Source organism: Molossus molossus, unplaced genomic scaffold, assembly GCF_014108415.1.
Source record: "Molossus molossus isolate mMolMol1 unplaced genomic scaffold, mMolMol1.p scaffold_m16_p_12, whole genome shotgun sequence".
In the NCBI taxonomy this organism is placed as follows: Eukaryota; Metazoa; Chordata; class Mammalia; order Chiroptera; family Molossidae; genus Molossus; species Molossus molossus.
In genome coordinates, this window is record NW_023425347.1 from 31619363 (window position 1) to 31691451 (window position 72089).

The 72089-nt window shown below is 38.3% G+C and overlaps 1 protein-coding gene and 2 pseudogenes across 1 annotated transcript; 2 read left to right on the forward strand and 1 right to left on the reverse strand.

The window, feature by feature from the left end:
* Positions 1-1594: 1594 nt before the first annotated feature.
* BRDT (bromodomain testis associated) lies at positions 1595-37633 on the reverse strand. The gene is made up of 17 exons (XM_036256344.1): positions 37402-37633; positions 36276-36413; positions 33602-33716; positions 31388-31560; positions 30404-30745; positions 27936-28064; positions 27092-27280; positions 26304-26476; positions 25723-26012; positions 25511-25624; positions 25288-25431; positions 15861-15922; positions 13435-13600; positions 7372-7469; positions 5507-5712; positions 4510-4684; positions 1595-1663 (listed from the first exon to the last, which is right to left on the reverse strand). The coding sequence occupies exons 1-17, from the start codon at positions 37588-37590 to the stop codon at positions 1595-1597; spliced, it is 2772 nt and encodes a 923-aa protein (XP_036112237.1). The 5' UTR covers positions 37591-37633.
* Positions 37634-63323: 25690 nt separating this feature from the next.
* LOC118627380 lies at positions 63324-63433 on the forward strand (annotated as a pseudogene).
* Positions 63434-63627: 194 nt separating this feature from the next.
* On the forward strand, positions 63628-63709 carry LOC118627379 (annotated as a pseudogene).
* Positions 63710-72089: the final 8380 nt, after the last annotated feature.

The following is a 72089-nucleotide window of genomic DNA, read 5'->3' on the forward strand; positions in this document are numbered from 1 at the left end:
ATAAAAACAAAAAAAAAAAAAAAAAAGAAAATTTCCCAGATCTTAAAACAGTATTACACAATCAATATTAAAGAGAACCATAAAATACTGAAGTGCAAAGAAAATGAAAAACAAACAAATCTGTAAGCGCTGTGTTTTTCTTTCTTTCTTTTTTTGTGGTACGTACTCCTAGCAGGAACCAAACCCGGGACGCTCTGGTCCGTAGACCGAGGCTCAACCGCTGAGCCAAACCAGCCAGAGCTGCATTTCTGATATATCTTTCACACACACACAGATCATATATAGATATACCTCAACTATACTTACATGATCTTTTAAACATAATGCATATTGTTAGTATGAACATATTAATTTCTAGGTTAGAAACAGGTATAATTGAATAGGTATGACTATTACTTTAACACTAGCTATGTTAATAGGTATGAAGTTATCACCATCATTTTAACTACTAGTTAATCATGTTTTCTAAATGGGTGATAGTGTAAAATGTTTCCAAAAAATGTATTGATTATAAAAATATGAACTTTTTTCTCTCTATAATACATATATATATATTAAAATTTTACTTTAGATAATATCAGAATAGTGCCTGAATCATGTAACACTTAAAGAGTCCAAAATTTTATTTTATTTTTTATTAATCCTCACTGAGGATATTTTTCCATTGATTTTTTTAGATACAGTGGAAGGGAAGGAGGGAGGGAGGGAGGGAGAGAGAAACATCAATGTGAGAGAGACATACTGAGTGGTTGCCTCCCACATGGGGATCAAACCCACGACCCATCAGTCCACAGGCCAACACTCTAATCTCTGAGCCAAACCGGCCAGGGCAAGAGTCCAAAATTTTAAAATACATGGAGCCGATACACATGATTTATACATAATAGCAACTTGAGAATAATGAAAAATAGTTTACAGATTTAAATAAAGAACTTATTATAATTAAGTAAAAATTTAAACATTCATTGCTATCACATATATGTTAAGAAACGCTGCATAGGTTCCTAGAGACTTATATACATAATTAATATTTATTGCTAGTTATCTTGCCTCAAGTTTAACATATTTCAAACCACAGGTAATATTTTGTTTAAACTAATTGTAGTATAAATTTTGAATATATAATCAGCAGAAAATCTTATGTAACCTGACACTCAGAGAAACCAAGTCTTATTTATTAGAGGTTCTAAATATTTTTGAAGACAAACAAATATTTGTTTTAAAAGTTAAAAACTCAACAGAAACTATGTTTTTGATACACCTTTATATATTCCTTTTTTAAACAAGCAGGGACTATCTTTCCTAAGACAAGGCCTATAATACATAGCAGACAATTATTTATAAAATGAGTAACATCTGGAAATTTATTCAGTTTTTATGGATCCAGTATTATAAAATGTCCTGTAATTATGTCATTAAAAAAATGAACATATACCTATTAAGAAATGTAAGTGAAAATTGTTTAATCATTTTAGAGCAGTCAAAATACAACATAAGATTGGTGTTTTGGTGTCTGAAAGCAATCATTTTGCCACATGCATCTTAATCTTTTTATCATCCATTTTTAGTTGATGGTTAATTTAAAAACTGAGTTTTAATCAAAGTTGTTTTCAAACATTGTCATAATGTCATGTTGAAGAGTTATATCAATGGTACCAGCCATCTATAAAAAAAAGAAGAGAAAATTTAAATGTTACTTTAAAAAATTTATGCCTTCATTACATCTATATAAACATGATTGTGCAACATTTGGAACAGATCATATAACAGGAATCCAACTTATTTAGCATAATGAGTTTGTATATAATTTTTAATTTGTTTATATACTAATTTTTGTTAAAATACTGTTTATGTGATAAAGAACTCTAAGAACAAGTTTAATCTTTCTCTTCAAGTCAGAGAAAATTCTCAGTGTTGACAGAGTGGGTATTAATAAGAATATGAACTGAGATCACATTATTTCATGTATCTCTGTAACCAACATAGTGCTAGACACATAAATTTTCTGAATGAACCAATATCTTACTTATGCGAGAGAACTATATGCTAAAGCTATGGGCTTTCCTTGATTCTGCCACTTAATAGCTATGTAACCTAAGGACCTTTTATCTTATATGTAGGTATTTATGAAGACCAAACCAGAATGCATGTATAACACTCAGTGCAGTATTGTCTATTAAGTATTAAGGAGACATTTAAAATAAGCTAAAGTAAAGAAAAGGCTAATTAAGACAAAGGAAACAAATGTTTACTACATTTTGAAGCCTTCTCTACATGTCCTGTAATACATCTTAGATATTCTCTGGCATCTGAAATGAAACCAACTATGAAAGTTCAAAAAATTTATTTTTATCAGTAAACTGTAACAGCTCGGAGTAGTAGATTAAAAGCATCAATTTTCAATTAGTTGGTTAACTCCCCAGACAGGAATTAATGTTGTCTCTAGCCATCTGGGAAAAGATCTGGAATTATTACTTATCTACAAAAAAGGATATTAAAAAGTCATGTGTGACCCTGATGAACAACAAACATTTCTTTATTATTTTTTTTCTTTATTAAATTTTAGAGAAAGAGGAAGGGTGAGGGAGAGATAGAAACATCAGTGAGTGAGAACACTGCTCAGCTGCCTCCTGCATGCCCCCCACTGGGAACAGGCCCACAACCTCTTGACGCTCAACCACTTAGCCACACCGGCCGGGCTACAAACATTCCTTTAAATATGCCTTAGAGCCAAAAAAGATAATTTCTTACATCTTAACCCAGGTTACAGCTCTTAGGAGGCCAAATGTCTATCCAGATCCAGAGAGTTCCTTAAAGGTATATTTTAACCCTCCAATATAAGCGTTGGACACCTTGTCCTAGTCGAAATATCATGTGATACTCCTCTAAGTATCCAAACATGCTGCAAAATTCCAAGAATACTATAATTAAACTTGTTTTATTTAAAGACACTTTATTTCACATTCTCTTCCATCCTGACTAAAATCTTCCCTTGGAATAATTATTGATATGGAACTGGTTATTCTCCACATTAATAGCAGTTGCCATGACGTAAGTACGCTCTCCGCAGCTGACATGATAACCTGGATATTCCTTTCCCAGCGGTCCTGATATATACAGTACTTCAACCATTCAAAATTAAGAAAAAAACTTGGAGAAAGGAACTGGCATGAGGTGAACTCTGCTAGGGTTCAAGCTATGGCAGGTTTTTAGAGTATGGATCTGTCAAGTGGCAGCAACATAAGAGTTCAGGTTGTCAAGAGTGACGAGTCCCAAGCTGCTAAACGTGGCATTATTTGTCAAGTTTCAGTGGATTCCAGGTCCAGTCAAGTTCCAGAAAAGTGGGTAGGATATTAGAAATTATATCGGGTTACCTAGTTGGGTTGTTAGGTGGTTAGTAGGTTGCTGAGAAATCACTTATGGGTGACTGAAATCAGGCCCTTGTGAGTCCCAACAGGAAAATTCCCAGGTCACTAGAGAAAGGCGTTTAGTAAAGTACCAGTGAAATTTTAATAAAGAGCTCCTAACTACCATAAAAAAGACAACATAAAACTTTACTGTTTAAATTCATTGAAATTGGGTAAAATTTATTAGTCACACATGTGACTAGTCACTATTATATTTAATCGCATAGATAAAGGACATTTCTATCAAATCAAACTTCTGGAAGTAACTATAATGTCTGAGAAGAAAAATATACCGGATGGAATCCATAGCAGATTAGATATAGAAAATTAATGAATTTATCTAGAATGAAACTCCAAGGGGAAAAGAGAATTTAAACATTAGAAGAGCATCTCTGAGTGGCGTACCACTTTAAGTGGTCTAATGAGTAACTGGGGTCACTAAAAAGAGAAAAAGAGGAAAACAAAAAAAAATAAAAGCAATAATATCTGCAATTTTTCCAAGCTTGAAGAAAACCATGAACATACACCTCCAATCTGATCAACAAAGGGCAAGGAAAAATGAAGAAAACAATTTCTGAAAACAGTGATAAATAAAACTGTTAAAAGTGGCCAGATGGAAGGGCATGTTTGATACAGAGGAACAAAGGCATCAAATTTCTCATTGGAAACAAAACAAGCAAGAGGCAGCCGATCAAGGTTTCTCTCTCAAACCGGATGTTTCTATCTCTCCCTTCCTTTCTCTCTAAAATATCAATAAAAAAACATATTTAAAAAATTTAATTAATTTCATCTTCACCATAGATATTATTATTCCCACTTTATAGATAAGGAAATTGAGGACAGAGAGATTGAATAGCTGGTCCAGACCCAAATGTCTAGTAAATGGCAGAATCAGGATTTGAACCCACATATTGTAGTAGCTTCAGGATGCCTTTTGACAAGGAACATTTTATTTTAGGCCCTGATTTTAGAACCCGATCCTCACTAAAGAGGTAGCTCCACTGCCAATGAAAAACTACCTCAAATACATCTTCAAACATGTGAAGACACTGCTCTGTTAAATCTTTCCTTTGTTGGGTTTAGTAAACTACAATTCACTTACTGCTTCTCTTCTCCTCCTCTCTTGCTCTCGCTCCCTTGCTAAATTACGCTCTTTGAGAAGCCAGAGTTTACTTTTCTCTTGAGCTTCCGATGACAGCTGATGTTCTTTTTGCTCTTCTCCAAGGCACTTGTTTTGCATCTTATTTGAAAAAGATTCTGGAGTGAAGCCAGGATCCCTGAAACAGTAGAGCTCAAAGTAGGTTTCAAATTCTTTAAAAGTTATTACAAAGATATGCTATTAAATGACAATTATAAAGCAATGTTCTGGATACCCCCCCTTCATTTATTGTAACATTATTTTTAAGTTTTATTTTTGACATCTAACAAAGAGAAGGTTTTGGAAAACTGTGACTAAGGTATACTACTATCTTCTTACACATAGTATGGAAACAATATTAAGACATTTCTGGGAAATTATGAAATATTTATCATTTAGAAATATTAGTATCTTCAATAGCTTAATGAATGATTTGATTATTTCTCTCCTTTTCAAAGCATACTACTTATCAGTAAAAAAAATCAATACAAATTTACTCTTTTGCCATTATAATTTTCTCTTGTGTTCTACTAAAAGTAGTTGAATCAGTCTTGGCTGGTTTGCTTAGTGGTTAGAGCACTGGCCTGCGGACCAAAGGGTTGCAGGTTCAATTCCCAGTCAAGAGAACATACCTGGGTTGCAGGTTCGACCAGATCCGATCCCCAGCCTCATTTGGGGCCATGCATGAGGCAACCGATTAATGTCTCTCTCCTCTCACACACTGATGTTTCTCTCTTGCTCCCTCCTTCCCTCTACAACTCCCTTCCATTCTACCTAAAAGTCAATGGAAAAATATCCTCAGGTGAGGATTAACAGCCCCCCCTCCCAAATTTACTCTTTTGTAATTATAATTTTCTCTGTTGCACTAAAAACAGCTGAATCAGCCCAGGTCAGAATTTTAATATATTTAAATACATGTCTAGCTCTCCCAAAGCCTCCATCAATACAGTAAATTACAGACCTCTGATTTTCCTGAAATATTTTTGGTTCCTTTGTATTCTGTTCCAGATGTTTCCGTACTAGTTCCTGTGTTCGAGCTTTTATTTCCTTTTCAATTGCCGCTTTTCTAAATTGGTTGAAGAGCTCATCTGAGGATTTCCGTACACCTGAAGTTTTGATTGGTTTGCCTAAACTTTTCCAAGACTCTGCATTCTTGATTTTTATATCCTAAAAAAAAAAAAAATGTTTGATTCAGTCTATGTTTACAGATGCTGTCCAAATTTTGGAAGGAAAACAACATTTTTTGATACGGCTATAGATCAAATTAAAACTCCAAAGGCTTCATATAATTTAGTAAAAGGTTATTAGAGTCAGAAAAAAATATGAAAACAGATCTGCTAAATCAAATTATTTATCTAAGACCAAATTAAAATAATATGCTTGACAATTATTTCAATGTAATATAAAACGTATTAAGGGTACGACAATCTGCAAAAATCATAAAAATAAATAAAACAGTCACTGTAATGACAATATTTATGATCCTATAGGGAAAATAAAGCAAATATGCAAATGACTAATAACAGACAAAGTAAGATGATGCCATAAGAATGGCACATTATTTGTTCAGAGCCATCTAGCATAGCTATTTTCTTTTGGTATGAAGAATTAACTAACTGATTGTGACCACTGTTCCTAAATGAGATGCCATGCTCTAGATCAGTGCTGCCCACTAGAAATACATGTAGTTTAAAATCTTCCACATTACCTTAAAAAGTCTTCTTAAAAAAGTAAACTTTTTATGATATATGTTATTTATTTAACCAAATATACACAAAGCAGCATTATCTTTTTTTTATCCTCACCCGAGGACCCATTTGCATTTATCTTCAGATAGAGTGGGGGTGGGGTAGCACACACACACCAAGTGGTTGCCACCCACATGACCCCAACTAGGGCCAGAGACAAACTGCAACCGAGGTACATGCCCTTAGCGGGAACCAAACCCCAGACTCTCCGGTCCACGGGCTGATACTCTAACTGCTGAGCCAAATTGGCCAGGGCCCAAAGCAGTATTATTAACATGCAAGATTGAGGAGCTGGGAAGGAGGAAAGAAAGAGCTGAGTAGGCAGAACACAGTATTTTTAGGGCAATGAAAATAGTCTGTAGCACGCTATAATGGTGGATACATGTCATTATACATTTGTACAAACCCACAGAATGTACACCAAAAGTGAACCTTAATGTAAACTATGAATTTTCAGCAATGATGTGTCAGTACAGGTTCATCAACTCTAACAAGTATACCATCCTGGTGGGGGATGTTGATAATGGGGGAGTCTGTGCATGTGTTGGGGCACGGGTTTAAGGGAAATTTCTGTACCTTCCTCTCAATTCTGTTGTGCATCTAAAACTGCTTCCAAAAAAAGGCTTTAAAAAAAATCAGACAAAGTAAAGAAACTCGAACAACAACAACAACAACAACAAAAGACTGAAGAAGAAATTTTATGTTTTTTCATATTAAATCTCCCAAATTGGTGTTCAGTACCTGGTTGGGGCACCATGTGGAAGGCAACCAATCGATGTTTCTTTCTCTAAACATGTCCTCGGGTGAGGATTATAAAAAAATAAAAACACCAACCCAGGATACCTGGCAAATACTGGCATTACAGAATTTACAATTAAATACAATCATGAGAACTTAGGGTGGGAAAAGGGCGTTGCTCACGGGTGATTTTTTATTTGTAAATAGGCAAAAATTAGGTTTAGAGATCCAAAATCTCATTCAAGTTAGTTAGGGCTTAAAATACCTCTAGTGCCATTTCTATGTTAAATTTTAAATCACTTAAATATTTGTGAGAAAAAAAAAATAACATTCCTCTTACCTTCTGCACAGGAACTTGACATTCAGATTCGAATACCACTGTGTCATCACCAGGCTGATGCATCTCAGTTAGGCCATTCAAGCGATTTTCAGAATCACCTAGATGCACACATTTTTGGAAGAGTGTAATCAAGATACTTCATCTTGCTTGTCCAGAATTTGACTCCCCCCCAACCCCTCAAGGTCAGAAACTATGAAAACAGAATGACTAATTTTTTAATCCTTAACTCTACTGGGAAACATTATACTGTAAAATCTTTTCAGTTGAAATTTACCTCCTCTATTTGTTTCTTTCTCTCTTTTTTTTGTCAGCAAAAAGTATAGCTGACATTGTGGCTCACCCACCAAAATCTATTTTATCTGTCCCCAAAGTATAGCAGTCCTCCAGTGTATAGGGTGACTCCAGAGATAGGTCTTCATTAGGCCAAGCCAATCACGGTAATCCTACCCCCAGACCAGTGAATCACTTAGGAAAGAGAAGGCCTAACTAAGCCAATGTAGGGCTTCCAGGGAAAGACGCAGCCTGGTGGCCAAATGGAGAACAGAGAAAACACAAAGAATGGAAGAAATAAGACACCAGATACCTATAATAGCTAGCTAGTGAGGGGATGAGAGTAGCAAAAGGTTAGTTTGACTCAGAGGTAAAAAGAATAAAAAACAACAACAAGCATGCAATCCTGTTAATTGTTAAGCTTTCATACAAATTTGTCATTTATTATAGGTGAAGATAACTACAGAAAGAGAGCTTGCACCTTGGTAAAACCATGCCTGCACAACTGACCTACTGGTTATGTATAGTAATAAAATTCCTTATTGTTTGAGCTGTTTTCTGTCATTTCTGAACAAGAGTATCCTGATGCATGAAACTTAATTGGGTCATTTTTATTTCAATTCTCTGTATGTAGGTCCTAACTAGTGGCAAAAGGACGGAGGGAGCAAATAAAAACTGTATCGCTATCTTTGTTAACTGACCCAGGCTCACAAAATCCTGGCCATTTACATAGTGTAGAAACACATTTAAATTCTAAATGTCTCTCAGTTTGCTAAGTGGTGTCAGTGCCATTATCAATAATTAATGAGGGAAGATTTAAATGTGGGAATTAAAAAGGAAAAATTTAGTTTTGAAATGCTGTTTGACAAACTTATGCTATGTTTAAGAACAGATGTTCTTAGAGTAGTATAAATATGCCTGGAGCTTGGATACTTCAGTTGTAAAATCTAGAGCCCAGCCGGGGTGGTTCAGTGGTTGAGCGTTGACCCATGCACCAAGAGGTCGTAGATTCGATTTCCAGTCAGGCACATGCCCAGTTTGTGGACCTGATCCCCAGGGCGGGGCATGTAGGAGGCGGCCAGTCGATGTTCTCTCTCATTGATGTTTCTATCTCTCTTTCCCTCTCTCTCTAAAATAAAGAAAAAATATTAAAAAACAAAAAGCAAAAACAAGACTAGAAATCATAGACACCAAGATCATCCAGGAAGAAAGTCTAGATCACTGCACACCTGACCAAATGGAAGTCTGCTCCAAGCCCATTGCTATGACAGGGAGTCAGTCACCAGGGTAGTAAGCCTATGCTTAGGAACATGGCTGAAAATTCCTGCTTTCATAAAGTAAAATAAGAGGTTTAAGGATATAATTCAGAGTATTATCAACATTTAAAGGTAGGCAGACAGAGATATCTGTAAGGAATATTCAGAAATGGGATGATCAGGAAAACAGTGTCATAGAAGCCTAGGAAGTATGTTAAGGGTCCAACTCTCTGAAAACATTTTCATCTGGATGACCCACTGGTACCTCAAAACACTATAAAACTCATCTTGCCTCACACATCTGTGTTCCAGGTTTATCAGCCTGGACTTGTTAGTATCCAGCTAGTATCCTCTAAGCCACAAAAGCTATATTCCTTTGTTATGAAACTTAGCATATATTCATATTTTGCAAACCTACTCATTTCTACCCTTGTATGTAATTTTTTTCAACTTTCCCCTTTTGTTTCCTTCCATCACTTTTCTTCACTTCCCCCTACTATTGCAACAACCCAGTTGCTCTCTGGTCTCTATGCCCCATTCCTCCAACTGTCCTACGTAATATTGGCAAATTAATTACCTTGAAGCACACCCTTTCACTCAAAAAACCTTCATTGGCTGCCCACTGACTATACCATTACCATCAAGTCCAAAGTCTCTAGATATTTGGGCTTTTTTTTTTTTGGTACGTGCCCCTAGCGGGAACAGACCTGGGGACTCTCTGGTCCGCAGGCTGACGCTCCAACCGCTGAACCAAACCAGCCAGGGCGACATCTGGGTTCTCTATGATCTGAATCTAGTCTACCTTTCCAAATTTATTTCGGTGTATTTTTGTTTGTCCACCCAAAGCTTTAATCACATCGAATGACTGGTTTCCTAACTGCCTTAATTCATATTGCTCTCCACCATACAAATACCTTCCAATCCTAGATATACATACATAAGTCTTATTTTTCTCCAGTATCCAGCTCAAATGATATTTATTCTGTAAAACACACATCTGCAGAAGAGATCAGGTTATTTGGTCTTCCCACCTCCTCAAATTTCATTTTTGCTTCTTTTAGGGCCTATTATTTTATTTTATTTTTTTTTTATCCTCACCCGAGGACATTTTTCCATTTTTTGTTCAGGTAGAGTGGGAGGGAGAGAGAGGAAGAGAGAGAGAGAGAAACATCGACGTGAAAGGGACACATCGAGTGGCTGCCACCCACACGACCAACCAGGGCCGGGGACAAACTGCAACCGAAGTACGTGCCCTTAGCGGGAACCGAACCCGGGTCTCTCCAGACCGCAGGCCGACGCTCTAACCGCTGAGCCAAACCGGCCAGGGCGGGCCTATTATTTTTTAGTTTATATTCCAGTTGTTTATTTCTGCTACTAGATGGCAACGTCTTTAATTTACGTTTTCATTCGCCATGCTACTCCACATTAGTGATGACAGCATAAGTATTGATTTTTTAAAAATTCTTAATAAAACTGAGAGATTCTTATAAGCTGGAGAAAGGTCAAGTTATAAGGATATTGTAGTAGTCCTTTGTGACTAAAAATGTCAACTTGTTTCTGACCAACATTTTTCAATTCATGTAGAGATAATGGCAGTTATTTTGAAGAAAACTGATAATACTTAAAATTCAATTTTTACTTAATTTAATATTGTCGTCTTCTTTCGGTAAGAAAACTTCAGTAAACACTTTTTTACTTCCATTGTTTAAATTTAAGGTTTAACCTAAAATTTCCTTCCATTGAGATTAAACTCCAGAAAAATAAATTTCTTTTTACATTTTATATCATGTATATATATTTGCAGTTTCTCTTGGGCATAGTGCCACCTACAGTTGGCAAATGCAAACCACGTCACTTTTGGAAAACTGGTAAAATTGATAAGTGTAATAGACTAGCTAGCCACTCTATCATCATCCAAACTTTTCCTTTACATATTCTGTTACAATCACATATAAACAGAAAAACTGAAGTAATATAGTAAGTGATTCCGACTGAAGACTTAGATATTTAAAGCCTAACTTTTCATAGATAGGATTTCTTTAAAAACCCTCTTGACCGCATTCTTTCCCATTGTTTTTCATTCTCTTTGTTCTTCAAGGCCATCCCTACCATTCTCCTATGAACTTACTATAATAAAACAGCAACTTTTCCCTACTCTGATTCTTTCTGACCAACGTGTTCAAATCTTAGATTCAAAAACTCAAAACAGAACAGTATCTCCTAGTCTTAAAAACAAACAAACAAACAAAAAACCCTGGACAGTTTGGCTCAGAAGTTAGAGCATTGGCCCTCAGACAAAGAGTCACGGGTGCGATGCCGGGGTTGCACGTTCGATCCCTGGCCCCGGTTAGAGTCATGAGGGAGGAAACCAATTGATGTGTCTCTCTCACATCCATGTTCTCTCTCTCCCTCTTCGTCCGTCCCACTCTCTCTAAAAATCATGGGAAATATCCTCGGGTAAGAATTAACAACAACAAAAATCTTAGTATTCAAGGCACAGGTATCTTCCCTTCCTATCTGCTTCACCAACAAACTTCTTGAAAGGCTGGTTTATATTCAGATTCCATTACTTCTCAATTTATAACAATCTGCTTTCAGCCCCAATTACAATGGCCACTAAAAGAGATTTTGAAAAAGCTGAATGAATGAATGAATGAATGAATGAATAAATCTCACACTGCCAGTTTTAATCCTCTCTCCTCAATGCTTATCTTACTTTAATGTTTTACAGTTTGTGATACTTTTGGTGATGATTTCCATCTAATAATCCCTCTTCCTAAACTTCTTCCTAAACTTCTGTTATACCATTTTTCTTATTCTACCTTTGATTACCTCTTGTTTTAACTTACTGATTTTTTTCCATTACTGAGGAAGTTTTGTTTCCTAGAATTTTGTCCTTGACCTTCCTTTTCATGCGCAGCACAATTTTCTTGAGTATTTTCATTCATTCATTCTCATGGCTGCAAGTAGATTCTACAATGCTGATAATTCCTGAATTATATTTCTTATTATGCTCCCCACATATTTCTGGCTGTATATTTCCAATTAGCCATTCTACAGCATCTCACATGTCCAAAATGAGCACTACCTGTTATTTTCAACCCAACTGTTGGATAAAATCCTGGTAAGATTTTCATTCTAACAAAGTCTATCAATTCAGCCAGAAAAATATCTTGCGAATTATCTACATATTGCCTGTGGTTACTGCCTTAGTTTTGGTCTTTATAATTTCTTTCTTAAGACTGTAGCACTCAGATTTCCTACATGGTCCCAACTACATCAGAGCATCTTCATCTTAATCCATTCTCCATATAGTAACTAGTGATCTCATCCTGAATATAAAATCTGATATTGTTCTGCTCCTGATTTAAGCTACCTGTTTACAAAATAAAAGGCCCACATGTGGTATTCAAGGTAGTAATTCATGATCGAGAACCACTAGGTCATTATTACTACACCTTCAGTGATTCTCCCGAGTACCTTGAAAATCTTTTTTTCAGAAAAGAGTAAGTATTTTACACTCTGGATCTTTTCTTATTCTTCTTCCTGAGAAGCCCTCCAGTGTTGCCTTAGACATGTTCTCTCTTGATCTCCACAATGAAAAGCTATAACTCAAGTTAAATACATACTAAATGGTATACTCAAACACAGAATAGTAAGGAACTTTTACTGGAAGCAACAGAGGAGGATCAAAACTTCTCTGTTCCTCCTAATCTATGCTGCAGAAAAACAGCTTAGAAATTTCTTCTGCTTTGGAGAAACGTCTACCTTTGGAAGGCCATCTGGAAACCCAGGAGCGGCCTAGAGGGAAGGAGATATGCACAACAGATATCCACACCTGCCTCTAGACTGGCCCAAATACATCAGTCTCAAGGTTCAGGCACTCCCTAGGCTGGGCTCGTCATTATCATAAGTATCCTTATGCCACACATCCCCAGGAAAACCATGCCGAGACAGGCAATACCTTCAAAATAAGATATTTGTAAAGTCTAATGAATCTAACAATATAAAAAGTTAGCGAGCTTTTGGAAGATATTTTTGGTAAATAAGAACTATCATTAGGCAAGTATTTCTTAGCCCAAGTTTCCTTAACTTTAATCTATCTAAAGTATGTAGTTTCATTTCACTTTCTATGGAATCTCTAAATATCTTTTGTGTATTCCGTCCTACCTTTCCAACCCATACAAGCACAGGTGTCTGAAATTAAGAGCAACATTTCTCAAGTCTACTCAGAACTTGGTAGCATGGGCTCTGGCAGTGACAAGTTTTTATAGGCACACATGCCAATGTATGTAATGTATATGAAAATAAGTTGCATGTGAAGTGTACAAATAATTTTTCATTCAAATACAAAGAGTGCCTTTGGGTATGAAGTAGATAATTTCTAACAATTTGTTTCAGTGATTATTTCTAACCTAAAATTTACCAGCCATAATTGTCAGCATCCCAGATACATAACAAGATGACCTCAGCATCATCAAAAACAGACTTAGAAGTCAGTTTCTTGTTTGCAGTCATTTACTGGCTAATTCATTACCTGAGGGAGTCAGGGTTTGTAAAGGTGAGATGTTTTTCACACTCTGTATAGGTTCTATTTCTTGACGATTAACTGCTAACTGGTGGTGATTTGGTGGTGCTCCACTTGTAGTCTGATGAACAAGGGGAGCAGAACAAGAGGTTGTACCTTGCACAGAAGATTGTATCTGTTAAGACAAAGTTAAATAAAATTATCGTTCAGAGTTTTAACCACACAAGAAATGTAACTAAGAATACAGGAATACAAGAAAAGAATATAATTTAACACTATCTTTGAATATGATATTAAGTCACACAAACTTGTAAGGTATAATTATGCTTCTCTTACAAATGAAAAAACTAAGGTTTAGAAAGATTAAATATCTTGGTCATCATATGGCTTGTAAGTAGAGTTAGTCAAAGCCTAAAATCTTAGTTACTGGTACATGTAGATTTACATGTATATTATCAAACAATGCTGCTTATTTTCAAATGCTTTCCTGTGATTTACTGAAAATAAAAACTCAGCCTTTATACCAAATCTAGAGACAAATCCTTTTACCCCTTTTTCTTTACTGAATTACAGACCTAAAGGGAGAGGGAGGGTTAAAATCACATGATGGTTGACCCATAAGACTATCCACAAATTCTGATTTAGTACTCAGAGTTAATTATTAAGTAAAAGCTGTATTATAATAGCTAACACTTATTTAATGCTTACACTGTGTAACGCACCAGGTTAAGCCCTTCATATAGTTCTTTAATTCTTACAATAATCTTCTGAGTTTATATAATTATTTTCCTAATTTATTATATACAATAGGAGATATATAAAAGCACTTTATCTAAAATTTCACATCTAATTCAGTGGCAAGCTAAGTTATGATACCAAAGAGCCCAGGTACCTTATCTACTAAGTGCTGAGTTGTTGGTAGTAGAGATGAATAAGGCAGGCCCTGTCCTCTAAGAAAGGGGTTAGAGAAGTGAGTAGAATACCTTGAACAAAACTAATGCTATAGGAATGTTCACTCCAACAATGCAGACCCCAAACCCAAAGCTTCATGTCAAATGATGAGGTTTAAATAAGCAAATAATCATTTTCTGAAACACATAAATATATATATTTATGATCCTAAATATATTCCCTCTTTTATCATAAATGGGCATTCTATTCCTCAATCAGTGACAATGAAAAAAATTATGGCCACAAACAGATCATAAAGGTAGTGTTCTACATGCTATGTATTGAGAAGGCTTCCAAAGTTTGTTGATAACTTGATATTATTTTCTAATTCTATTAGTACCCATGCCAAGACTAGCATCTGCATTCTTCTTCCTACTCTAAAGACTTTGAGAGCTCACTCCTGCCTACCAAATTAAATATTAACACTTCACTTAGGTGTTCAAGCCCACCCTGTTATAGCTCCCAAACCAACTAATCCTTAAAAAAACCACCTGTTGCTATTTCCCTGAACACACCTCCTTGTGCTTGTGCTTACTACCTTCTTTAAAAAATAAGTCCCTCATCTGTATGTCAATATCCTGACCATTTCTTCTCTCTCCCTGTAATTTAAATCCCAGTTTGAGCATTCCCTCCTCCAGGCAGTACACACACACACACACTCCTTCATTTCCTCAATAAATTATGAACATAGATTACTATAGCACTAATCATAAAATCTCTTCTCACAACTTAGAGCTCATTCAAGACAGTGTGACTCATACTGTATTCCCCTAACCTAGTTAGGTGTTGTTAAATAAGTTTATAATTTAATAAAGGCACATACCCATAATTCTATATTTGGGATGCATACAAAGGATTAAAATTTTTATGATAACAACCTGAATTAGTAAAAGATAAAATCACTTCTATCCTTTTCAAAACATGTCAACCACTAGTCAAACATAGACGTGTTCAAATAGCTGGCAACTGTAAGCTTTATCTTTAGAAATCTTAGCTGCCATTCCCTTCCTTTTTTTTTGAGAAATTCCACCTTACTGCATAACTTACTGTGTGTACATGGGAACACCAAGGCTGCTCTCTGTATTTAGACTCTCAAGACTAAGCCAAAACTTCTATAATTTGTTCTACTTATCTGTTTAACTTAAAAAACAATTGTAAAGAAAGCTACTACTGCCCTGGCCGGTTTGGCTCAGCGGTTAGAGTGTCGGCCTGTGGTCCAGAGAGACCCGGGTTCGGTTCCCACTAAGGGCACGTACCTCAGTTGCAGTTTGTCCCTGGCCCTGTGGGAGGCAGTCACTCGATGTCCCTTTCACATCGATGTTTCTCTCTCTCTCTTCCTCTCTCTCCTTCCCAGTCTATCTGAACAAAAAATGGGAAAACGTCCTTGGTGAGGATAAAAAAAAAAAAAAAGCTACTACTTTACTGGTGAATTATAACATACATGCTTTTTAAATTTGAAAGTTAAAAATGGAGAATTAACTTACCTTTACTTTCTCTTTAGGAGGAGAATTATTCTGTTTCACTTCAGTAAATTTAGGTAACATGTCTGCAAATATATATAAATAAATACTTCAGATTTATATAAATAAATATTAAATAAATACTGCCAAATTTAATATTACATCTAAATTGCAATTTTTTTTCATATTAGAAATAAAATGGTGATCAAGAAAATGCCTTTAACACCAACTTCTTAAATCAAGATGGTCTTACAGTTTCCAGGGTTTTGCCCTCTTTGAATCAGTCAAAATTTCTAAAGGGATAGTTGCTTTTAAAAGGGATCTTTTCTTTTCCACATAATGGAACACATATCCACTCACAAATTTCAATTTGTATTATTTAGGCAAAAAAGAACAGAGGATTACTTCACAGTTAAGAGTCTGAATTCGTGACAGTTTAAAAAGGAACAAGTCACAAAAGAGAAAGGGTCTTAATTAAACAAGCAGTACCAATTATATTAAAATCATCATTTTCTAAGTAGCCATAAATATAGCCATATGGGGGTTAATTATAATAAGAATTTACTATAAGGGGATATGTTATTTATCTGAGAAGATACAGTCTTTTTTAAAAGCAAAGCTATTTGATTTCATGGTAAAGTCTGCTTTGTTTGCTAAGCATTGTAATAAAGATCCCATCTAATTAATACTCTAGTTACAGGTAAGCTATTTGGCAGCTTCAACTATATGGCAACAAAAGGTGTTTTTTTTTCTTTATTTATATGAGAGAGAAAGGGAGAGGGAGAGATAGAAACATCGATGAGAGAGAACACTGATTGGCCACCTCCTGCATGGCCCCCACTGGGGATTAGGCCCACAACCTGGGCATGTATCCTGACAGGGAATCAAACCAGAGACCTCTTGGTGCACGGGGTCGACGCTCAACCACTGAGCCACACCGGCCAGGCAACAAAAGGGTTTCATAGTAACTCATTTGCCTTTTCAAATACCTTTACAGCTGACACTGACAGTAGAGTAGTGATAACAAGAGATCTCTCTGACATGGTATTCAGAGATTCCTCTTTCTTTATCCTAAAATGGAATCTGGTGCTGTTTTCTTCCACAAGCTGGGGATACTGTGGTAAAGCACCAAACTGGTAGCTAATACCTTGACCCATCTCCCCAGGCCAGCTTTCATGAGCACCAAGGCTGGTCAACACCAAATCTTATTCAAACTTAAAACATTTTAATTTTAATAATTACCTTTTGCCTCCTGAAATGCCATCAGTTTCCATGGGATATGTTACTGTTCTTTCCTTTCCTAAAATGTTTGATGCTAGACATTGTTAAAATTGCTAAATGCCAGTCAATAATGTGCTTTTTTTAAGTTATCAGAATGAATTTTACTGAGTGAACTGCAATTAAGTACAAAATAGGGTCAAAGTATAAAGAAATAAAACTTAAAATTAAGCAATTGCCTATATAAAGAGATATATTTTCGAATAAACTCTCTTAGGGGAATAGAATTACTAACATCTTATATTAGAAAATTGCTGTATAAATGAGTAATACCTATAATGGCTGACAGTCTAGTTTTAAAAATTCAGTGATAAAAAGAATACTCCCAGGGAAGTTGAATGTTTTTATGTCTGAAGAGCTTGATGGCCTTCTTTTTGAGTGATAGGGACATTCTCTTTTGTTCTTCAAATCGTACAGACTGATCTGGAATCTCTGACATTAGTGGCTGTGTCAGTTTCGGAAGCCTGAGGCCAGCAATAGATGTCAATACATCGAAAGTCAAGCATGATTTGAAAGTGTGGTGAGCCCTTGCAGTGTGGATGCTGGGAATACTCTAAGGCAAGTGGGCAAAATCCTCAAAGGAAAAAATGGTTTTATTTTTCTATATCCGATCAAACACCAACTGTTCTGCTTTCAGGCAAATCAAAATGATTATAAGTGACTTACTGCTGCACAGACTTTGGGAGTTAGAGAAAGCGGGGGGTGGGGGGGGGATGGTGGTGGTGGAGAATAAGCAAGAAAGATCTTTATCTTTCCAAGAGGAAAGATATTTCTATATTCACTTGACATGAGAGTTCTGAGTTCCTCAACCTGCAGTCCAGTTGGGAGGTTCTTTTTCCATGTGTCCTCAGACAAAGGAGAGTGAAGCAGGCAGGGCCCAGCATCCTGGTTTTCACCCTGATTTTATCTGCCTTCTCAGACCTGGCCTGGTGTGTGGTTGCTGTTTATACCTCTGAAGTATTTTCTGTGTTTGAGTTGGTGCTGCCAGCTTACATGCTAGAGCCTCAAGCTGTTCAAGGGGTCTATCCTAGAGCTGGTGCATAGCGTGCTTTAACCTAAAGAATTCAAGTATTTAAAATGATATGAACCATATCAATGTCCCTCCACCAAGTATGATTTAAGTGTTGGGAGTTAGGTGGAAGGAGAAGGGAAGAAGAAAAACTGCAAAGTTTGAGGATACAAATCCAGGTAGCTTTTACATTTATGGGAGAAATTATGGTATCACCTTTGAACAAAAACAACCAGACTTCGTTAATATATTCACAATACATGCACATCTATACATTTGTCTTAACTGTTCACATATGTACCTGAACTACATTATTCTGATATAAACTCTTAAGTATAATAAAAATATGACATACCATGTTAGTATTCTGCTAAAAACTCAAGGGCATTATCTTGGTTTTCTGACATATAAAATTAAAGCTCTGAATTACTATAAAAATTAGCACCTCAAAATCCAAAGATACTAGCAAAAGGCATCAAAGATTTTCAAGTTTGAAAAATCAAAGCCAGGCACACTTTTCTTTGAGTGTGCCCCTTTCTCAGGCATGGACCTTTGCTTCCTCTATCCTACACTCTAAGAGTTCTAATGAACTTGCAGCCAGGGGAGCAGCGGGCAGTGGCAGCTCACCCTGGGCTTATCCCACTGATCCTGTCTCCAAGAGCCCTTCCTTAAACTTACTTTTACTTAAAAACACAACAGCCCTGGCCGGTTTGGCTCAGCAGTTAAAGCGTCGGCCCGCAGACCAGATAGCCCCAAACTCAGCATTTTGCTTCTCATTCTGCTCTCACATCATTGACTTTCCCTGAACACAGTAAAGTAAAACTGCATATTTATGAGTCCCTGGCCTTTGGAATGAAAAGACAAACATATACATTTTCACTCTCAAGCTTAAGATCACATTAATTAGCAAAGAAGCCCTACCAGGTCTTGCGAATATAAATGAAACAGTGCTGTAGGGACAACAGGTACACTGTCCACTTATCTCTCCAGACAACTGTGATAACATACACACCTACCTTTATGAGGATCAAATTAGATAATGTATGTAAACTACTAAATGAATTCATAACATACATGTTATGTAATATGTTCTATTTTCACATCTCCCCAAAACCTCAATGTAAGTTTGATTGGAAAGCCGGACAGTATGGCTCAGTGGATTGAGCATCCGCCCATGGACTGAGAGGTTTGATTCCCTGTCAGGGCACATGCCTGGGTTGTGGGCTTGATTCCCAGTAGGGGGCATGCAGGAGGCAGCTAATCAATGTTTCTCTTTCACCTCAATGTTTCTATCCCTCCTTCCTTCCTCTCTCTCTCTCTAAAATATCAATAAAAAATATATTTTTTAAAAAGTTTGGAAAGTTTTCATTTTAAAGAAAGGCAAAAAAAATTAATCATAGAGTAAGAAAAAGAGAGCTGAAATCAGATATTTGATTAAAGGGTTTGCTTAATTTCCATCTCCTACCAAGCACTGAGATAAACTCCAGCATTGCCAATTACCAGTAAACCAATCTGGAATTAAAACTTGATAAATTGAATATGAATATACTACCATATACAAAGCTGGAATATAATGCCATATACGGAAAAAAATCACTGAAGGTTTATTAGACAAATCACAATTCTGTTACATGTGACAAAAAGTGATTGGATAACTACCCGCTTCTGCTTCCTTGTCATATAGGAAAGAAGACATGTCCAGAGATGTTAAATGATTAACCAAGCTTATCACCTAAGCCATGTTCTATTGATAAAAATCAAGCAATTTGTTTTTGAAATGAAAACATTTGCTTCCTTTAAAGAATGTTTTGGCAATCTTCACTGAACTGTTTGGTACTTATTTTAATATAGAACAAACTGATTATAAACTGCCCGATCCATTTACCAAACTCATTTTAACTAGAATTAGAAAAGGGACACAAAAGAAAAAACTTATAGTTACAAACATGGCAGCACATTAGAGTCACCTGGGATACTTTTAACACTGCATGTACCTGGCCCTACTCAACAATCAGTTCAGATTTGGACACTTTTCAAAGTTCTACAGGTGCTTCTAGTGTACTGCCAAGGACAAAAAACACTATTTCACACAGCCTGTTTATTCAAAAAGGCCCGGTTTGAACAAAAAATTTAAAATACACAAGACAAAATGTATCACTATTTATTCATAAGATTCAAGGCTCAAGTATGTACTTCAATATATGCAAATTTTTAATTAAACCCGAGTCCTCGATTTTATCCTTTTGGTACTTTGAAAACACTCTGACAAGAACCTAATAAAGTTTTAAAATTTTAAATGATGAACTCTAATCATTTCTCTTCAACTTTCTAGCTTGAATGGCAAAGATACTCCAAAGCTGTCATTTTGTACTTCCTACATTTACTAAACCATCCTCCATTAAAAGGTAAAACAAAGTCTAGACTTGGGTAATGTTTGCCCTTTTTCCCTTGTATGAAAAAATAAGATCATATCCTTGCCACTTCTACAGAAGACCTAGGTTGTAGTACTAAAAAGAAATTTTATTTTATTCTTTCTTTTATTATCTTACCCATAACTGAGAGAACAATTGCTGCCCAGCTGGTGTGGCTCGGTGTCTGAACGTCAACCCATGCATCAAGAGGTCGCCGGATGGATTCCCAGTCAGGACACATGCCCAGCTGTGGGCTTGATCCCCAGTGGGGGGACATGCAGGAGGCGGCCAATCGATGTTCTCTCTCATCGATGTTTCTATCTCTCTCTCTCCTTTCCTCTCTCTAAAATCAATAAAGAAAAATTATTTAAAAATTAAAAATAAAAAGAAACACTTGTTAATTAAAGAACTTAAACTAAGTTCTCTGAACATTACACCAAAACCAATAAAAGCAAAAAAGTCCAGTGACATACAGTCGGCCCTCGTTTATTGCAGTTAATCAGTTCCAGACTCTCCCGCAATAAATGAATTTCCGCAAAGCAGGATTCTGTATTTATACATATTTGAAAAAACCGTGATAGAGTGAAGCCATGAAAGTCGCAGCACGGGATGACTGTATTCACTTTGTCTGAACCAGGTAAAAACTGATGCCGTGACCTTTGAGTTTCTTTGAGTGTAATTCGAAATTATAAACATTCCTGAAATTATTTTTCTATTCCATACTAATCAAGTATCTAAGCTTACAGACAGTTCCTGAAGTCATTTCCTATTAAGTGTCAATCAAAAGCACTCCTCTTACCTATAAACTACTTCATTTTGATTGTTTCTCAGGTAATATTAGTCACAAGATTAGATCTAATAATTATATTCCTATTATATCACTCAAAATAGCCAAGGCTGTTCAGCATTAGATATTTTTCAATAGCTTATCTGAGCATATACAGCCTAATTTACATAGGATATATGCATCTGGAATTCATTTTGTCAAGCCTCATTTGCATCCTTGATCTGATATATAATGAGATTTTGATAGTTATGAAAATGTTTAATAGTTTCTTTACTTATCTGCACATGAAAATTTGCATATGCTAACGTCAGTCAAGAATGTAATTTATTTATTATTATTATTTTTTTATATTCACCCAAGGACACTTTTGCATTTATCTTCAGATAGAGCAGGAAGGAGAGAGGGTGGCAGAGAGAGAGACACATCTAGTGGTTGCCGCCCACAGGACCCCAACTGGGGCAGGGGACAAACTGCAACCAAGGTACGTGCCCTTAGCGGGAACCGAACCCAGGCCTCTCTGGTCCACAGGCTGACGCTCTAACCGCTGAGCCAAACTGGCCAGGGCAAGAATGTAATTTATTAAATCACATTGAAGTTTGCAATTAAGTACTGCTTATAGCCCACAGATTTCCCATTTATATTTTTCATAGATTTGGGATTTCATTACAACTCTATCTTAGAATTGACTTAATATCTTGTTTGAAATGATGTTTAAAGAATTAAAAAAAAAAACTTTCCTTGGAAGTCACTGCTCTGCCATTATCCTATTTAACAAAGAAGAATTAAGTCCCTATTTTTCAAAAGTGCATAAAATAATGTCTGAGAATGCATGGAAGATAATCATTTACTAATATGGATAAAACAACTCTAACACTATTTACAATACGTAATATTTCTCACAGATGTTACCCTTAAAATATTTTGGTACAGCTAAACAGAATGATATTGCATTAAGAAAGTCAACTCATAATAAAGGATAACTATAAGAACCTTGAGGGTCAAAAATATTAAGGGATTTAAAAAACTTAATTTAGAGGTTTGTCCATGATAACAAAAATTATAAAAAACTGTGACTTAAGGAAACTGCATAAAATCAAGTTGCTATGAAAATCATGGGGACAGGTGTTAGAATACAGATTAACAAAGAATATCTTTGTATCAGAAAATACTTTTTCACAGCTTTCAGAAAGTTTCTGCTAATAAAATTTTAAAGAAATGAAATTATATTCTTATCTCTTATCATGAATAATCAAAGGCCTTATTAGAATTCTGGGAATCAAGACATTCCAACTGTAAGCTTCAGTTTTGGACAAATCATAGTAAATTTTAAAGGTATAAAATTTTGACATGCTCTACCTGCCCCACTACCCCCACCCCAAGAGCACGCCTGAGCCTTCCCCCCAGGCCCCGAAACTTTGCCTTTCCCTCTCTAAGCTCCAAGGGCCCTTCTGCTTCTGTAACTTGTTTCCTAAGCCTACACAGCCCAGCTGGCTCACTTCGATTACCTCTGTATCTTTCTAAATAAAGTTTTTCTTACAATCTGGGATAAAAAAAAGCTACAAAATCTTATTTGTATTTGGTTAATTTTTACTTATGTGACCAATTTTTTCCAATACACCTCTTTTTCAAAAATTGTATTTTTCTCAGTAAATAGACCCATTTCCCCCCATCTTTAAACTCTGACTTGGGATTTATTGTTCGTTCCTTGAAAATGTTATGTGCATAATTAAGAATGGTAGATACTTTACTTATTTTTATAATAGGTATTGTTATTGACACAGCCTGATGCTTATTTATTCCATAATTTATAATCCCTTTATTTATGGATTTTGTTGTTCTTAGGAAAAGTAAAAAATGTTCTTAGCTTACACACTAGAAATTAAGTCTTACAGTATTTAATGGGTACAGTTGAAGTTAATTTTTAGGACAAAAGGTCCTGTTGCTTTCATTTGCTAATTTATTAAGCAAAAATATAATTGTTTTCCAATGAAATGTATAGTTTGAATGTTCATAAAGCAATGAAAATTTCAAAGATAATGATCTCTAATACTATCTTAGAAGACTAACTGACCTTTATGTCACAAACCTATACACTATCATAATGTGCAGTGAAATATAAAACTTTGCTACTTTGATTTTAAAAATGATGTTTTAAAAAATAGTCTGTTACTTGAAAAAGAGGACATTAAACAAGAATGTCATAAAATAAAAATTCAACACAGTATTTTAAAATTAGAATTCTGAGGTTGAGTTATTCTGCTCAAAGTTAGACAAACATAATAAATATACTAGAAGAAAGAGGGGGTGAGAAGATAGTAAAGGGTAAAGGGAGTCAAATATGTGGTGATGGAAGATTTGATTTTGGGTGATGGGCACACAATAAATATACAGATGATGTATCATAGAATTGTAGGCTTGAAATGTACATAATTTTATTAACCAATGTCACCCCAATAGACTTAAATATATATAACTATGGCAACAGAAAAAATATACCATTTTAAGAACACATAGTGGATGATAAACATTTTCTTTCCTTCATGCAACATATTGGAAGATTCTATCAGAAACTGAGAATTAAAATAAAAATTAAGGTACTTTATTGAAGCACTTTGTTTATAATACTTTTCCTCTAATACTCAAGGCATTTACTGATCAGGAGTCAATATATAATTAGATAATTCAAACTAACAGTTTCAATATGAGTTTTATCTTACAAACAAAAGACAAAGTGCTCTAACATATTAGGCCACAAATACTTTATTAGATGAAATAACAAATGCTCATTACAATTTAAAATACTAAATGCAACTCAAGAGTTTTTCCAGTGTTGTTTTATGCTTAAAAATCAAATATAAGAAAATAACGTATAACCAGAGCCCTGAATTAAATTTTTTTCTGGTATGACACATTCCAACACAATGTTTATTCTAACAAAAATGTTTACCACTATGTACTTTAGAAATGTAAAAACTAAATTCAGCAATCAGCACCACATAAATGCAAACTAAACAGAAGCAAAAGTGAAGACAGAATGTAGTGTAAGGCAGCAGACCCTTCCTGCCAGACTGAAATGAAAGGGATATTCTAACAAACGGTAGGAATACCTGCTGTGACAATACTGTTTGAGATGTTTGGTTTTTTTAAAAGGGAACTGAATTTCACGACAAACATACATCTCATTGAAAATAAAATTTAGTGCAAAATTTAAGGCACAAAAGTGTTGTATATTCTGAATTTGCCTCTTGGTGAGCAATGACGGAATGCCACTGCCAAGTCTGGACTTTGGGGCAGAGGTTACTTCTCAGCTACATAACCGTCAATGAAAGAGCACGAAGAAATCATGAATGATTTAAGTTTGATATAGTTGACAATAAACTATGGAAGGTAATATGATACTTTAGCATAACTGAGAGTCTCAATTTAAATGACAATTTTCTATAAATGGAAGATAATACTGCAATGTGAAGAAAATATAGAAATAAAAAAAAAAATCTGCTTTACAGTTTCCACGATGGTTTAATTCCAAATGATTGAGCCAGAATATACTGTCACAACAGGACAAGCTTTGCAACATTAGAGTGATTTGATATATCATGGAGAGTAAAATGAAAGATGTCCTCAAATAATCTTTTGTCTTATAAAAATAAGATGAGCATTTTATTATTGGATATTTTCTAGTATTAAGATCTAATCTGGTATCATATACTAAGAGACTACCCCAACTTTAGTAAAATGATTTTCAACAGTACAAGCCTATAAGTCACATACATATAAAATGAAGTTTCATTTTACACAATATCTCTTCAAGAAAATAGTGAGATCATCAACATGCAATTAAATGATAGGTGTGGCATCCAAGCCATATGTTCTGGGTAAGTAACTAACATTTCTTCAAAATATGTCTCAATATTACAAGGAAAAAATGTTCCCACAACCAGAGGTGCACTTAAGGGGACAGCTAACCTGATTCAGAATCACTGCTGTCTGAAGAACTTGAATCACTGCTACTACTTTCAGACTCTGATGAGCTGCTGCTGCTGCTGCTGCTGCTTTCACTGAGTCGGGAACCAATTCCAATAACAGCCTTGGATGGTGGGTCTTTCTCTGCTACAAAACAGGAAAACACATTAAAATGCCAGTAGATTTCAACAGTCACAGTTAGGCACATTTGAAAACGGACACCTACGTTTTGTTTGACATTTTCTGGAATTTAATTGATTATTGACATCCATTAATCGCTTTTCCAACTCCTGTTTTTTCTGTGAATGAAGTTCTTCTTTGGACTTCATTATTTTCTTAACTGTGTGATTTAGGACAATAAAAAAGAGTGAACATAACTGAAAATTAATGAATACCAGACTGATATCTACTAATATACAGAAAAACCTAAGTACCTACCACGAGGTTTTAGTGGTCTTTTTCTTAGACATGCAGCAACATATTTTTCTAGCTCTCTCAGTGTTGTTGCTTTCAGTGTTTCAAAGTCTATCTCTATCTCATCAGGGATGGAATTTCTCAGTGAAGGCTCTCTTGATTGTATTATATGAACCACTTTTCCAAGTTTATCTCCAGGGAGTTTGTTTATATCCAAACTTAACCGCCTTTTCTCATCATAGTTCATAGGTTTAGCATTATCTTCATCCTCAGATTGCAGAGCCAACACTGGTTGTTTCCTCTTCTTTAGCTGACTACAACAAAAGTTAAATTTGTTTTAGATAATGTTTTAAAAAAAATTTTTTTCTTTATTGATTTTAGAGAGAGAGGAAAAGAAAGGGAGAGACAGAAACATGAATGAGAAAGAACATCAACTGGCTGCTTCCTGTATGCCCCTCACTGGGGACCTGGCCCACAACCTAGGCATGTGCCCTGACCTAGAATCAAACCGGCAACCTCTTGGTGCATGGGTTGATGCTCAACCACTGAGCCATACCAGCTGGGTGATAATATTACTTTAATAAGGCATCATAAAAGATACTTACTTGCTCTTGGAATTTCCCTTTAATTTCATTTGCTTAAACTTTTTTCTTGGATTTTCATCTCTCTTTTTAACCTTTTCTTTCTTCTTTTCTCTTTTAGACTTCTCATTTTTTTTCTTTAGCTTATGGAGAGGTACTTGAGACAGAACCTGTAGTTGTTGATGAACAGCTTTAAGCTGATAAAGGAAAATTCGTTAAACATCAGGGCTCTAAATAACTAAAGATACTAGAAAAAAATGCACTCAAAGTCAATACTATCCTTCATATTACATTTAAATTCATTTCATATTACATTTCCCTCAGGTTCTAATTTCATTTCACAAATTCATTATTTTGAAGAGTATATATTAAATTACAAACACTATCATGTGCTCATAATACTTAAATATTCATCTAAAAGCAGACCAAGAATAATTACCATTTCCAGGTAGTCTTAAGTTTTTAATCATTGATTTTTTTCAGGCTTCAGCTTAGAGCAGGTTAACATTTTATCATAAAAGGTAGCAAATGTTAAATAAAGATCTCTTCCATAAAATATCTCAGATTATGTCATATAAATGGTTTCAAAACAAATCAACTCACTGTGGTTAAGAAAACAACAGAATTTTAAGATACAGGTATTTTAATAGGAGAGACTATTAAACATTACAGATGTGCCAGTATGTAAATAAAGCTTCAGGTGCTGAGTGATCTAAATACACAATTTTAATCTACAGAAAGGATTTAATAAAAGATCAGCAGCAACAGCTCATAGAAAGAATATAAAAATGTCTATCAATACACTCAATTACCTGCTCCTGAAGCTTTGCAAGACGCTGAACTTGTTCATCTTCAGAATCACCAGAAGAGTTATCTTCGGAGGAAGCTTCACTACTGCTTTCTCTACCAAGGGTTTTTGTAGTATCTGTTTTGATGTTACACACAGGCATACTCTCAACAGGTTCATCTGGGATCTTTGCAAAATGCATTTCAAAAACATCCTATAATGGAACATTAGACTCTTAAGGTTTTCTGCATTTTTTATTTAATGCAGCATTATCACCTTTTAACAAAAGGCACACTTTAGTGTCATTTGATAACAATTCTGTTTTTCCTTGTGGTCATCATTTTGCAATACATACACTTATCAAATCATTATACTGTACACCTCAAACTTGTACAATGTTGTATGTCAATTTTATCTCTATGAAACTAGATAAAAATTACCAGAAGAAGAAATTCAGGCCCCATGCTTCCATGTCTACCAATCTTAGCAACTTTTCTCACTTTTTCTAGGTAAGACAGACCTTTCAAGTTATACAGGGGACCTTCTTTCAAGGATCTCTTGTCCTGTGGTTCAGTCCTAAAAATTCTTAACCCTCCAGTCAACCTTATCTCAGGTATCTACTGTCCCCTCTTCACTAATATTTTCCACAATATCCTCTATATGCAGGGCAGTTTCATGAAAAGATTTGCCATTAAAGGATGCTATACCTCAAAAAACAAATAATCCTGCCAATTTTAAGAGTATAATTTATAAATTGTACTTTACTACTTGGGAGATGGGTCTTACTCTTTATCTCTTGATTTATGGTTCTAAAATTTCTAAAGTATGCTCCGAGGAAATTCATTTTCAGAGCATATGTAACAACTCACCTGGAGCATTCTTGCCATTGTCACTACTTCATGATCTGGAGGATTGTATCTGTAGCAATTCATGAACATTAATCTAACATCTGCAGCAAATTCATATGCATCCTTATATTCGTGATTGTCCATTTTTGTCTAAATTAAGAAATAATTAAAGGATTCACAAACATAGTTCAATAATTATTTGAGCACCTATATTAAGTGTTTATATTATGAATTCAGAATAACACAGAAAATGCCAAAATAATACTCATCATCCAGATTTGACAAATGTTAAAATTCTGCTTTATCTGTTTCATATTATTAGACTTTGAAAAAAATTCAATGAATTTTGACAAGTAAAGTTAAGGAAGGAGGAAATTCCAAGTAAAGGGAAAAACAGGACTCCTAGCCAGTGTGGCTCAGTGGACTGAGCATCATCCCATGGACTGAGAGGTCCCAGTTTGACTCCTAGTTGTGATATATATCCGAGTTGCGGGCTTAATCCCCAGTAAGGGGCATGCAGAAGGCAGCCGACTGATGTTTCTCTCACACATCAATGTTTCTATCTATCTCTCTCCTCTCCTCTCTTAATCTCCAAAAAAAAAAAAAAATCAATAAAAATATATTGAAAAGAACAGAAACAAAATCACAACAGCAAGAAAACAAGATGTTTTCAGATAATCTTGGATAGACAAGTTTGATCATAGAAAAGCAGTGAAACGATAATTCCTTAAACCAACTGTGAACATGTAAGTGTAAGATTTATATTAAAGTTGTTCTAGGAATGAAATTACTTAAAACATGAACAGAAAAAACATATCAGCATGCGTTATATTTTTAGGTAACTGCATATAAAGTATATATAAGAATGAGTATGTGGAGTAGCCAATTAGGTAGATACTATAACACTATAAAAAGAAAAACAACCAGACAAGAAAATCTTTTAGACTGCTGTGCAAAATGTGAATTAATGAACAATTCATAAACAAATATAAAAGGCCAATAAACAAATGCAACATGCCAGACCTCATCTGTAATTGAAGAAATGCAAAACTTACACATAAAACAATTTCCTACAATTTCCAACAAGCATTACCTGGTCTCAGCTAGCCCCATACCTCTCATTAAGTAATACACAGAAACAAACACAGGGAGGCAGCCAAAATGAGGAGACAAAGAAACAGGTCCCAGATGAAAGAACTGAACAAAACTCCAGGAAAAGAATTAAACAAAATGGAGGTAAGCAACCTAACAGATGCAGAGTTCACAACACTGCTTATAAGGATGCTCAATAAACTTAGTGAGAACCTCAGCGAACTTAGTGAGGGCCTCAAGAGCATAAAAAAGGACCAGTCAGAAAAGAAGGAGGCACTAACAGAAATAAAGAATACTTTACACAGATTCATTAGTAGAGTAGGTAAGCCAAGAAGCAAACCATCGATTTGGAATATAAGGAATCAGAAAATACCCAATCAATACAACAAAAAGAAAAAAGAATCCAAAAAAATTAGAATAGTGTAAGGAGCCTCTGGGACAACTTCAAGCGTGCCAACATTCACATCTTGGAGGTGCCAGAAGGAGGAGAGAGAGAACAAGAAATCGAAAACCTATTTGAAACAATAATGGCAGAAAACTTCCCTAACTTGGTGAAGGAAACAGACATGCAAGTCCAGGAAGCACAGAGTCCCAAACAAGATGAACACCAAGAGGCCCACACCAAGACACATCATCAAAATGCAAAAGGTTCAAGACAGAGAGAGAATCTTAAAAGCAGCAAGAGAAAAGCAGTTAGTTACCTACAAGGGAATTCCCATAAGATTGTCAGCCGATTTCTCAAAAGAAACTTTGCAGGCCAGAAAGAAGTGGCAAGAAATACTCAGAGTGATGAAAAGCAAGAACCTACAACCAAGATTAGGGTAAACACAAAATTTAGTAACATGTTAATAAACTTAATGTTGATGATAAAAAATAAAACAAAACTGTCTTTAAAAGAAAAACCAGACCTGGCTGTTGTTGCTCAGCAGTTAGTGTTGGCCTGTACACTGAAGGGTCTCGGGTTTGATTCCCAGTCAAGGACACGTACCTGGGTTGTAGCTTTGATCCCCAGCCCTGGTCGGGGCACGTGCAGGAAGCAACCAATCGATGTATCTCTCTCACTTTGATGTTTCTCTCTCTATATCAAATCAATAAACATATCCTGGGGTGGGAATTAAAAAATAAAATTCTTTAATACATAATGAATGTCTACAATATAGAAAGTGAAAATTGAGGGTACAGTTATGTACTGTAACTCAAATATTGTGGTAAAGAACCATGGATTTGCTTGAATAGAAGAAAATAAAAAGATACATTTTTTAAGTGTTCCCATGATTCACTCCAAGTGGTGTATGATTGGTGATTTTAATTCTTTATCAATTTCTGAATTTTTAATTTCTTTACAAGGACAAAATCACTTATAATTAGAAAAGAAGTCCATTCTTTTAGGCACTTACCTTGATTGTTCCAAGATCCATTGGATTTTTCACAATATCATAGTAGTTATGGAGTCCCAATGCATTAACATCAACAGGATTATAAAAGGGCCATGCATATGCAAAGTGCTTCTTAGAAAGCATGTCTTTAAGAATTTCACTACAATGCCTTAATTGTTCGGTTATATTAACTTTATGTTGTTGCTGAGAATCCGGCAATACATTCTTCCACACAGTTTCTTTTATAGGTGGCATTTTTGCTGGGTTTTTTTCTGTAAGTGCTGGGGAAGATTCACCACTCGCTTTAACTACTGAAGTTGTAGGAGTTGTTGTATCTGCTTTCCTCTTCACACCCCTTGTCACCTAAAACAAAAGCATTCAACAACAAAAAACTGTCAGGTGACATTCAGACCAACAGTTTTCTTAAAAAACAAAGGAAAGGACTATTAGCACCAAGTCTTCCACATATTAAATATTAGTAAAAATTAATTTCTCTTTTACATAAAAAATAAGTAATTCACATATTTTCTTTCCACACCCAAAGAACTGTCTTGTGCAAACCTTTGAGACCAATGAAGAACCAAAAAAAAGTCATGGTTATACCAAAAGTTTTTGAATACCTATAATCAGCTAGAGTATACAAACTTTTTTTTTTTTTTTTAATGAATTTTTATTTATTTTTTTGTTACAGATATTTTACCTTTTTACCCCATTGGCACCCCCCCATAGAGTATACAAACTTTAAAAGAAAGTTATCGACCCACCAAATTGTGGTCAATAAAGGTTATACTGCACATGAAAAAAAAAAACTAAACCAATTCAAATTCTACCTAAGAAATCTCCAAAATTTGGCTCACATCCTAGTTTCTGTTCACAACATGTATATAGACCAACAGATTAACTGCTGTACACTAAAGACCAATTTTCATATCAACTTAAAAAAAGGTATTGGCATCACAACAATCAAACTTACACTAAACTATTTTAAAGATACACTAAACTTACTTGGGCCACTGTTTGTGAGGCAGAGTTGGGTGGAGCACCTTGTGCCATATTTAAAGGAGAAATTGATGTTTCAGGAAATACAGAGGGACTCACTTGCTGCTTAAATACTTTTTCCAATGCTTTAAGAGACTGTTTTTCTTTAACAGAAGAAACTGCTACATTCTGTTGAGTGCCTAGTAAAAAGTCAGTATTTAAGTAAAATATAAAAGTAACACATTTTTCTTAGTATAAACATGGTACATTCCCATTCCCTTTTGAAACCCTCCCACGCATATGCTGATAGTGTTAGACCAATTTAGATATAATATCAAAACCTGTTATTAATGGTAGGCTTATCAATTTTACTCAAAAAGATGTGCGACATAAACTCAAACTAATGGACAGGTAGATATAAACATAAGCAAAAATTTCAGACATTCTGGAGACAAATTATATAATCACCCTGGTTAAAGGCATCATCAATTCTCAACTGGACTATCGCAATAGCATCCTAAGAGCCTTTCCCTCTTCTGTGTTTACATCCTATAGCCTATTCTCAAAATATCAAAGTGATCGTTTAAAATTTAATAAGATTATGACACTTGTGCTCAATTGCCCAATGATATCTAATTTCCTATCCAAGTAAAAGCCAAAGTCTTCACAATGGCTATAAGTATATGCATGATCTCTTTGCCTTCTTCTCACATCTGCTCTCTTTCCAACATCATTTACTAGCACACTTCCCCCTCACTTATTTCATTACAACCTACTGGGTTGGCTGTCCTCAAATTTGTTAAGCATAAGCAGACTACTTGCTCTGCCTGAAAACATACATCTTCGTGGCTCATTCTAAAATTCTCTTCAGGCCTTGACACAAATGCAACCTTCTCAAGCCAGCCTATACACAACGACCCTCTATTTCTACCCTCATCAGTCTCCACTTCTCTTACTTAACCACACCCTTATCACTTTTGACATACAACATATAAATATCCTGGACTCTCCAAAATATTGCTAAACAAACTCAGGAACCAAATAAATTCGAATATATTTTAAGATAGGGTTGGTATTCCTCAATCTATGAGTTCTCACTACTCACTAAAACTTTAGAATCAACAGGATTCAGACAACCTAATATTCTTTGATATCCTCCCAATTATTGCTCTTTGAACTCAGGAGCTAAACAGATATGTGTAATGAGGAATACTTACATTCACTTAATTTTATCTACTTCCCCAACTAGGACAAATAGCTTTGTGAAGGCAAGGAGACTTTGTTTTGGTCTTCACTATCTACCTATCTATCTTTCTTTAAAAAAAAAAATTTTTTTTTACTCGTTTATTTTTCTATCTTCACTCGAGGATGTTTTTCCATTTTTGTTCAGATAGAGTGGGAGGGAAAGAGAGGAAGAGAGGGAGAAACACTGATGTGAGAGAGACACATCCACTGGCAGCCTCCTGCACAATCAGGACCGGAGATGAACCACAACTGAGATAACTGCCCTTGACCGGAATCAAACCCGCGACTCATTGGTCTGCGGGCCAACCCTGTAGCTGCTGAGCCAAACTGGCCAGGGCATAAACAATATTTTTATTGATTTTTTTTTTTTTAGAGAGAGCAAAGATGGGATAGGAAGAGAGAGAAACATCAATATGAGAGGGAAACATTGAACGACTGCCGCCTGCACACCCCCAAGCGGAGATCGAGCCTTCAATCCAGGTATGTGCCCTGACCAGGAATTGAACCAGCAACCTATCCATGCTTGGAAGAATGTCCAACCAACTGAGCCACACTGACCAGGGCTCCACTATATTTCTTGCATCGCCTAATACAGTACCTGAAACACAAGAGGATTCAATAAACATTTATTGCATGCCTATGTGTCAGGCCACCATTCTAGGTGCTGGGGCACAAAAATGAACAAGACAGACAACCTCTGTCCTTTTACAGCATATTGTCTAGAGTAAGAAAGAGACAAAAAATAAGTAGTCAGCCCTGGCCAGTTTGGTTCAGCAGTTAGATCGTAGGGTAAAGAGTCTCAGGTTCCCGGGTTCAATTCCAGTCAAGGACACGTACCTCGGATGCAGTTTGTCCCCGGCCCTGGTTTGGGTCGTGCGAGTGGCAAACTCGATGTGTCTCTTTCACGTGGATGTTTCTCTCTCTTCCCCCCTCTCTCCCTCCCGCTCTATCTGAAGATAAATGCAAAAAAGAAAACATAAACCTTTTCTGGCTTACCTTTCCTTATTCTTTCTTTACCACCCACAACTTGTTCTTCTTGTGGCATCTGTAATAATTTCTGTTTAAACAACTTCTCTAGAGCTTGTGCCATAAGAACAATGTCATCTCCAGACTAGAAAATATATAAAATATACCATAAGGTTACACAGTATGGTCACTGTACCAAGGGCTTCTTAATTGTACTTAAATCCATTGGGTTTTGTATAATATGTAGCAGCTCATATTTTAAATTCTAACACCCTACCTCTTTAACTTCTAAAAAGGACCCAAGATGCCTTGAGAATTAGAGAGTTACAGTCGAACCGATCCCTCTAATACAAAAGATATTAGAAATTAAATTTTTTTTTTTTTTTTTAATCCTCACCCGAGGACATTTTTCCATTTTTTTTTGTACAGAGTGGGAGGGAGAGAGAGGAAGAGAGAGAGAGAAACATCGACGCGAAAGGGACACATCGAGCGGCTGCCACCCGCATGACCAACCAGGGCCGGGGACAAACTGCAACCGAAGCACATGCCCCCAGCAGGAACCAAACCCGGGTCTCTCCAGGCCAAACCGGCCAGGGCTAGAAATTAAAATTTCTACCTCACAAATAGATTAAAACAAAACTTATTCATGGCTATGCAAATTATCTCATTATTTGACTTGTCCCAATTCAGCTTTCAATTAACTAAACGATAAAGTAACACTATAAAACTCAAGGTATTAACTGCCTGCTTAGAAGTCTTCGTTTGCTTTACTTTGCTGGTGAGAAAAACAAGTAAATTACAAAGCAAAAGTCTAAAGTAGAAAACACTTATGTCTAAGTTAGGTAGCTCAGAAGAATTACTGAATTTTATTTAAGAAGGGTGTTGTTGTTGTTTTAACTTTTTTTTTCCTTTGTTGATTTTAGAGAGAGGAATTGAGAAGGAAAGAGATAGAAACATCAATTGGCCGCCTCCTGCATGCTCCCCACTGGGGACTGGGCCACAACCTGGTCATGTGTTCTAACCAGAAATCGAACCCGTGACCTCTTAGTGGCATGGGTCGATGCTCAACCGCTGAGCCACACCAGCCGGACTACTGAACTTTGTTTTTAAATGTTCAATGTGAAAGGATCCTTTGGAATTGTGAAATTAAAATGAAGTTGCCAATGGTACTTGGAGAGTATCAGTGGTTCTGATTTTTTTTAAAAATTACATTGGCAATAGTTTTAAATCTTTTAAACATATAAGGTGGCACCGGCCTGACTGGTGTGGCCCAGCGGTTGGGCATCAACCCATGCACTAGGAGGTCACCGGTTTGATTCCTGGTCAGGGCACATGCCCAGGTTGTGGGCCCGATTCCCAGTGAGGGGCATGCAGGAGGCGGCCAATCGATGTTCCCGCTCACTGATGTTTCTCTCTCTCCTTTTCACTTCCTCTCTCTCTAAAATCAATAAAGGGAAAAAAATTAAAAGAAAAAAATAAGGTGGCACCGATAATTATTTTGAGAAACAAATCAAAATCTCTACTACATTTCAGTAACGAGTGATTCTGAATAAATGGGATATGAGTTTTATAATGTTGATATCACAAAAGACCTTGAAAATGATACAATATTCCTGGAAACAGGAATACTATATGGAGGAAAAATAAATACACAAACCCAATTTTATGAATGAAATATGAATATTATGTTCAAAATGTCCATATATATTATCAAGCAGGCTAATGCATTAACATAGACACAACTACTACTATTGGTATATAACAGAGAACGTGTCTTGTCTTAAACATGTCATGAAGTTTAGAAGTAATTTGTATGGCTTCTTAGGTTATGGCCAGGGATTCATACTATGAAAATATAAACAAGATTAGTATATAAGTTTACAGTCTTATATTTAAATGGCAGAAGTGTGGTGGAGAATATTTTGAAATAATGCTTAACTCACAGAAACAAGCTATCATTAGCATTTCATTTTTTAAAGCATATATAAGTCATTACAGCTCTTCAGGCAAAAATACAGCCAGTAGACTGAACAAATACCGATAGATGAAATCTGGTTTAAAACAAAGAAATCAGCCCTGGCCCATTTAGCGCAGCGGTTAGAGGGTCGGCCTGCGGTCCAGAGAGACCCCGGGTTTGGTTCCTGCTAAGGGCACGTACCTAAGGGCACATAGCTCGGCTGCAGTTTGTCCCCGACCCTGGGTGGGTCATGCGGGTGGCAAACACTCGATGTGTCCCTTTCACATCGATGTTTCTCTCTCTCTCTCTCTCTCTCCCACTCTATCTGAACAAAAGATCGAAAAAATGTCCTCGGGTGAGGATTAAAAAAAAATCATTGCCCTGGCCGGTTTGGCTCAGCGGTTAGAGTATTGGCCTGCGGTCCAGAGAGGCCTGGGTTCGGTTCCCGCTATGGGCATGTACCTCAGTTGCAGTTGACCCCGGCCCTGGTTGGGTTGTGTGAGTGGCAGCCACTTGAAGTGTTCCTTTCACGTCGATGTGTGTGTGTGTGTCTCTCTCTCTCTTCCTCTCTCTCCCTCCTGCTCTATCTGAACAAAAAAATGGAAGAAGGTTTTCGGGTGAGGATAAAAAAAAAATCATTATCCTTAGGAGTAATCAAGACTTGAAATCTGCAATCAACGCACTTGTTTATACACACCTCCTATAAGTAACAACATAGAATTAGCAAGTATAACAAGGTTTACATACCTTATTGTATAAATAACAATTCGAGAACATCGTATTGAAATCTTCTATACATTCTGAAGCCTGCACATAATACTTATGTTCCAAGCGCTTCTTAATTGTACTTAAATCCATTGGTTTTTTTATAATGGTATAATAATCCTATGGTTTTAAAGAAGATATTATAAATGTTAGCATTAAAAATGAATGAACTGCAACAATTGGCATACAAAGAAATTTAAGAAACTGCACACCTGTTACTAGAGATAATAGATTACCTTTCAAAAGCCATAATCTGGAAACCAAAACCATTAGTAATGAGAAACAAAGCTGATTGCCATGACATTATTTTTCAAAGGACAAAAGCCGATAAATAAAACTAACAAACACAAGAATATAAAAGTAGAACCATTCTCAAAAATAAAAAGTAAAGTGCATGAAGAAAAATTAACTAGTATTTATCAAATCTGAAAGGTCCAGAGTTCAATCCAGTTCCATAGTTTACTACCTATCTTACACATTACTTAGCTATTCTGTTAGAAGATGGATACAAATTCCTAACATAAGGTCTAAAGTTGAATTCTGTGTGTGATGCAACAGTTTGCCAGGAAATGTAAAGAGCAACTTCATGGAGGTGACATTCATGACAACTCACATTAAAAAGTCAAGTGAGCCCTGGCTGGTTTGCTCAGTGGTTAGAGCATTGGCCCATGGACCAGAGAGGCGCGGGTTCGGTTTCCACTAAGGGCACGTACCTCAGTTGCAGTTTGTCCCTGGCCCCGGTTGGGGTCACGTGGGTGGCAGCCAGTCGATGTTTCCCTCTCTCTTCCTCCCATTCTATCTGAAGATAAATGCAAAATTGTCCTCGGGTGAGGATTAAAAAAAAAAAGTCAAGTGACATATGCTATAACAAGAAAGCATGTACTATAATTTAACACAAACTGTTAAAAATAAGAATTTCAATACTCAGAAAAATGAGCTTTGTCATGTAGGAAAAAATACTCATTGGGATATACTTCAATGATGCTGAATAAACCAGGTGTAAATTTATTTTATAATATTAAAGATTAGTATATTTCTTTCAGAGATTTACAGGGTTTTCTTCTCTTTTCCTCTTTGTAAAACTAATATAATTATAAGACACACTTACAGGCAACTTGAGTTTCACGGCATCCACAGGCTGCTGAAAAGGCCAGGAAAAACTATGCTTCCATAAAGCCTTCAAGACAACTTTTTGGAGATACTGCAGTTGATTTGTCAATCGTCCATTTTTCTTACTATTTATATACTCTGGTGGAGGAGGGTTAACAACAGCTGTTTGTCTACTTGGCAAAGACATTTTCAACTGCTTCAAATCCTGATTTCTAATGTCTACAAGTACATGTCCTAAAAAACAAACAACAAACAAAAAAATCACAAAAAACTGAGTTACTGTCAAAGTATTTTTAAAATGGTTCTATAGGAACTGAAAGTATTATTTAAGAGTAATAGATACTTTAAATGATAAATTAATCCATTTTTAAACAAACAAACCTTTTCTATACAAGTACTATAGTTGTTTTATTATGTATGCCTTAGTTTAGGATGATTTAGATTATTTCAACCTTTCACAGTATTTCTGCTTTTCTAAAACACAAATTGAGGTCTTAGCAGAAAAAAATCTAAATTTCTGGAAAAATAAAATAACAGGCAAAGTCAAAGATAGTATTAGTATATTGTTAATCTACAATTATTAGTTGAATGAAGGAAATGGCAAAGCAAAAAAATTTCTAATTAGATAAAATTATTTATTTTAAAACAATTATTTTTTAAAAATGACAAGTGTTAAAATGCTACTCTTTAATGTACACTGCTACACCTAAAATACTTTAAAACTTCATGAGTATTTCAGAAAGACAGTAGTTAACATAACTAGACAATAATGTTACTTTAAGGATCAGAGAACAAAGGTACTACACCAAGTACATTAGCAAAATACAAAGTATGATTACCAAATAAACTGTCCATTTCTAAAGATCAATGTTACATATAGCCAATATCTTTGCTTACATTAATGTGGTGTTAGTTCTCAACTTTTTAATAAAAAAATTGTGGTGAATCACATATCAACATAAAATTTACCATCTGACCCATTTAAAATTTTTTTTTTCTTTGTTGCTTTTAGAGAGAGAGGAAGGGAGAGAGATAGAAACATCAATGAGAGAGAACATGGACTGGCCATCTCCCACATGCCCCCCACCTGAGATCGGGCCCCCAACCTGGGCATGTGCCCTGACTGGGAATCAAACCGGCAACCTCTTGGTGCATGGGTCAATGCTCAACCACTGAGCCACACAGGCCGGGCCCATTTGAACAATTTTTAAGTGTACAGTTCAATCATGTTAAGTATATTCGTATTTTTGAGCAACTAATTTCCAGAACTTTTTCACCTTGCAAAACAAACTATACCTATTAAACAACTCTTCATTCTCTCCTAACCCTTGCAACCACATTCTATTTGCTGTTTCTGTGAATTTGACTACTCCAGGTATCTCATAAGTGGAATCATACAGTATTTGTCTTTTTGTGACTACCTTACTTAGCATAATGCTCAAGCTTCGTCCCTACTGTAGCATGTCAGAATGTCCTTCATTTAATAAAGTTCAATAACATTCCACAACGCCTGTACCATATTTTGTTTATCCACCCATGATGGACACTGGTTTACCTCTTGTCTATTATGTATAGTGTTGTGAACATGGGTGTATAAATATTTCTTCAGGACCCTGCTTTTAGAAATGTGTAAGTGGGAATTCTAGATCAAATGGTAATTCGATTCATTTATTTTAAGGAATTGTAATGTGTTTTTCATAGTGGCAGCACCGTTTTACATCCCCACCAACATTCTACAGGGTTCCAGTTCCTTCACATCTGCACATCATTTGGTATTGTCTGTTTTGTTTTTATTTTTTTGTTTTAAAGTAGCCATCCTAATGGATGTGACATTTTCTCGATCATTTAAAAAATAGCACTGCCCAAGCCCCAACCTCTGGATCCAGGACTTGGAGATCACATTTTTTTTTTTTTAAATCCTCACCTGAGGACATTTTTGCATTTATCTTGAGATAGAGCGGGAGGGAGAGAGAAAGAAACATCAATGTGAGAGAGACACATCGAGCGGTTGCCACCCACACCGAGGTGGGGGCAAAATGCAACCGAGGTACATGCCCCTAGTGGGAACCGAACCCAGGCCTCTCTGATCCATGGACGGAAGCTCTAACCAGGGCTGGAAATCACTTTTGTTTGCTTGCCTTTTAAAGTTATTTGGTGTTTCTGGCCTGGCCAGAGTGGCTCAGTTGGTTGGAGTGTCATCCATACACCAGAAGGTCTTGGGGTTTGATTCCCAGTCAGGGCACATACCCAGGTTGTGGGTTCAAACCACACTTGGAGTGTGTACAGAAGGCAACCAATAGCCCTGGCCGGTTTGGCTCAGTGGTTAGAGCGTCGGCCCACAGACCAGAGAGTCCTGGGTTCAGTTCCCGCTAAGGGCACGTACTTCGGTTGCAGTTTGTCCCTGGCCCCTGTTGGGGTCGTGTAGGTGGCAACCACTTGATGTGTCTCTCTCACATCGATGCCCCCCCCTCCCCCATATGAAGATAAATGCAAAGGTCCTCCGGTGAGGATAAAAAAAAAATTTTTTAAAGAAGGCAACCGATCGATGTTTCTCTATGTCTCTTTCCCACTCTCTCTAAAACCTAACACGGTAAGTTTAAAAAAGAAAGTTCCTTGGTGTTTCTGATGTGTAGCCAGGATTAAGAACCACTACATTAAAATTAATTAACTTGGAGGTGATTACCAACCTTATAATTTCATTTCATTTTTTCTCATGTTATGCATATATGAACTAGAGCTCTTAAAAGTCATCGAGGCCCTGGCCGGTTCGGCTCAGCAGTTTAAGCGTTGGCCTGAAGACCAAGGAGTAGTGGGTTCGATTCCGGCCAAGAGCATGTACCTTGGTTGCAGGTCGTCCCCAGCCGCAGTTGGGGTCGTGCAGGTGGTAATCAATCGATGTGTCTCTCTCACATTGATGTTTCTCTCTCTCTCTCTCTCTCCCCCCCCTTCTCCCACTGTCTGAAAGATAAATGTAAAAATATCCTCGGGTGAGGATTTAAAAAAAAAAGCCATTACGAACAAAGGAGATATTCTAGAAAGTCACAACTGAAAATGGCTCTTATTTTGACTTCATAATTATTTAAAAGCTAAACTACTTTTTAAAAAATATAAGTTTTTTTTATCCTCACCTGAGGACATTTTTTTTTTCATTTATCTTCAGATAGAGCGGGAGGGAGAAAGGGAGGAAGAGACAGAGAGAAACATCGATGTTAGCAACACACATTGAGTGGTCGCCACCCACACGACCCCAACCGGGGCTGGGGACAAACTGCAACTGAGGTACGTGCCCTTAGTTGGAACTGAACCCTGGACTCTCTGGTCCGCCAGCTGATGCTCTAACTGCTGAGCCAAACCAGCCAGGGCTAAAAAATATGTTTTTATTGATTTTCATTTTTTTTTCAGAGAGAGAAACATCAATGTTTCTGATCTGCTGCTTCCTATACCACCCCCCTCCCCCCACTGGGGATGGAACCCACAATCAGAGATGTGCCCTGACCAGGAATTGAACCTGTACCTCTCAATCCACTAAGCCACACTGGCTGGGCAATGCTAGACTACTTTTTGAGTGTCCCAATCACAAAAGTAACCACTATGACTTCTATATCATAGATTAAGATTAGTGACTGTTTTTATCTATTTATTTTTAAACGTTTTTATTGATTTTTTAGAGAGGAAGGGAGAGAGAGAAACATCAATGTGCAAGAGAAACATCGATCCACTGCCTCCTGCAAGACCCCCAACCCGGGCATGTGCCCTGACCAGGAATCAAGCTGGGACCTCTCAGTCTGAAGGACAACACTCAATCCACTGAGCCACACTGGCCGGGTTAGTGACTGTTTTTAAACTTTCTAGTTTTACTATGCATTACATTGTGTCTGGCTTCCTTTCATCAGTATTATGTTTGTGAGATTTAGCCACATTATTCCCGTGTTGTTTGTTCATTTTCATTGTTGTATGGTCTTCTACTATAGAATTAAACCATAATTCATCCATTCCCATTGGTATCTTTGTGTTGTTTCCAACTCATTGACTATGACAATTAATGCTGTTATGAACATGCATATCATATATATGTGCACATATTACGTTGGGTATACACCCAGGAGTAAAATTGCTGAATCACAGATTATATGTTCAACTAAGGAGAAACCGCTCTAAATTAAGACATAATAACCAAACTCAACTTATCAAATCTTTGCAATAAACTACTAAACATATTTGTGGTACTAGGAAAATTTAGGGAATTTTTCATTTTGATGAGTGTGAGAGTAGTATGGTGATTATGTAGGAAAAATGTTTAAATGTATGCTCAAAAAATTTGTTCTGAATAGTCACAATAATATAGTGTGTTAAATGGTTTGGGGGAAAAACCTACACAAACAAGCAAATATGGCAAAATGTTGACAATTGTTGGTATGTGTGTGTGTATATATATACACACACATATATGTATATATACACATATATATGTGTGTGTATATATATTCTCTGTACTATTCTGTTTCTCTATGTTAAAATTTTTAAATAAAGTGCACTGTGATTGAGGGCTACAAATAGTCTTACCATGAATAACAGCTCTGATAATTATCACTGGGCAAAAGAATAACTACTATTAATAATCTGATGATCCTCAAAACTAAATGATCTGCATTCCTTGGCTGGAGGCCCTGGTTTCTAATGAGAGGTAAAGCTCTCTGTCTAGTGTTAGTTACCAATTTCACTCTTTTCTTTTTTTACTTTCTCTAAAGCCTTTATTATTATTCTTATCAACAGAAAACAGAAAATGCCAGCATAATGGTTTAGCAAAACAACCCAAGAGATTTTCACCTTATCTTGACATAATGGTGGGTCACAATCAATTGCAAGGTGTCAGAAATAATTTGTCATTCATTTAAATAGATTGGTTATTCAAGGTTTTCTCTAAAATCACTTACACTCCAATATGCTGAAGTATGGAGTTACAAATATACTAGCCACTATGTATAACCATGGGCTAGCCTGTGCATATGAAAGTCCACTGTTGTTTCTAGTGTTCATGGTAAATTGTCATTTTATTGTTATTTCTGCTTTCATAAGTTTTTTTACTCATGAATACATTTCTAAAAAGAATGATGGCAAGGGCACATGTCAATAAGAAATGAATGTTATGTTAACAATTACCAGTTATAACTGCTCAAACAAATGTACCATAAATGATTGTGAAAAGTTCTGGTTTACTTTAATAAAGATATTGACATAATGTAGCATCACAATGTCAAATCATTCTATGGTTCCATGAGCAAGTTGCCTAAAATCAAATCTCTTGCCTCTTCAATAGCTCATTATAAAACAATCTTAAGAATTCTGGAGAGCCCTGGCCGGTCTTGCTCAGTGGTTAGAGCATCGGCCTGTGGTCCAGAGAGACCCAGGTTCGGTTCCCGCTGAGGACATGTACCTCGGTTGCAGTCTGTCCCTGGCCCTAGTTGGGCCGTGCGGGTGGCAACCACTCAATGTGCCCTTTCACGTCGATGTTTCTCTCTCTCTCTCTCTCCCCCCTTCCCACTCTATCTGAACAAAATAAGGAAAAGTGTTCTTGGGTGAGGATTAAAAAAAAAAAAAAAGAATTCTGGAGAAATCCTTAGACAATGCATCATTTATACATTTCTTAAAAGTAAGTTTATTTGGCCTGGTCAGTGTGGCTCAGTGGTTAAGCTTCAACCCATGCAACAAGAGGTCACCAGTTTGATTCCTGGTCAGGGCACATGCCCAGGTTGTGAGCTCAATCCCCAGTGGGGGGGCGGGGGGGGCATGCAGGAGACGGCCAATCGATGTTCTCTCTCATTCATGTTTCGATTTCTCCCTCTCTTTTCCTCTCTTGAACAGCAAACTTAAAAAAATTATTTTTAAGTTTATTTTAATTGTATATCCATGTAGAAAATTTTGATGACAATGCTATACAATTTTTTTCCCCTCTCTCCAAAAAAGCAACGGAAAAATATCCTCAGGTGAAGATTAACAAGTAAATAAACAAACAACTTCTGGGCCAATGTTTTTAAATTTTCCTAGATAGTTCATTGTTCTCCTGATGTTATTACAACTTCTATTCCTACCAACAATGTACAAGGGTAAAGTTTCAAAATTCTAAAAAAAGAGCCTTCAAGGTAGTTGTGAATATTTCAAAATCATTCCTGACAAATACACACAGACCAAAGATTTCTTGAAATGCATACAGAAACTAAAAACTGTTTCCAAAATGTTATAAGAAACATAAAAATTCACCTCTAATTCAAAGGTTTCCCCCTTTCAAAAACATAAGGACCAACCAATTTCTTGGATTTGCCATGAAAAAAAAAGTTTAATTCATCAATCATTATTACTCAGTGGTACAGATATTAAATTGTGTTGGCCTATATGTATAATGAAGTCTCAAAGAATCAAGCTGATTAAAAAAACAAAAATAATTTAACATATCTTGGTTCTGGAAGGCTTGCTTGATTTTTAGATATAGTTGGAATTTTGAGGCTTTGAATAAAGATTGCTTAAAAAATTTTTTCCATCCATTTCAATAAATGGCAGAGAATAAGTTATTTTGCTGTGTGGTGCATTTCTGGTTGGATCTCACTGCAGATGGTACACAAGCAGGGAAGCACTACAGCATAGAACTAAAGAGTTTGGCTTTTGGATATCAGATGGCTCTAGGGCTCAGAAAGGTCAAAAGTAATGTGCCCTGGATGAGCTCAAACACTCTAAACCTTGCATCAAATGAGCTGTTTTCAATTCAAGGAAGAAAGTTTTCTTCAAAACAAAGAAACTGACCAGGTAGCTCAGTTGATTAGAGCATCGTTCTCACATGCCAAGCTTGCAGGTTTAATCCCGGTCAGGGTGCATACAAAAAGCAACCAATGGATGCACAAATAAGTGGAACAACAAATTGATCTCTCTCAAGTCAATTTTAAAAAATAAATAAAATCAGGCTTCGATTAAGGTCAAACAGGTAACCTTCACAATGACTCAATCTTTTCATCTGCTCTTCCCCAGAACTCTGCTCAGGTACTCTAGATAATGATCCCCATGTCTCTTAACTGGACCCTCAACATTTCTATCCTAGCTTACCCTCCCATATAAACTTTCTCCTGATTCTGTTGTCTTTTTGTAGCCTCAGTTTTCTCGCTTCTGTACCTCATACCAGAGCATCCTGAAAAATGACACTGTCTTTACTTCCCCCCTCACACTTGATGTCTCCCCACCATTTCTCTAAAACTCCCTTACACTAAGGTTAATACCATACTTAGTTGCTCAATCCAAGGAATTCTTTTTGAATCCTATTTTACTTGATGTCTCAACTACATCTGTCTCTAGACTATTGTGACTCTCTTAAAACTCTTCTCTAGTTTCTAGGATACATTTTTTTCCCAGATTCTATTTGTTGATTTATTAAATATGTATAAAGCACCTACAATGGTGCCAAGCACTGAGCTATAATTCGGAGATACTGTCTCTTTATAGAGACTTATAAATAGGCAATTACAACATGATAAATTTAATTACAGCTATGCCAGAGATAAGAACAGGGTGCTTACAGGAAGAAAGGAAGGAAGAAAAGAAGGAAGGAAGAGAACAGCATGCTAAGGGAACAGAGGGTCAGACTGGAATTTCAGATGTTATCTCCTTCATAATATCTTCTCCTAATCCATTAATTTCTCTTCTTTCTATGCCCTCTTGTTTTTAAACTCCATCTACAAACTCCCCTAATATGGATCTCAGTCACTGCAAGATATCAAATACCTATACACAAACGACTGAATATAAGTTTACATATTCTGAACACTTACTGTGTTCCTATTTTCCATCCCTCAAACCATTCATTTTGTTCAGTCACTTCCTACCTGAATTAATGCAGTGGTTGGATTTTTGTTCAGAAATTTAAGATCATACGATTCTACCCACTGCCCATCATGATATACAAATGACCCCTTGTCTATCTCACTAGACTCCTCCCTTGCTACTCTCCCAACCAACATTATGCCAATCACCGTGAAAAGTTTGCAGTTCTTCACTGTCCCACCCTACCCTGTGCTCCCCACATACCCATGCCTTTGACTATTGTCTCCTGACCAGAACCCCACTCATCACTCTGGTCTAACTTCTATTTGTTTCTCAAGACACAGATGTTATCGCCTTTGCCCAGAAGTCTCCCTCCATCGCTTCCATCCACCCAAGCCCTTCCCACAGGTCCCATATCACCCGATACATACTTCATCTTAATTCCTAACACAAGCTAGCACCCTGAGATCAGGCTCACCTCCAATTATTCAATACCCGACAGAGAGTTACGCATGTTCCAAGGGCTTAATGTTAGTCAAGCTAATAAATGAATCAAGGACAAGAATTTCCCTGTCCCAACTGTTGATATCCATAATAAACAACAAAAACGCCAGCCACAGCCAAAACTCCATACTTTTTCATGCATTCCCGAAACTACAGTATCCACCAATGCAAGACTCGGGAGAACTGCGAATGAGTGTTTTTCAAGATGAAGAGGAGGCGGTTATACAACTGGGCCCCCAACCCCTCACCCCAACCTCCTTCTTGCCATCCTGTCCTTGCAAAACCAAACCAAACCACAACAAAAAATGTTAAGACGAAAGCCACACACACACACAAATTTTAAAAGGTCTACTCCACTGCGCAACGGCTTGCACTTGGTAAGGCCGAAAGAAACCAACGGGCAGCTCACCGGGCCGCAGGCCGGCACCAGGATGGCCTCCCTAACTGCCTTGCCGGCCACACGAAGTTGATGGGGGAGGGGAAGACGAAAAAACGGTTATTCTACCCCCAGGGTCCCACACACCGCGAGAATCCCAGGAAAGTGCTCCCCGAATAAGCTTTGTTACCTCTTATAAAAAGGATCTTGTCCGATCGTCCCCTTTGGCTTGCACAAGATGAAACGGTGCAGACAGCGGTTCTCCAACAACCGTCGCCGCCAGCTCTTGCCCTAATGGCGGCTGCTAGCGGGTAGCGACAGGCGCCTTTATAGGAGATCCAGCGCGGGCGGCCAGCTCATTGGCCCTAGCGTGTCACGTGGCTGCGCGCGGAGGCCCCGGCTGGAGCTGTGCCTGAGGTCTGAGCGCGGTTGCCAACGGGTTGAGAGCGGACTGGAGGTCCTTCCCGCCCTGGGTGCCCAGTGGCTGAGCGCGTCCTGAACGCCAGTCACAGAGCACAGAGCTGGGGGCATTAGGAGGAGGAGCGCCGCCCTGGAGGCGCAAACAGCAGCCCTTTGTGTTGTTTTGGACGTTCTTGAGTTTTGGCTTGCGGCGTTTTCCTTCTTTTCTCCAGTCCTCCCCAAAGCTTCCGTCTTCTGCACGTAGTGAGAGCTTAATATTAGGTAGCAGCTGAAGTTGGAGCCTACGTGAGTTCATTGGGTTTTAAATGGCACTTAGGAGCAGTTTCACCGCAGCTGCCTAAGGAGAGTGGTTTAAGATTTTGAGATTCCTGGTGACTACCTCTTCATAATTTGTGGATGTGCATTAGAGGGACATAGTTAGCACAGTAGTTGCCTTCTGGATCCAATTGCAAACGTGATTCTAAATTCTTAATATATTGATTCCTAGATGGATTACTGGATGGGGAAGGGAAGACAAAAACAGCTGAGGAGCTGTCAGATTAGATGTCAAAACCGATTAATCTCATTTCCTGAAGTGCAAATCTGAGAGTTATCACAGATGTTGGCTTGTCCTAATTCGGTGATAGAGGTCCTTGGGGCAAGTGTTCACAAGGCAGCAACACACTACTCTTAAATAACTGGAGCTGCAGGCATTTTTACATTAGAAAGGCTCTTCTTATTCAAAACTCTGAAAATGCCTTACTTTAGTAAAAGAAAGGATTAGAAGGCCTTTATTTCCAAGTAACACAGTGATCAAGATAAATAAAATTTAAACAAATACACCCTATGGAAAAGTCAATAACATGGTGTCTGCTTTGTTTAGATTTAATATTTGTGTTCTTGTTTTTGTTGTTTAAAATCTTGTTATGCAGGGAAAAGAAAGGATGTAGGGTGTAACCTAGGTACAGACCTAGATGTAGCCCTCACACCATGAAAGGGCTAAGGGAGGTCAATAAAAAGCCCGAAATGACTCAATGCAAGTGAAAACTTCTTCAAACTCAATTTTTTGGCTCTCCTCCTAGGAACCAATGGAAGGGAGAAATGCATGCTCCATAGAGAAGCCTGAGTAATCTTTTAAAAAAGTCAGTCTCATCATTGTTACACCCTTAAAACGGTTCAATTACTTTTCATTAGTTATAAAATAAAGATCAAAACCCTTGAGATGAGCCACTAGGCCCTACATGATTTATCTACCTTCAGTTTCCACCACCCCTCCAGCCATACCCCCATCTCCAGCCACACTGACCGTTTAGGTCTTCCCAGTGCCCTGTGTTCTCTCAGGGCTTGTATAATGGGTTCTTCTCTCTTTCCTTCCTCACTCAGGTGTCAGCCTCAAGGCATTCCCTCAAGGAGGCCTCCACTAGATTAGGTCTTCCTGGTAAGCACTCTCATTACAACCTAATTTAGGAAGCACTTACTACGATTGCAATTATATAGCCAGAGGTACATTTAACATGTATTTTTCCCACTAAACAGTAAGCACTATGAGTGCGAAGTATCAAAAGCCTATAAAGCGTATTATCTTTGAGAACATTATCTTTTAGTCCTGCCAGGTGTTAAGGACTGACAAATCAGATTTACATTAAGGGTGTGGGTGGGTGGGGAGGGGGAGAGTGACAAAACCAGATTTGAGTTTTTTTAAAAAATCTTAAAATGGATGCAGGATAAAGAATATGGAGAATGGGATTTATTTGGTATTAGAGTGGATATAAAGATGATTTAGGGTTTATGGCTTGAGTATTTGGAGGGGAGCTCCATTTACTGTGAAGGGGATTGTAGGAGGGAAAAAATCGATCATTAGTTCAGTTTTGAACACAATGAATTCAGGGTGCCTGTGAGATACCTGGGTGGAGATTTTGATTTTTTTGTTTGTTTGATTTTGTTAATCCTCAGTTAAGGATATTTTTCTTTTTTCTTCCTTTTTTTAAAATCCTCGCCTGAGGTTATTTTTCTATTTATCTTTATATAGAGTGGGAGGGAGGGAGAGAGAGAGAGAGAAACATCCATGTGAGAGAGACACATCTATTCGTTGCCTCCTGCACGACCCTGACCAGGGCTGGGACAAACCTCAGCTGAGGTACGTGCCCTTGACTGGAATCGAAACCGAGACTCTTTAGTCCATGGGCCGATGCTCTAACCACTGAGCAACCGGTCAGGGCTGGATGGAGATTTTTTTTTTATCCTCACCCGAGGACACGTCTCCATTTTTTTGTTCAGATAGAGTGGGAGGGGGAGAGAGAGAGAGAGAGAAACATCGACGTGAAAGGGACACATCGAGTGGCTGCCACCCGCACGACCCAACCAGGGCCAGGGACAAACTGCAACCAAGGTACATGCCCTTAGTGGGAACCGAACCCGGGTCTCTCGGGACCCCAGGCTGACGCTCTAACTGCTAAGCCAAACCAGCCAGGGTCTGGGTGGAGATTTTAAATAGAGGGTTTTTATACAGTTCTGAATAGGTTGAAGATGGGAAAAGAGGGTAGGAAGGAGGTTAGAAGAGTGAAAAAGTTGAAAGTATTACGGAGATTGGAGAAAAAAATAAGTGGACAAAGGTGTTGATAAGACACATATTTGAGACAGTAAAGATTGAGAAATTGGTGAGTGTTCATGGGGTAGTAATATAGTTGCTTTTATCGAACACTGAGATTTACTAGGGATGTATTACAGAAAGACAATAGAGAAAAGTAGCTTCTAAATATTGAAAAGAAAGTGGCTGGAGACAAGCATAGTAAAATTAGGATATCACAGGTCTATTAAACATCAAACATAGTTACATGAAGTATGAATTTTTGTTTAAATCAAGTTATCACATGAGCCAGCCAGTGTGGCTCAGTGGATTGAGCATTGTCCCATGGACTGAGAGGTCCTGGTTCTATTCCCGGTCAGGGCACATGCCTGGGTTTCAGGCTCGATCACCAGTGGGTTGTGTGGGAGGTGAGTTGTGTGGGAGGTGGCCAATCAGTGTTTCTCTCTGACATTGATGTTTCTCTCTCTAAAAAAATCAATAAAAATATATTTTTGAAAAAAATATCACACGAACATAGCTGCATAACATTTTAAAGTTTTCATCCTTCATTCTAGCATGTGATTCAACAAGAAGCCCATCTTTCTTGTCTTGTATGGATTCTTGTGTCCCCAGAACTCAGTTAAAGAATTAAATTTGCAAATAGTTTCATATAGGAATTAGGAAGCAAATAATATATATAGACATAGGACATGATTTATTAGTAAAAATAAAAGTATTTGTTACCTCTCTGTTGCTAAATCCAAAAGCCAGTTCTTGCTAATTCCTTCTTTTTTAAAAAAACAGATATAAAAAAAATTTTTAATTGATTTTTAGAGAGAGAGGAAGGGAGAGAAACATGTATGTGACAGCAAAACATCAATCATTGTTAGGCCACCTCCTGCACACCCCCTACTGGGGATGGAGCCTGCAACCCAGGCATATGCTCTGACTGGGAATGGAACCAGAAACTTTCTGTGCACAGGACGATGCCCAACCAACTTAGCCACATCGGCCAGGGAGCTAGTTCCTTCTTAATCTTCCATCTTAATGTTGGAATGCTCCAGTGCTCAGTCCTTGGATCTTCTCCCTATTGATAGAAGCCTAGGAGCACATTCAGCCTCAAGGCTTATCTGCTTTGAGCTCCCAAATTTACATATCTAGCCTGAACCTTCTTCCTGAACTCCACACTCATAAATCCAACTGACTACTGGATGTCTCCATGTGAAAAGTCTAATGAGCATCTGAAACTTATTTAGCATGTCCAAACACCAGCTTGGGATATCTCCTTTCAAACCGCTCCACCCAGTCTTCAATCCTGAACTTACTCAGGCCAAACATTTCGGTCATCCTGTCTCACATCTTTCAGCCAATTAAGTCTAAAAGGATTTGATTCATGAGCAAATCTTTATGCCTACATTTTAAAAACATAATGCAGCCCTGGCCGGTTTGGCTCAGCGATCGGAGCGTCGGCCTGTGGACCAGAGAGTCCCGGGTTCAGTTCCCGCTAGGGGCACGTACCAAAAATAAAAATAAAAAATAACCCTGGGCCCTGGCCAGTTTGGCTCAGCGGTTAGAGCGTCGGCCTGCGGTCTGGAGAGACCCGAGTTCGGTTCCCGCTAAGGGCACGTACTTCAGTTGCAGTTTGTCCCCGGCCCTGGTTGGTCGTGCGGGTGGCAGCCACTCGATGTGTCCCTTCACGTCGATGTTTCTCTCTCTCTCTCCCTCCCATTCTATCTGTACAAAAAAATGGAAAAATATCCTCGGGTGAGGATAAAAAAACAAACAAACAAACAAAAATAACCCTGGCCGGTTTGGCTCAGCGGTTAGAGCGTCGGTCCTCGGACCAGAGAGTCCCAGGTTCGGTTCTCGCTAAGGGCATGTACCTCGGCTGCAGTTTGTCCCCAGCCCCATGGGGTTGTGTGGGTGGCAGCCAGTCGATGTGTCTCTCTCACATCAATGTTTCTCTCGCTCTTTCTCCCTCTCTCCTACCCGTGCTGTATCTGAAGATAAATGCAAAAATGTCCTCGGGTGAGGATAAAAAAATAAATAAATAAAAATAAATAAACAAATAAAAACATAATGCACACAAACTAAACAAACAAACAAACAAACCTATGCAAGATCCCAACTAGTTCAAGTCAATATAAATTTTCATCTAGTTTATAGCAACAGATTCCTAACTGATCTCCAATACTCTACTGCTGCCTTCTGCCTCCTTTAGTCCTTCACAGCCTCAACACGGCAATGGGGATCTTGGCAGTCAATGCAAATCACTTCTCTCCTCGGAACTTTTCAGTGGCTCCCCATCTCCCTTGTAGTAAAAAGCAAAGTCCTTACAATGGTCTTCAAGGCTCTACATCCTTTGCTGCTTTTCTCCTCCCACCGCCCCTCCATTATTATTTTATCTTACTGCCTGCGATCCACCCACCCTGTGCACTCCACTGCAGCCAACTTGCCCCCTTGCTGATCCAACTCTCCAAAATAAAAATGGAGGCTCAAACCCCAATGGGGCTTCTGATTTCCATCCCAGAAGAAAATCAAGAATTTATGGACTTCAATAGTTCATCACCTCCACCGGGATCAATAATTCATTAACCTTGTCCCCTTTTCACTATCCCTTACCTGTCTACTGTCCTCTCTTCCCTTACCCAGCTTTCATACTATGTAAGTGAGACTTTAGCAGTAACAAGTTACATTATTTTAAGGAACAAAATTACCAAACAATAAAAATAATTTTACACACACACAAAAAATAATTTTACACACCAAAATCTTCTTTTCACAGCATGAATTTCTTTTTAAGAGTAGACACTTTCTTATTCATTAGATGACTGCTTGTAATACATTATGAAACTGTCACACTGTTTTTACCTGGCTGATGGGAAACTTTGGTCCGTTTTATCATTTTCTTATTAGCTTTTGTTTGCCTTATTTACAATTCTATAATATATCATCTGTATATTGTATTGTGTGTTCACCACCCCAGACTTATTATTATTGGTTTTAGAGAGAGAGGAAGGGAGAGGGAAAGCATCCGATGTCTCCCGCACGAGCCTCAACCCAGGATTAAACCCAAAACCTGGGTATGTGACCTGACTGGGAATAGAACCCGAAACCCTTCAATTCACGGGACAATGCTCCAACCAACTGAGCCACAACGGCCAGGGCTTATTTTTAATATATGTCTTATTTGCAGAAAACTTTTAAAGTCAAACTAAATAATATACTGTGTGGTTTTCCTGACACGAACAACCAATTCTTCAACACCAACTGGATTTCTAATAATTCAATTAAATTCTGACCTAACTGCCGGGAGTTAGCACAGGTCCCACAGATTAAGGGCTCTGTCCCACAAGTCTGCCTCTACTTTAGACGCCAGCTGCAAATAGAGTGCCCAGGCTACCCCCACTTCTTCCTGGCAGACTGCAAATTTTGAGGTTCCCATGACCCCCTCCTTGGGCTCTTAATTTGCTATAACAATTCACATGACTCAGAAAAACACTGTACTTACGTCTCAGGGTTTCTTTTAAAGGATGCTACTCTGGAACAGCCAAGTGGAAGAGGTGCAGAGGAAGAGATATGGGCAGTGGTGAGGGGGCACAGAGTTTCCATGCCCTCTCCTCGCGGATGCCATCTCATTACCTCCATGTATTCACCAACCGGGAAGCATTCTGATTGTCCTCCTTGAGTTTTTATGTAATTTTATTTCTAGGACCCACTTCCCTTCCCAGAGGTCAGGGTGGAGCTGAAAAGTTCCAACGCTCTAATCCAGTATTTGGTCTTTGTGGTGACAAGTCCCATTCTGAGGCTTTCTAAGGGGTCTCACCCTCCTCCACCTTGTTAGCATAAATTCAGGTGTGGTTGCCAGGGGGCTTTTGATTAACAAAAGCCACACCTATCACTGCCATCACTCAGGAAATTTCAAGGGTTTTAGAAGCTCTATGCTAGGAACAGAAAAAAACAAAAAACAAATATCTATATTTTTATTACATCACATAATACTCTGTATGGCTCTTAACCAGGCCCCATATAAATTGAAACTACAATGTGCTAAAAATAAACAATTGAGTATGGGTGCCACTGTTAGCTTCCACTTACCACCGGCACCTCACTGCATCAGGTAGGTTTCTAATCGCAAAGAACAGAATCCATCCTAGCTAATGTAAACAGAAAAATGGTTTATTAAAGGATTTTAGGGAGCTGACAGAGTTGTTGAGAAGTTTAGAGAAACAGACTCAAAAGAGAGATTTTTTTTTAAGTTTTTTTTTTTAACCTCACCCGAGAACATTTTTCCATTTTTGTTCAGATAGGGTGGGAGGGGAAGAGAAAGAGAGAAACATCGACGTGAAAGGGACACATTGAGTGGTTGCCACCCACACAACCCAACCAGGGCCGGGGACAAACTGCAACTGAGGTACATGCCCTTAGCGGGAACCGCACCAGGGTCTCTCTGGACTGCAGGCCGAGGCTCCAATCGCTGATCCAAACCGGCCAGAGCTCAAAAGAGAGATTTTAAAGGCCTTCACAAGGAAAAATTTTGTAGCCACTTGAGGGGATGGATGTTAATTACACTTACTGTGGTAATCATTTTGCAGTATATAGAATATATCAACTCATTATGTGATTATACCTTAAACTTATACAATGTTATATCAATTATATCTCAATAAACCTGGAAGAGTTTGGCCAGTGTGTCTCAGTGGTTGAGCATCGACCCATGCACCAAGAGGTCACCAGTTTGATTCCTGGTCAGGGCACATGCCCAGGTAGGTTGTGGGCCCAATCCCCAGTGGGAGGCATGCAGGAGACAGCCAATCGATGTTCTCTCTTATCAATGATTCTATCTCTCCCTCTCACTTCCTCTCTCTCTAAAATCAATAAAAGAAAAAAAATTTTAATTAAAAATAAAAAAATAAACCTGAAAAAAAAATAAAAACAATTTCTTTCTAGAACAAAAGTGACAGATATACCTTATCAGCTATAAAGATGACACCCCCCCCCAAATAGTTTAGTTGAATCTTTTATTTGCCAGCACCATCCATGTATGAATTATAGGTGACCCAAACAAAGGGGTATCTTTTAGCCCTGGCCGATTTTGCTCAGTGGTTAGAGCATCGGCCTGCAGTCCAGAGAGACCTGGGTTCAGTTCCCGCGAAGGGCATGTACCTCGGTTGCAGTTCGTCCCCGCCCCAGTTGGGGTCGTGTGGGTGGCAACCACTAGATGTGTCTCTCTCAGATCAATGTTTCTCTCCCTCTCTCCCTCCAGCTCTATCTGAAGATAAAAATGCAAAAATGTCCTCAGGTAAGGATTAAAAAGGGGGGGGAGGGGCTATCTTTTAAAGAGAAAAAAACAAAGTCCAAAGTATTTCAATTTCTACTCTCCTTCTCCGCAAAGATCTTTTCATCACCTCCTCCCCTGTGATTGCTCACAGGCCATGTCTTCCTGTGCTCCTGCCTCCCTCTCGAAATAGTTGGAATTCTCAGTCTCAGTCTCTGTGAGCCTCCTGCTTAGATTTGCGGGGTCAGGATTTCCTACATTTGTGCAATGTTTGGCCCACTTTATTGTTGTTCCAAACTACTGCTCAGTAAGCCTCCAGCAAGGTGTCGGAGAATTTAACTCAATTCTAGATGTTGCCTACTCTTACTGGAACGGGGACCTGGCCCTTGGTGGGTCTGCCTAGGGCTGGCCGGAAATGTGTGAGTTCTTGACTTTGTGCAGGAAAAATTTCACAACGTGAGTCCAGGTGACTATGAGGGAACATTTATTAAAGCTGGGGACAGTAAAACAAGAAAGGGTTTAGCAACAGGAGAGCTTAGGCTGGGCTGCCTTAGCCCTCTGGGAAGTCAGAGATGTGGGGCCTTGGCTACAGATTCAGGGGATTAGTTTGGAATGAGCTACTGCTGCTCATTGCTCCCCTGGTTGCAAATCTTGTGGGGTCCCCTAGAGTTTAGAAGATGCGTGCCTGTGGGGGAAGAAGTAAGAGAAGAAGAGGGAAAAGGGAATGACAGGGGCTACTCCCCATTGACAGAGTGTGTGCTGGGTCCTTTGTCATGAGGCTTTTCTCTCTCTCTTGCAGGCAGGAGTCTTAGGGGAGGTCTCAGGGGAGGGTTTCAGCAGAGTATTCAGTTTTCTAGGTGAGCTCCTTCAGGGTCCTGCTCCTCACAGACTGGTCAGTGCCAGGGCAGGAGGTCGTTAGTCATTGCAGCTGGTCCTGGTGTCACCCACTTGTTTTGCTGCTTTTCTGGATCTGGAGCTGAAATACAGCAGAGATCTAGATGTTACGTCTAGGGCTGTGACCTTCTGTATCCGCTGTAAATTGTTCTGCCAGTTTGTTCAGCTATCAGTCTCAGTTTCCCTATTCCACTTGCCCTGGCTCACTGGCCTGTCTCACTACCAGATTAGCATCTGATTCCACAGGCTGAGGGCTCAGTGTCCAATCCCCACTTTAGGTGCCAGTCGCCAGCCCAGGTTGTTACTTGTGCTTCTGACCAACTGGCTATAAATCAGACCTGCCCACACCCCCTCTTTAGGTTTGACTAATTTGCTAGAATGATTCACAGAACTCGGGGAAAACATGTACTTACTGTTTACCAGTTTATTATACAAGGATATGATGAAGGATACAGGTGAACATCAGATGGAAGAGATGCACAGGGCAAGGCGTGAGGGACGGGGTCGGAGCCTCCATGCCTCCTCCAGGCGCACCACTCTTAGCCTGGAAGTTACCTGAACTTCGGGGATTTTTATGGAGCCTTCCTCCATAGGCATGATAGATCATTAACTCAAATTTTAGCCCTTTTTCCTTCTCAAGAGAATGGGTGGTGGAGCTCAAAATTCCAAACTTCTATTCATAGCTTGGTTTTTCCAGTGGTCAGCCCCCACCCAGGAGCCTCCTTAGAACAAAAGACACTCCTATTAACCAGGAAATTACAAGGGTTTCTGGAGCCCTTGATCAGGAACCGGGGTTAAAGAATAATTTAGAACCAAAGATGCTCTTAGTGCTCTTATTATTTAGGAGAATACGAGGGTTTCAGGAGCTCTGTGCCAGGAACTGGGGGCAGAGACCGATATCCACGATCTCACACCCATTTCCTTCTTTCCACCTTGCTGGCCATCTAGCTCCTAGGCCTACATCCTTCTTCTAACCCTGAGGCTCCGTTCCAACCTGGTCAATAATGTTAAGAACTCCATAGGCTCACTGTCATTTTCCTGGTGGTGATGTGCGGAAGCCATGGGCTGAAACTAGGAGCCCTTGTTTAAGGTCCAGTTCTGTTACTAACTACTGAAATATTGATTGATCTAATTTTTCTCTTTTGTAAAGCAGGAGCACTGACTTTAACCATCTCCAATTTTACTTCCAGTTCTTTTCTTTCTAAAGTAAGGTATAATTGTCACATAACATTATATTAGTTTCACGTGTACACTTGATAATTCAGTATTTGTTTTGCTTTTTATTTATTTATTTATTTATTTTTGAGAGAGAGAGAGAGAGAGAGAAAGAAAGAAATTTGTTGTTCGACTTATTTATGCATTCATTAGTTGATTCTTGTATGTTCCCTGACTGAGGATTGAACCCACAACCTTGGTGTACTGGGACATGCTCCAACCAACTGAGCCCCCCCTCCCCCAGATCAATGAGTCAATATTTGCATATTTTGCAAAATGCTCAACACAATAAGTTTAGTTATCATTTATCACCTTACATAGTTACAATTTTTATCTTGTGATGAGTTCCTTCCAGTTCTAAAATTCTGTGAGTCCATAATCCCAGGCATAGCATTTTGACTTTCTTGAATTTTATCTTAGACCCGGGCCACCTCTCCTGCCCCTGCCCCTGCCCCATTTTCCCTGCCTCTGTTCCTGCTGGACGTGTGTCCCTCTGCGTCTCATGCATTAGCACAGCCCCTTCTCCTAAATGCTGTGTGGTTTTTCCTTCAGCATTTATATCGTTATCTTTTATGTGCATGTGTTTTATCTCTTCAGATATATTTTCAGGTTAGAGCCCTGTCTTGTAACTCATACTGACCTTTCCAGGTCACCTGGACATTTAGTAAATATGAACTTCTTCATTGAAGAGCGTCTTGAGAATTCATGCACCATTGTTAAGAAAGCTTTAAAAAAAACACACACAAAAAAAACACCATAATGCTGAGTAAAAATAGCTTTGGCTTGCCTGACTTAACTTGTTTCAGTGTAAAGATGCTACACATTCTTCCTCTATAATCCTTCCTGTGAGTTCCCTTCAAAGAGCTGTTGTCATAAACCTTTTTTTTTTTTTTTTTTTTTTTTTTTTTTATCCTCACTCGAGGACATCTTCCCATTTTTTTTGTTCAGGTAGAGTGGGAGGGAGAGAGAGGAACAGAGAGAGAGAGAGAGAAACATCGATGTGAAAGGAACACATCGAGTGGCTGCCACCCACACGACCAACCAGGGCCGGGGACAAACCGCAACCGAGGTACGTGCCCCTAGCGGGAACCGAACCCGGGTCTCTCAGGACCGCAGGCCGACGCTCTAACCGCTGAGCCAAACCGGCCAGGGCTGTTGTCATAAACCTTTTAAAAAATGTATTATTCTTATGGAAACTATTTCTCCCCAGGCATTCCATTAAACTTGTCTGTCAGGTTATTTGGTATTTTATTTTGTTTGTTAGAGAGTTACTCAGAATTGCTAGGTTATTCCACTACTCAAAACCCTCCAGTTTCTTCCCATTTCACTTAAAGATCCCAATGCCAAGTGTGGGCTTCTAGCCATGACCTGTACTGACCTGGTTTCCCCTCCACCTCTCTGACCTGGCCACCCTCTTGCTCTCTGCTCCACTGACCTCCTTGCTGTTCTTCAGTGATGTCAAGCACATTCCTCCTTCCATTCCCTTGGCCTAAAATACTCATGCCCAGTAACCTTTTGGTGCACAGGATGACGCTCAACCAACTGAGCCACAATGGCCAGGGCTAACAAATTTCATATTTATTCATTGATTATCTGTCTCCCTCATTACAGTGTAAGCTCCATTAAAAACAGGAACTTTGCTTGGTTCTTTCTTTATTTTTGGCACAAAATAGCACCTAATAATTACTCTCACATTAAATGACTATATGCTGAAAAAAATTTTTGACTTGAAAATATGTGGTGATATGGCAGGTCATAAATTTTAGTTCAAATAAATTACAGTTAAGTAATTATGTTTCTGCTGCTAGTTTTTATGCTGCTTTAGTGATATAATATTAGTAGAGTCAGTAAAGATTAATAAAAATTGGATAAAATGAGAGAATTCGTTCAAAGTTCTAAACATTTTAAGGTTTCATTTCATTGACTTTAATACCAAGAGCAGTTAAAATGACTTGCTATGTGGCCACTAGGTGGCAGGATATGCACGTATACTTCGTAAATGGGGCTTTTATCTCAGATTTACCTTTAGCTGGTAGTAATACTGATCCCTTATATTTGAAGGGTACTTTCCAGTAGACACACACTTTCACAGACAATATCTCATGATACCCTGTGAAGTAGGGAAGACATATTTTTATCTGTTTAATTAATTAATTAGTTAATTAATTTTGGTACGTGTCTCTAGTGGGAACTGAAACCGGGACTCTGGTCCGCAGGCCAACGCTCCAACCGCTGAGCCAAACCGGCCAAGGCTATCTGTTTATTTTTAATCTAAGTTCTTTTAAAAAGGTTAAACTGAGGCTCAGAGTTTAAGGCATTTGCCCAAAGGCGTCAACAGCAGAGTCATATTTAAAACCCACGTCCTGGGCCTTCTAGCAGCCCAGAGCTCTTTTCGCAATTCACTCAAGGAGGGGAAGGTGACCTTTCCTGAAATTTGATGATTCTAAACTTGCCCTGATGAAATAGTCGGAAAATAACATTTCTTTTTAGCTTAGTCCTGGCTGATGTGGCTCAGTTTGTTGGGCAACGTCCTGAGCACTGAAAGGTTGCTGGTTGGATTCCCAGTCAGGGCACATGCCTGGGTGCCAGGTTTCACCCCCAGTAGGGGGTGTGCAGGGGGCAGCTGATCTATGTTTTGCTCTCACATCCATGTTTCTCTCTCTCCCTCTATCTTTAAAAATCTATTTCAAATCTATTTAATGTCTGGCCAGTGTGGATCAGTGGATTGAATGTCGTCCCATGGACTGAGAGGTCAGGGCACAGGCCTGGGTTGTGAGCTTGATTCCCAGTAGGGGGCATGAGGGAGGCAGATGGATGTTCTGCTATCACATTGATGTTTCTATTGCTCTCTCCCTTCCTCTCTCTCTAAAAAATCAGTAAAAACATTTTAAAAATAAAATAAAAATAAATTGAAAACAAATTTTTAAATCATTTTTAACTTAAAACAAAAACAAACTTAAACCGCTCTGGCCGGTTTGGCTCAATGGTTGGAGCATCAGCCTTGAAACGAGAGAGTCCCAGGTTCGGTTCCTGCTAGGGGCACGTACCAAAAAAAAAAAAAACAAAAAGACTTTCCAACCTCCCCTTTGGATTTGGGATGGATCCTGAAATGCATCTCCTTTTGAATCTTCTTAAACTTCAAAACATGTTTTGGGGGGAAATGGCTTAAATTATGAAACTTCCACTCTATGTCAGCAAACAGTCTCGGGTAGTCGTGTATCTAATCATGTGACAACAAAGGTTTCTGCTTTTTACATGGTGGTTGAGTGCTTTGGGTGGGTTTTGTGTGAAGAACGGGGGTGTATGATTCCCGTTAGTATTATGATCCCTGGATTGTTTGGGAAGAATACTAAAGTGGGATAGCAGAAAAATCACCTACATATAAAAAGTGTCATTTCAATCCATTAAACATTACTCTTAGGTTTTCTAAGTATACCATAGACAACCTATTGGTGCACTTTTAGTGCAGTTTCTATGGGCAGAAATGTGATTGAACAAAGTTTATTTAATTAATTGTCCTTGCTGTGGTGCCTTGTGGCATATTAGAAATAACTTAGGTTTTGAGACATAATTCTGGGGTGTTCTTCTAGCTTAGCTACTTTCTGATTGTGTGACCTTCAGCACATGATTTAACCCCTCTGAACCTCACTGTCCTTGTGTGTAAAATTGGTATATTACTACCTGCTTTACAGAGTTGGTATGAGGATGAAATGAGATAATAATTATGAAACAGTTTATAAACTGAAATCCCTGCATGTAAGGTGATTGTTATTATCATAGAGGCAGGGCAAAAGCACGGGTTTTTTAAGCTGGAGGGCCCGGGCTTTGTCATTACTTGCTGTTGACCTTGGGTTACTTTATTCAAATTGCTGAAACTCCGTTTTCTTACTGGGAAAAGAAAATGATGTAATCAGCAATTCATTTATTGAGTATTTTCCAAGTGCCAGAGACTTACTTCTCTATATCTAAATTCTTTATGTAACAACTAACTTAATCTCTTTACCCATTTCTGAAGTAGATTTGTTCAAATTGATTGATTATTAAAATCTTGGCATTTTGGAACTAGAAGAGCCTTAAAAATGACATGGTCTAAGCACTTTATTTTACACATGAAGAAAATAAACTCCAGAGGTGAGGTGAAGTGCTTGAAGTCACATGCTAGTTGTGGGCAGAACTGAGACTAGAAAATAGCCAGTGGCTGGTTTCTAGGATATTTCATTGTCTCCATTCCTATCAAAGGCAATTCAAAGAAGTATGAAACAGAGAGTTACTCCCACACATTTTATTCCAGTTGGAAGGATAAGTGAGAATCGCCTGAGACAGTGACATTGTGGTACACAGCAGCAGGAGAGAGCAGAGAGGTGGGAAAGAATTATGTAGGTGGAGTGATGACAGAGGGCTTCTTGGAGGAGGAAAGATTTGAACTCGGCATAGAAAAGCAACTAGGATGAGAGAAGCAAAAAGAGAGGGTAGACATTCCAAAAGGATAGATAAATCAAAGTGGGGAGGAAGATAAGATGGAATTTGCAGGAGCTAAAGCTTCCTGTCTAGGAGAAGTGGCAAATGAAGCAGAATAGGTGGTGGGTGGGGACTAGGGGCCAGGGACCAGGAAAAGCAGGCACGGTTTCTTCTTTTTTTATTTTATTGATTTCTTTTTTAACATTAAAAAAAATTTATTTATTTATTTTTGTTACAGATGTTTCTTCTTTTTCCCCCCAGGCACCCTCCTCCCTATCCTGCCCCTCACCCCTACCCCACAAGGATTGTTGTGGTTTTTTTTTTTGGATAATTTTTTTCTACCTTTATTGATTTTAGAGAGAGAGGAAGTGAGAGGGAGAGAGAGATAGAAACATTGATGAGAGTGAACATCAATCGGCCACCTCCTGCATGCCCTCCTCTGGGGATTTGGCCCACACCTGGGCATGTGTCCTGGCTGGAATTGAACCGGCGACCTCTTGGTGCATGGGGCAACGCTCAACCACTGAGCCACACCAGCCGGACACAAGCATTGTTATCCATGTCCATTGGTTACACATACATGAAGCATGGTTCCTTCTTGATTCCACAATCTATGAGAACCATTGCTTAATTAATTCAATCATCTGTTTAACAAAGATTTATTAGTTATCTACCATGTGCACTGGAGTCTTAATCCCCAGAGCCTGAGAATGCTAACCAAAGGGGCTTTGTCCCTACGTCCCTACTTTCAGGCAGGTTCAATCTAGTGTGGAGAGATGGATGGTAAACTGGTAAGTGAATTACATATTGAGAAATGCTTTGGAATCTTGGACAGGGTGATATGCTATAGAGTAGCAGAGAATGCATTCTCACACAGGTCAGCCAGAGACAACTTCTCTGAACAATTAGCAGGAAGTCTATGTGGCTGTAACACTTAGCACGAGGAACTGGAGGAAAGGCTGGAGAAGGGAGCTGGGCCTGGATAACACCGGACTGTGTTCTAACTGCAGCGGAACTCCTAAGTGCATTGGAGGTTTTTAAGCAGGTAAATGATATGGTCTGATATATTGAGATATATTATATATATATTTTTAAAATCACTTTTCTTGGCTGCACTATAGGGAAAGCACTGTGGAGGGAGAATGCCAAGAGAGGACGCAGGGAGGCCACTGCTGTAGAAGGCCATGACAGAAATTCTCAAGAGAGAAAAAGGTGACTTGAATCAGGATCATAGCAATGAAGCATAGCATCTTCATAGCAATGAATGTGAATGGCTTGGTTGAGAGAGACAATTTACAGGTAACTTCCCCAGGGCTTATGGATGAATTGGTTGTGAGGGGCAAGGGAGAGTATAGCAGATTGAATGATGGCCCCCAAAAAGAGATGTCCATGTCTTAATTGAAGACAATTGCGGAGATTAGAGTGATTCAGCCACAAGGAGCTCCTGGAGTCCCCCAAGCTGGACCAGACAAGGAAGGATTCTCCCCTAGAGCCTCCAGAGGGAGCACAGCCCTGCTGACACCTTGTTTTCAAATTTCTGGCCTCCAGGACAATGAGAAAATAAATGTCTGTTGTTTTAAGTCACCAAGTTTGTGTTGGTATCTTTTTTTTTTTTTTTAAATTGATTTTTTTTTAGAGAGAGAGGAAGGGAGAGAGAGAGAGAGAGAAATCAATGTGTGAGTAGAACATGAATTGGCTGCCTCCTGCATGGCCCACAACTGGGGATGGAGCCCACAACCCTGGCATGTGTCCTGACCGGGAATTGAACTGGCATCTCTCAGTCTCTGGGATGACGCTTGATCCACTGAGCCACACCAGCTGGACTGTGGTGGTACCTTATGGCAGGCACAGGAAACTACTACAGAAAGGGAGGAGTCCAAGATGACCTCCAGGTTCCTGGGTGTTTGGTGTTGCCGTTTTCTGCTTTGGGGAAGTCTGGGTTTGGGTGGTGATGGTGCAGGGACCAAGAGTTAGAGTTAGGACATGTTCAGTGTGAAATGCCTGTGAGATGTCCAAGCAGAGAAGGTCGGTAAGTAGATGGATGGAGGAGTCTGGAGCTCACAGAAGGGTCCAGAGAAAAGGTATAAATTCAGCCTTGTCAGCATACAGATTATATTTAAACCAAGAAATCGATGCAATCTCCTGGAAAGCGGGTGTAGAGCAGAGCTGTGGAAGGCCTGTGAACAGCAGTCTGTGCTTTTCAGTCCACTGGTGGGAAACTGGTCAGTCCTTTGCCTTCTGTTTTTTTTATTTTTCTCACCTCTTCTGCACACATGTTGTAAGAGAGGCAAATTATAAGAGTATATCTAACTGGTAAGGTAGTGTAATTTCAGGGCAAAACAAAGTGCTTTTGCCTTCCCAAATGCTTTCTCCACCTGTTGACTGATGGCCTGGCCTTCCACGATTAGAGATTCATTTCTTTAGGCTTTAAAAACCTACCTATTCTAACTTTGCATGATGTTGTAGAAGTGAGGGGAACCAGGTTTGCTAAAGTAATTGTGGTGAGCCCTGGCCAGTTTGGCTCAGCGGTTAGAGTGTCGGCCTGCGGACCAGAGAATCCTGGGTTCGGTTCCCGATAAGGGCACGTACCTGGGTTGCGGTTTGTCCCCGGCACCGGTTGGGGTCGTGTGTGTGGCAACCAATTGATGTGTCTCTCTCACATCAATGTTTCTTTCTCTCTCTCTTCCTCCCGCTCTATCTAAAGATAAATGCAAAAATGTCCTCAGGTGAGGATAAAAAAAAAGTAATTGTGGTGATAGGAATGAATTAACCTCAGAAGGTACTGAGTTGGTCCATTCTATCATAGGACAGTATAAAAATACATAAATACACAAATAAATGAATCTACATATTCTGTGGTAGAAATCATCCATAACCTTTCCCTTGACATCTTAGTGAGAATCTGTAGACCAGACAGCTTCCTCGGGGCAGGCTATGATGCAGGGGTGGCAGGAGCGTGGAGAACAAAAGCATGAATCTGGGGCATGAGGTGGGCAGGCTGAATAGAAAAGGATGATCGTGAGGAGGTGGGGATCCCGAAGCCTGACTGTCTGCTCTACAGCTTTGCACGTGAGGGAAAGGCCTGCTGTAGAAAGATTCCTCCCTTCCCTGCCATAGGCTGAAAACTCAGTAGCACACTTCATCCCTCACTCCCGGGCGTACCACGGATGGGGTCTAAGTCGAGATGCCCTTCTTCAGAATGCGAAGAAAAGTGAAAGAAACACCAGTGACATGAACAGACGGCTTCACAAGATTCAAGAGGAAAGCTGTTGCATGGACTCTGCAGCATTTTAAGGGCTATTCTGAAGTTTCTGCGTTTTCAGGATGGTTATTTTCAATCCTCCTCCAGTCTCCATCGCTACCATCACCAGTCCAGCACCAGCCCCACTGGGCCTCCTAGCCAGGCTCCCTGAGTCCCCTGTCCCTACTCCCAGACCATTCCGCTAGCTCTGCTCTCAGAGGGAGAATTTCAAGATGCAAACACGCTTCTCACCCTTCAGTGTCTCCCTGCTGCTCCTTGGATAAAAAACTAGAAAGCTCACAGGGATATAAAGTGCAGCATAGGGAATATAGTCAATAATCATATGGTGTCAGGTGGGTATTAGACTTATTGAGGGCATTAGTTCATAAGTTATATAAATGTCTAACCACTACACTAAAACTAATATAATATTGAATGTGAATTGTAATTGAAATTTTTTAAAATTTTATATAAAAAAAGAAAAAAAAATTATAAAGATTTTTTGCCTGGCTGGTGTGGCTCAGTGGTTGAGCATCAACCCATGCACCAAGATGTCATCGGTTTGATTTCCGGTCAGGGCACATGCCCAGGTTGCCGGCCCGATCCCCAGTGGGGGGCATGCAGGAAGCGGCCAACCTATGTTCTCTCTCATTGATGTTTTTATCTCTCTCTCCCTCTCCCTCTCTTTCTAAAAATACAGTGATACCTCGGTTCTCGAATGCCTTGACTTTCGACCAAATCGGTATTCGACCAGGAGATTCGAGAAACTTTTGTCTTGGAATCCGAACAAATATTTGGAACTCGAACTTCCGAGATGAGCCGAGTTGAGCCGAATGGTGTTCATTCGGCCCAGCGCGCCTTGCTTGCGTCATCAGTGTGAGTGCAGAGAGAGAGTCACGCTTTGTGGAGAGAGTCACGCTTTGTGGAGAGAGTCACGCTTTACACTGAATTTAACCCTTAGACATACTGTACACTTTTATTTCTTGTTGAGACTTATGTTTTTCTACATATTATATACAAATTAGGCCAGTAAATAGGCATTTTCTGGGGCTTGGAATGAATTAATCCAGTTTCCATTATTTCCTATTGGTTTCATTGCTTCGGTTCTCGAACAATTTGGTTCTCGACCGTCCTCCTGGAACGAATTATGTTCGAGAACCGAGGTATCACTGTAAATAAAGAAAAAAAAAACTATAAAGATTTTCTTTATCTAACTATTGTCTATATTTCTGCCTTCATCTCATCCCCCATCCTAACTTGCTTTGCTCTCTGAGCTCTAGGTGCACTGATGTTCATTTAGTTTCTCCAGCTCCACAAGCCCTCTCTTGCTTCTCCCTAGGTCTGGAGTGCTCTCCCGGCACCCATCCCTCATTCTCCCACTTCTTCCCAGCATCCTCCCACCCACCCCCTTACCCCAGTACACAGAATCACACGCTTTATTGGGGACACTGTCCTAACTTCTCCCCTTCCCCTACATCAAATCCTCCTATATTCAGCCCTGTGGCGCTATATACCTTTTCTGCCTAGTCCTTATGATTGTTGTAAATGTGTATATACACATATGTATACATATATGTTTAAGTAGAATTATTTGATTGATGTTTCTCCCTACCAGACTTTACCCTTTATGAGGGCAGGTATCTTGTTCATGGTGGCATCCCTAGCACCCCACTGCCTAGGCCTGTTATGAGGTCTCATTGTACGCCAGATAAAATAAATGGACATATATTGCTACTAATAAATGAACATACATTGTCACTAATTATTGGGTTACCAAATGAATTCTAAGAATTCTCATATGAGTCATTTCTATGTGGCTCTTTATGTGTTGAAAAGCTATTAGTAATAATATTGAGTCTGATTCTCCCCTCCCGGAAAGTGCTCACTCCTGCAGCACAGTAAGGAGAATAATGTTACCTATCAGTTTCCACGTATGAGCATTCATTTCCACCCCCAAACAGAAGGAGAGAAATTCTCGAAGGCCCAAGAGAAATGATGCTGATTTTTTTTTTTTTTTTTTTTTATAGCAACCGGATTTCTCTGTGGCTGTCATTTATGAATGAAGAAGCCTAGTGAAGGTGATGCCCACCCCACCCCTTACAGAGACACCCCCTACTCCCTCACTCACACCTAATAATGCGCACTGGTTACTTGAGAATATTTGACCTCCTTGAAATAAAAAAGATGATATTAAATGCAATTACTTTAAACAAAAAGAAGAACACAGCTGCTAAGATAAAATGACCACAAAACAGTAATTTAGGGAAAAGTCAGTAACATGTCTCAAATGTAGTTCAAATGGTGTTTCTTTGGAATATTAAGTCTTCAGTGCATGGCTCTCGTCCTCAGAGCGATGAAAATGTGCTGTACGTATGTATATTTGCTTTCTCATGGCTTGTGTTTAATTATCCACAAAGAAAAAAAATGACAAAATGTCACATGTTCTTCTCTTTTAACTGCCAAAACAGCAACTTCTGAGGCTTTGACAGAATTGGTTGCAATCCCTTTGAAAGTTTTATTAATGCAGACAGAGTATGTTTTTAATCTTTTGTATTTTGATCATTAAACTGTGTTTTCTATGATTCGTTTATGCTTGCTTCTATCCTATTTTAAGTAAACAAGGAGTTAGCAGCTTTTACCTTGTAAAATATATTGCCTTTAAAAATTATTTTTAGATGTAGAGTGATGATGATTAGTGAACAAACTAAATATTAAATCAGAGGATTCCTCTCTGTCTAGGACAGAAAGGAAGTCTTGAGACCCTTTGAGAGATTAGTATCTACATTAATTTTAATGTAAACATCAGAGACATTCCACTCAGAGCATGTTTCTTTCCTCTAAAAAAACCCCAGTATATAGATGTTGTATTTTCTATTATCTGTGGATTTAGAAATATAAATAAATGAAATTGCTTACCTTTTTTGGTTTCTATTGATATTTTGAGTCAGTAGTTAAAAATTAAAGCAAGAAGTATTTGGATTTTTTTTTTGTAGTGTACTTTTAAAAAATAAAAATATACATGAGAAAATATTGAATGCTTGCTATAGCTAATCTATTATACAATTGTCTTTGTTATTCATAATTTTCAAAGTTTCATAGACCTCACTGTTTGGGATCTATTTAAAGCGTTTGGAGCATAAATAACTGGCTACTTTATCAGTAGTTGCCTGAACAGAAAAACAAGATCTAACCCCAAATTTTGGGGTTAAGTCTCAAAATTGACATAACTAAGGTAGTTTTGTTTTGTTTTGTTTTAAATAATTTACTACTTTATCAAAGACATTCTCCCCCCCCCCCCCCTTATTGATTTTAGAGAGAGGAAGGAAGAGAGGGAGAGAGAAACATCAATGAGAGAGAACATTGATTGGCTGCCTCCTGCATGCCCCCCACTGGGGATTTGGTCCACAACCTGGGCAGGTGCCCTGACTGGGAATAGAAATGGCGACCTCCTGGTGTATGGGTCGACGCTCAACCACTGAGCCACACACCAGCCGGGCAACTAAGGTTTGTTTTTTTTTAATCCTCACCCGGGGACATTTTTCCATTTTTTGTTCAGATAGAGTGGGAAGGAGAGAGAGGAAGAGAGAGAGAGAGATAAATATCCATGTGAAAGGGACACATCGAGTGGCTGCCACCCGCACGACCCAACCAGGGCTAGGGACAAACTGCAACCGAGGTACATGCCCTTAGCAGGAACCGAACCCGGGACTCTCTGGACCGCAGGCTGACATTCTAACTACTGAGCCAAACCAGCCAGGGCAACTAAGGTAGTTTTAATGCAATGACCAAACAAGAAGGTACTTTCGTAGAAATAAAGGTCATGATATGTAATTGAAATATGTTAAGACCATAATTTTGGGTTTTTTAAATAATATTTTATATTGATTTTTTTAGAGAGAGAGGAAGAGAGAGAGAAAGAAACATTGATGTGAGAGCGCAACATGAATCTGCTGCCTCCCATACCCCGCTTCCTGGGGATCGAGCTCGAAAACCTGGGCGTGTGCTCCACCTGACCAAGAATTGAACCAGCAGCCTGTTGGTACACTGGCCTATGCCCAACCAACTGAGCCACACCAATCAGGGCAATACCAACTCTTTTTAATGAAAAGTTTTTTGTTTTTTTTTAATCCTCACCTAAGGACATGCTTAGAGAGAGGAAGGGAGAGAGAGAGAGAAAACAATGATGTGAGATAGAAACATTGATCAGTTGACTTCCATATGCTCCCCTACTGGGGATCAAACCCAAAACCTAGGTATGTGCCCTGATTGGGAATTGAACTGGCAACCTTTCGGTGCAAGGGATGATGCTTAACCAACTGAGCCACTCCAGCCAGCCTAAAAGTTTATTTTTTAATTAGTTATCTTGACCTCGTAGAGTCAAAACCTCAGATCTTTGTTTCTTTCTTATTGTTGTTAAAATTGCACAATAATCTGTACATACATAAGTTTATTTAACAAAACAAAACAGTAGTTAAACAGATCTTACCTGTGTTAGGCTAGATCCACAGACTACTGAAGGATTAAAGAGAATGCCAAGCAATAGCAAGTTAACAACTTCTAAACAGTAGATGATCTGAAATAGGAGCCCTGACAGTATGTCATAAGGAACCATTTTCCATGGTTCTTTGATTTACCAACTGAACAAGGATTTAAGTGCCTCCCACATACCAGGCTCTGTTCAAGGTGTTGAGGATACATAAGTGAGCTAACGAGATCAAAAGGAGCTTGTATTTTGGTAGGTGGAAGTGAGATGCTTAACATTTAACCACATCTTTTCTTTAAACAAGAATAAGTCACGTGCTATTAAAATAATCTCTAGATCTTCATCACAGATTGAGTTTCAAGAACGCCTACGGAATAAATATTATACCACAATATATTATTTTTCTTGATTTTAAAAAATATGAAAGTACATGCTGTTAGCTCACTTGATTTTTACCATGTAAGTGGTTGTTTTCTCTATGATTAAATGTGTATACACCTCCTTAGAAAATTATGCTTTTGTCTGTATTTTACGAAGGAGAGTAAAAAAGTATTAAGTAACTAGCTAATTGGTGGCAGAGCTGGTAACAGATCTTGGCGTTTTATCTGTAACCCTCTGGTCTTATTACTCACTTTATTTATATATATTTAGTTAGTTAGTTATTGTTGACAATATTAGAGGTCACTAAAGGACAGTGTTGTTACATTTATACCCTATTTAGGTAAATTAGAATGGTCAGGTTAGGTCTAAAACTTTCATGATAGAACTTTAGAAAGTATTTTGAGAATATTAGAAGAAAACTTGATTTGTATAAAGTAGTTCTAATTACTTACCATGTATAGTAGGGCATACAATGTCCATTCTCCGTCATAAGGCTCTGGAGATACACCAAAAAGTCTTGATGTTCAGCTCATTAGTTGCAAAAGTTTCCATGATTGCAATATGTCATTTCTAGGTTGCCAGTTTATTACATGTTTTTTGTTTTGTTTTTTTTCATCCTTACCCGAGGACATTTTGCATTTATCTTCAGATAGAGCGGGAGGGCAAGAGGGAGGAAGAGAGAGAGAGAAGAAACATCAATGTGAGAGAGACACACCAAGTGGCTGCCATCCACCCAACCCCAACTGGGGCTGGGGACAAACTGCAACCGAGGTACGTGCCCTTAGTAGGAACCGAACTCAGGTCTCCTTGGTCCGTGGACCGATGCTCTAACCGCTGAGCCAAACCGGCCAGGGCAGATGAGATTTTTTAAAATGCAATATCCTGGTGATTTAGGAAGACACTCCAGTGGCATCAATCATCAGGTTTCAAGTGTAGGGTGTGTCACTCTCAGGAAGAGATCTTCAGATGACTCATCTCATTCTCCTTTTTAAAAAAAAATATTTTTTTGCCCCCTTTCTATCCCTGAACGCTGTCATCTCATTCTTTTTCATGTTTCCACTGCAAAAAGTGACTTTGTTTTTTCCAACTTCTTCCCCATATTCTGTGACTATTCCTTATTTTGGGGGGTACCCCCATATACTAAGTTCAGAGAGTTTATATACATAACATGGGTTTTTGTTTTTTTTTTTGGTCTTTAAAAAAATTTGCATTATAGAGCTTATATAAATATTTTTCTTTTTTTCTTCCCTGATCATAAACTTGCCCTCACTCCTGGATTTGGAACATAACCAAGCTGAAAGATGAGATCATGTTTGCAGAGCACAATGAGGTCTCAGCAAGAATCTTCTCATTTGAGAGCCATCAGTATTTTATGCACTTATATGCTAAGATGCTGAAGAATAAAATCAGGAGTTTAAAAGTTATTTTCAGCTTTGGGACTAAATGAAGGGGAAAGGGTTTTCTTTTTTTGGTATTTTTTTTCATGTTCAAAGTGACATTTTTCCCCTTGCAAACATAATTCTGTTTCACTTAGAAAAATGGACTCAATAGTCATTTGAAATGCAAATAATGTTAATGTTTTATTTTGTTTTAGCATTATACATAATGTTAACTTTTTTGTTCTTATTTTGAAATTGGAACATTTTTAGACTATTATTTGTTAATTGCCTGATTTGAGTTTTTAATATGGAGAGATTTTTTTCCTTGTTTCATTTTTATGTAATTGTAAGTAATGGTCTTGTATGCATATTATTAATTAATGGTCTTATTTGCTTATTCAATATGGAGAAAGAATTTTCCTTTTTTATGTAATTACACACATACCATACTGCTGAATATGGAGAACAGATGAGGATAACTATACTCTTTTTTTTTTTTTTTTTTTGAAGATTTTTACCACATGTGGAACTTAGAATGAGGAAAAAGCATGAGTCAAGAATGCCCGACCCCGATGCCCCTTTGAAACATTTTTATGTGGTTCCATGAAATAGTGCGTATTTTAATGGATGCCATGATGTGATGGTCATGCTGAAGTCTTTGTTTTCAGACAATCCAACTCAAACTATCTGCTATGGGCATCTGTTGTTTTACCTGCTCACTCTACCATCCTCCTTTGTCAGGAGTCAGATTTTGATTTTCTTTTGGGAATCATCTCTCCCTGGGCCATGTTGTTCTAGTGAGATGACTATAGTGCCCCACCTACCCTGCCTTTATAAGAATCCTCCCTACAATTTGTTTCTCTACGAATTATAGTTGCTAGGAGAGAGAGGAGCTCCTATTCTCTGGGCTCTCAAGCTAAAACTAGATAAGCCTGGGTTATAACCCTAACCCCAGGCTTCATGGAAGGTCTCTGATAATGATGCCAACACACAGAGGGAATCAGAGCTCTGGCAATATTTAGCACCATCTGAAGCTAGATCCACCCTTAAAGTCCTCAGTGATTGGAGCCAATATGTTCCCTTTTGGTTAAGCTAATCTGAGTTGCATTTCTATCATTTTCGACCGAAAGAGTTTTGGATATTGCTTTCCACCTAGATGTGAGCATGGTAAACTCCATGCAAGCAAAAATAACTTGTCAACCATTCTGAGTAATAGAAAAATGGAATCAAATCTTTTTTGGATAAGTAGTAAGTTTTGTTGGTTTGGAACCCTAGGTTTAGAAAGCTCAAATAACTAACATTTTCCTGTACCCTAGAGACAGGTGTTAAATAAACTGACTGATCCCAAGGATTATTCAAAGATGTAATTCCAGGTTATGTCAGAGTGTCATTATAGATTCAACTTAATCACCTACATTTTCAACATTAATAGGATTATTGTACAGGGCCTGATGCCAAGAGAAATGATCTCAAGGCTTTGTGCTAATAATAGCTTCAACATATTGCACATTCTATGTGCCAGAAAGTGTGCAAAGCTTGTCATTATTTTACATTTAATTCTCACAAAAATCCTAAAAAGCAGGTGTTATGATTCCCCTTTTACAAATAAGGAATCTTCAAGAGGTTCAGCGATGTGCCTAAGTTCACACAGCTGATAAATGGTAGAACCAAAATCTAAGCCCAGGTCTTTCTAACTTGAAAGCCCAGGC

Coding starts and splice junctions, on each gene's coding strand:
- BRDT (XM_036256344.1), bottom strand. CDS start 37,590: ATGTCTTTGCCAAGTAGACAAACAGCTGTTGTTAACCCTCCTCCACCA. Junction 36,414..37,401: donor CCGTGAAACTCAAGTTGCCT/GTAAGTGTGTCT, acceptor TTAAAACCATAG/GATTATTATACCATTATAAA. Junction 7,470..13,434: donor ACAAACCCTGACTCCCTCAG/GTAATGAATTAG, acceptor GTGTGCATCTAG/GTGATTCTGAAAATCGCTTG.